At 34.8% G+C, this 72,089-nt stretch overlaps 1 protein-coding gene and 1 long non-coding RNA gene across 3 annotated transcripts in view; both read right to left on the bottom strand.

Moving 5' to 3' along the window:
• Positions 1 to 18,538: 18,538 nt before the first annotated feature.
• LOC306843669 lies at positions 18,539 to 54,911 on the bottom strand. Its single transcript, XR_013781860.1, has 7 exons — positions 54,740 to 54,911; positions 43,487 to 43,568; positions 43,378 to 43,401; positions 28,697 to 28,826; positions 28,296 to 28,394; positions 22,811 to 23,042; positions 18,539 to 21,757 (listed from the first exon to the last, which is right to left on the bottom strand). It is a non-coding gene; the product is annotated as an uncharacterized lncRNA (long non-coding RNA).
• A 5,542-nt stretch (positions 54,912 to 60,453) lies between these two features.
• dusp10 (dual specificity phosphatase 10) overlaps positions 60,454 to 72,089 on the bottom strand; it is a 12,352-nt gene continuing 716 nt past the window's right edge. The window contains exons 2-4 of one of the 2 annotated variants that reach the window (XM_079376489.1): positions 70,048 to 70,849; positions 62,722 to 63,090; positions 60,454 to 61,383 (exon numbers count right to left, since the gene is read on the bottom strand). In XM_079376489.1, coding sequence (XP_079232615.1) covers positions 61,118 to 61,383; positions 62,722 to 63,090; positions 70,048 to 70,783 — 1,371 coding nt within the window. In that variant the 5' untranslated portion in view covers positions 70,784 to 70,849 and the 3' untranslated portion in view covers positions 60,454 to 61,117. The remainder of the gene's footprint in view (positions 61,384 to 62,721; positions 63,091 to 70,047; positions 70,850 to 72,089) is intronic. The other variant, XM_079376490.1, reaches the window with a different exon arrangement.

Genomic DNA, 72,089 nt, shown 5'->3' with positions numbered 1-72,089 from the left:
CTGAAAAAACACGGGTGTTAATTATCAGACCTAAAAACCCCACATGTAATAACCTAGAACACTATCACTTGACGGCTGCTCTGTCAATTCTTCTTCATCAGTTAGGAACCTAGGTGTGCTGTTTGATAGCAATCTTTCATTTGAAAGCCACGTTTCTAGCATCTGTAAAACTGCATTTTTCCATCTCAAAAACATATCTAAATTGCGACCTATGCTCTCAACGTCAAATGCAGAAATGCTAATTCATGCATTTATGACCTCAAGGTTAGACTATTGTAATGCTTTACTGGGTGGCTGTTCTGCACACTTGATCAACAAACTACAGCTGGTCCAAAATGCAGCAGCTAGAGTCAGGAAGTACGACCATATTAGCCCGGTTCTGTCAACACTGCACTGGCTTCCTATCAAACATCGTATAGATTTTAAAATCTTGTTAATTACTTATAAAGCCCTGAATAGCATAACTCCTCAGTACTTGAGCGAGCTCTTATTACATTATAGTCCTCCACGTCCGCTGCGTTCTCAAAACTCTGGCCATTTGATAATATCGATACTATTTGATAAATCGACTGCGGGCGGCAGATCCTTTTCCTATTTAGCACCCAAACTCTGGAACAATCTACCTAACACTGTTTGGGAGGCAGACACACTCCCTTAGTATAAATCTAGATTAAAGACACATTTTTTTTAACCTGGCTTACACATAACACACTATTATTCAAATCCGTTAAAAGATTGTTAGGCTGCATTAATTAGATCAACCGGAACCAGGAACACTCCTCATAACACATGATGTACTCGTTACATCGTAAGAAGAATGGCATCTACGCCAATGTTTGTCTGTTTCTTTCTAATTCTGTTTCTCAGTCCGTGTCCGGATCAGATGGTGGATCGGCACCGGGAGATGATGTCTGCGGCCTTGATCGTCGGCGGAGGCCGGACACCTGGATGAGCCCCGGGGACATATCCCCAGTGAAGACCTCAATACCTAAAAATACAATAAAACTAAAAATAAAACAAAATTAAATACCTAACTACATAATACTATTATTGTTAGAAATTGCAACAATATAAAATTTGAAATATAATACATTGATACATTTAAAATTTTAATTAAATCAATAATTAAACAATAAATAAACAATAATATCCTGGCCAGAGGAGAACTGGCCCCCCGACTGAGCCTGGTTTCTCCATTCTGTCTCAGAGGGAGTTTTGGTTCCTTGCAGCTGTCGCCTCTGGCTTGCTTAGTTGGGGACACTTGATTTGCAGCGATTATTGTCAATTTGATTTCACACATACTGTTTAAACTAATCTGATCTAGACAATGACATCTCTGAACTTGACTTGACTTGAGTTAAATAAAGACAGATTTGAAAAAGAAGCATCACCACTGGGATTTGTGGTGAACTTGACCTTTAACCTATGTGTCCTTCTCAAAAGTATATGCTGGTAATGGTATTTCATATTTAAAATAATGAAATAAATAAACAAATTTTTTAATTTTGATTAATACCTCTAAAAATGTCATTTTGTAACCCAGTACATATTTTTTTTAAAAAGATAATTATTTTATAAATGGTATTATTCTTACACCTCGAATACGCATTTTAAACCAAATATTATCGTTTCCCTATGTCTTCATGCTTGTGTATCCCATTTTAATAATACATATAAAATTTGGTGATTTTTTTTTCAAATGTCAGCTATATCAGACATATCACTTTTCTCTAATGTACAGTTTTTTCCCATTATTGTTTTGTAACATTTATAATTGATGTTTTAGTGTGCCCCTCAAGTTATTGTCCACTTTAATGTAAGCTAAAGAAAAGATGCAATGAAATCAAATAAATCACTGGTATAGGAGGTGAACTTGACCTTTAACCTCTGGGCCCTGGTCAGAACGCATCCTCAGAAGTGTGCGAATCCCTCGCAATCCACCGCAAACGATTCAGATCTGAAACACAGATTCACATGCTTTATTTTTTCTATGCACTTTCACTCATAGCATGATAAAATTAAAACAGCTTGTTGAGAACGAGCCGAGAAGACGTTTTCCAACTATTTTCCGAATGTTAAAAACACTAAGCGTGTTTGTCATCTTTATTATCTCTTTGTTGAACTGCATCGGATGCAAATCATCCCTGACTCGAGCTGCTTTTACTGTGACACGATGGCCTCTAGTGGAGTTCCCGCAATCGACGGCCCTGCCAGACCCAGCTGGCTTTGACATTAACACCAGGCTGTGACTGACAGAAACCCCGGCCTTGGGCTCGGGCCCCTGGGGGCCACCACAGTACATTCAGCTCTCCTTTTGGCTTGTTGATTTACCGTCCTCAGTGGCCGTGCGTTGATCCATTTCCCCTTTCAGTTTGCTCACAGGGCACCCCAAAAACCATCCCCCAGCAATATATTTGCTTTATGATTTCCTGAGGAGCCCGTGAAGGAAAACAAGCTGCGCTCCCTTGCACCTGCTGCAGTTAATGCAGGGCCCGGTCCGCCGTGGTCTCGGGCGATTTGAAGGGGCCAGTGTGTCGCAGGGCTCAGTGTGGATCTTACATCTGCGGTGGAGCAGCGGGAGGATGGGACAGCGTGTGTCCGTGTAACGTGCCGGTCAATGTTTGCGCACGGCGTGGAGCTGACATTCATAAGGCAAGCGTTAGGCGGTTTACGGGAGCTTTACGTGTGGCAGATGTGAAGGATGTATGATTTTCCATGGCTCTCCGTATCAAAGGTGCTTTTCAGAGCTCATTTTTATGAGACCTCCAACATTTCAGGATCCTGAAATATTCTGACCACTCAAAACAACATATGGCCTAAATATAATCAATCTATCTGTCTGTCTATCTATCTATCTATCTATCTATCTATCTATCTATCTATCTATCTATCTATCTATCTATCCCAACATATTCAAAAATAACTATCAAATCCAACAAAAAGTTTGTTTTGATAAACTGCATCTAAATTACTTCATCTTCATTAGGCCTATTGATGAATAATCAAGAATGCTATAGCTGTGTCATTTTGTGTATTAACAGAATCAAATAAAATGGCTTGTATGAAATTACTAATTATGAACTTGTTATTTTTTACTTGAATTATTACGGTAATATTAACTTATTAATTTTATTAAAATGCACATATAAACTTTGTTTTTAATACATTTGATATATATTATATATATATATATTTTATCTATATTATAAATTATAAATATTATGTTTATTTTATATATATTAATTTGCAATTTTTTAACTTTAGCTTAAGTTGTGTAATACTAATCAAATAAAATGGATTATTAATATCAACTTGATAAGTTTATGCATAAGTTTATTTATTTATATTTATATTATTTCATTAAAATAACTTATTAATTTCATTAAACTGCATATATAAACTTTATTTTTAATAAATTATTTAGATATTTAATATATATATGTATATATAATTTATAAATATAATTTAGTTTTATTCAATAATTTATATATATTTTACATAAATTTAAATTAATTAAAAAAGAAACAATATATATATATATATATATATATATATATATAATATTAAAACTGAAATATATATATATATATTATATTAAAACTGAAATATGTATATAGATATATATATGTGTGTGTGTGTGTGTGTGTGTGTGTGTGTGTTGCTGTGGCTCTGCTTTCTGTCCTCCATGTCTCCATGTGGTAATGCTTTTGTTGCATAAGTAGGATCTGATTTGATGACCCTGAACTGCTGCCTTTTTCCATTCATGTCTGTTTAAGCGTTAATGGATGATTGTGTTCTGTCAGGACCTCACGTCGCCCTCTGACCCGCTCACTGCTAAAGGAAAAACCATAAATACATCCCGGCTGCGGTCCAAGGAAGAGATTCAACACTATACATCCTCAGCCTCTCATTGTATTACCGTATGGACCGCTGAAATACAGAGAATGACATTTGTTCATTTCAGCACAATGTGTTCAGGCCGTGACCAATTAAAGAATCTGGAACAATCATATTGAATAATTCTATTCCCCTCCACCATATTGTTATTCAAACAATCCTCTATTTCACGAACACTCAAACGCACACCGTCCGTCTTCCTTAATGCCTTCCAAAGCGCGTTATTTGAGAATGTCAGTTGCGAGCCTAATTTCAGAATAATCTCACCTCACTAATGCAGCCCAGGAGGACGTCCAGCTTTTCCTCATGCCGTTGTTTTATTGCGTTCACATTTTTGGACTCGGTAGATCTCATCAGTAGCTGTCCACAGATTTTGGCCCAACTCTACACTTTCCTTGGAAGGGGCCCAGCGGTAAATGGAAGCTATTAGGTCAGGAAGAGAGGTGAATTCACAGAATTATGGGAAGTGTGCATGTGGCACTGTCTGTTATTGCTGTCACGTGTTTAAGTGGCTACCTTTCTGACAGAGAAAATCTGTTTTCTGAGCAGAATATAGCTCATATTACAGTGTTTATGTTCATGTGCCCATCATATGTGGCTTATATATTTTTGGAATATACAACTAATATTAGTTACAATGAAAAAATTACTTTGAAACCATTTCCACTCAGAAATTGCTAGTAAATTTCACAGAAACGGCAAGTAACGTTGAATTAAACATGAAATTTTGAAGTAGAAAGGATGAAATAGTTATTTTATTGCATATTATATTTTCTTGATTGATGATAATTAAGTTTCCAAGTTCCTGTTAATCTTTTGTTAAATCACTAGAAACTGTTTTAACAGTTACAAATAAAACACATTGAATTAAAACAGAAAATTTTAAGTGAAAAGGCTGAAATAGTATTTTCTTGTAAAATAATCCAATAAACGTTGTTTTAATTACAACTTCGAAAAATATTTTTGGTTTCTCTACTTTATTTTTAGTTTAGTTTACAACTTTGACAAAAGATCATTTTTTACTGTGCCTTTCACAAGACAAGGTCCCATTAGTTCATGTTTCTTAATGCATTAACTAACAACGAACAATGCACTTGCTAAAGTATTTTAGTAATCTTGGGTAACATTAGTTAATGTTTCATGGTTAGTCCATGTCAGCTCAGGTCCTTTAAAATAAAATGAACAGATATATATTGTTTTTAATAATGTATTCAACATCAACTAAGATGAATGAAGATGAGCTTAGGATTCTAAGATGAGCTTTAGAGTTCAGTTCATATTAACTGTAATGGAACATTATTGTAGTTTTTCCAACTCTTTTGTAGAAATACTTTCTTAAATTACAATACATGCATATTCGTTTCTTAGATTAGAGTTCATAAGGTGCTGCCAAACAGGAACGACACATTTAATGGTTTTATACATGCGAGTGCGTCCGTCATTCCCGATTTTTCCCCATGTGTTGAACAGGGTGTGAACCAACAAATCCCAGAATCATCAATCTTCCTGCTGGTGGATCGGTGTAAACGCTCACATGTGCGTTCGCTCATTTATAAAGCGAAGAAACATCATGGGGGAAAAGAAGGGAAGACACTTTTTTTCTCAGATTTTGGGCCCATTAACAAAATAGGTGCTCGAGAAAACATTCAAATAAAACCAGCCGCCCAGGCGCAGTGATTGCTACTTCCTCAGCCTTTCCACTTCATTGATGGTTATGGGAGTTAAAACAAGGCACGTAATGGAGACCCTGCGGCCCCCGGGGACTAATTAGAGTCACGTGACTTCCTCCAGGGCTTCCATGAAAATAACTCCATCACAATGGTCTGTGATATATCAGCTTTGGGAAAGTCAAGGCTCCGCTCGCGAGGAGGGATCCGCTCGAACAAACCCAAGAACGCACAGCATCTGAGAGAGAGAGAGAGAGAGAGAGAGAGAGAGAGAGAGAGAGAGAGAGAGAGAGACATGAGGGAGAGAGAGAGAGAGACACATATGGAGCGAGTGCTGAGGAAACCCTTGTGTGCTGCCAACAGAAGTAGAATCACAAACTGTGGAGGAGAGGCTGAAATAGAGTTTGATTTAAAAAATAAAATAAAATTAACATTTCCAAAAACAATAATAAAAAAGGAGTCACATTTCCACTAAGCATTTTGTAAAAATTAAGTTCACAGTTTTAAAAACATATAAAAAGATTGAAAATTTACTGTAATAAAATGTTAATCTGTCATTGAATTTATATCTTACATATTTCTAAAAAGCTATTTTTTATGATCCGGCAGCATTCTTTTAAAATTTTTAGGGAAGATTCATCATGTATGATAATCTATGCTTAAATGTAACCAAAATAATGCTGTAATGCTGTTAATAAAATATATATCAATTATTTTTCATTTAATTTAATTTAATATCTATCTATCTTTGTATAATATTTTTAGTTTAATTTCCTAAATACTGTATATATAAATATATATTTAGTTAAATGAATAATAATAAAAAAATTATATATATATATATATATATATATATATATATTATTTTAGTATTAAATATTTTAGTAATATGTTTATACATAAAAATAAACCTAATTAAAAATATTAAAGCAAGTAAAATATATTTAGTGTGATATATTTACTCTTTAAATTGTACATAAGCAAAATTATTGAAGTTATTAATATATATATATATATATATATATATAGTAAGATGACATGCTGTGAAGATGCAAAATATTACAAAATATTGTATAGATATAAATATAGATAGACAAACATGCATATATATACATACACACACACACACACAGTATACATACACATATATAGATTGTGCTAATTATAAAACAATACTTCTTTATGAACACGAGTCAGAATATTATCGTTTAATCAGACTGTAACATGTAAAACACATTGACATTTCACTCTGATTAGATCACAATTTCCAGTAAATGTTGCTGAAAGAGTGTCCTGTACAATTTGCACCCACCACATTTAACGACCATTAAAAGACGCAGGTGGTTAAAAAAAATGAATAATAATTTTTGTCTGTAGAGCCTCTTTTAAAAGCCTCTGTTCTCAAATGAAACTGTCATGCTGTCAGTCTGCGGCCTGAAAGGGCAATAATCTAGCAGCTGTATTTGCACCAATTAAATTTCGGCGCCTTCAGAAACAGAGGCCCACCGCTTTGTTGGGTACCTGCTCAAATAACCCCTTCACCGCGGTCCAAGGCTTCAAACCCGCACGTGCAGGATGAGAGAGACGTCGCGCAGACTCCTGAACTCTTGTATAAATAGTCACTTCTGAGGGTTCGCTGGTTTGCTGTACTCTGACCCAGGTGGCGATCTTTCTCTTCCACTCCATCCATGGAATTTATGAGATAAAACATGCTCTTTTTCACTCACTTTTTATAAAACAGAGCTGTAAAAAACTGTAAAATTGATTCTACATCCCTTTCAAGCAGCATAATGAAAATAACTTGAGCACTTTCATTGTAATAGGACTGAAAGCCCTCGGGTCGAGTCTCGATTTAAGCAGATGTAAAGTCTTGGAGAAGCGGTCAAGCGCTGGTTTTCCTGAATGGAGATTGCTGTAAAAGATTTCGGTGCTCATTCAGCGTCTCGATGAACTCGATGTGTGAGACCCAGCATCCCATGACATAATCCGACAATCTCCCAACCACAATTTAAACCTTATTAAGATGTAGAAATGTTCGTTTACTCACGTCACTTCATCTTATGCGTGCAGGACGAGACGTGGGGTTTCTGCCAGATTATGAGAACTGCTCCCAGTTAAAACAAGAAATGATTTCTTAACCTTGTCAAAGTCTGGACTCGCTGAAGCTGCTCAAATGCAATTCCAGGACTTTAGGATTGCTGACATCCAGAGTAAAGACAGTCATTTTATTATCATATACTATTAGGAAAAAGAAGAAAAAGGATCCCCCACACTACAGCTGCCATATACAAATATATCTTTATTAACTACGTTTCGGTCACTTGACCTTCCTCAGGTGTATAATATACTATATAATATATTCAAATATACATCAAATATAATTTTAGGAGCAATTCAAATATTGAAATATATACAAAAAAAAAGAATTAAATGAACAAAAAGTTATTGAATATTATGAAAATTATTGTCAACATGAGAAATTATTATATATGTATAAGGCATAAAAATCACTATGTTTTCATTTTTAAATAGTTTTTTATATTTATATATTTTATATAAATCTTCATTTATACACACACACACATATATATATATATATATTAAAATATATTCAGTTTATATATAAAAGTAAAATATGTAAAAAAAACAAATTGTAAATTATACATTAAAATTATTCCTCTAAGTGCTTTTTGAAATTTTCTTAAAAAGGGATCAATTTGATCAGGCTGCTATGTTTAGGTTCAGTTATTTCACTTTAATGACAATGAAAAGAACCTATTATTATGTGTATATATATATATATATATATAAACAATTTGTATCTTATTTTTATATTTGTATGTCAGTTTATTTATAAAAACAAAATATGTAAAAAATAAGTTTTATATTACATTTATTTTTATATATACATTTTTTTTATATTTATATATGTTATGTAAATATTCGGCATGAGATATATATATATTCACACTAAAGTATCCGAGGAAGCAAGGAAACACGGAATGAGGAGACGAGGAATTAATAATCCAGGAACATAGGAGACACAGGAACACATGGGATGACCATAAAATCATTACGTATGTTTTATCTTTATGTAAAATTATTTTTTTGATTTATGTATTTTATATAAATGTTCATGTGTGTGTGTGTGTGTGTGTGTGTGTGTGTTGGTGCAACAACATGCTTAAAGTGTGCCAAACCAGAAAATACAGAAAAAAAAGCTTGACAACATTTTATCTAAATAATAGTATAATGTTGCTGGTTTGTTAGTGCTGAGTGCTTCCCCTGCAAATCGCAGTGCAATCAAATAATAAATACGATTTTCTCCAAACATCAGTGTAGAATATATTAAAAATGTCATCAGATTCTGTCTGGGCCTGTTAATAAATGCAGGAAACCCAAACACGGTGGAGTTCGGCCTCGCTGCTCAATACTTCAGGAATAAGACATAATCCTAAAAGCAAAACAGACATAAAAAGCACCATGAAACTAAACTGTTTCAATGTCTAAACACACCGTGACCGTGAACCATCTGTTTTCCCCAGCGAAAATCACACGACTCCAGATGAGGTCTACTGCAATGCCTAACCTCGAAAAATAAGTCCATCCTCAGGGATTCCGATCATCTTGTCTATCAGAATTATATTTGGGAATGTCCAATGGTGATCTGTGACCGGTCGTCTGAGAGTTATCAGTAAACACAGACATAAATCAGCTCTCACTCCCAGCGACGGGCGTCTTTCTATTACAGTGTTGCGTTGTGGCTGGAATGAATCGGGGTTAACCACAGGATGTAGCTGGTAAACTTTCCTAGCTTTTTGGCTGTTGATTTTTAAGATGCAAGAAGAAAAATTACGGCCGTTCCTTTGAGCTGCATGCATGGTGCGGATGGCCGGCGCCTGTAGTTGAGTTGACAGTACTGATGGGATCCCGTCTGTTAGCCATTCAACAAAACCAGTGTGTTAATGCTCGTACCAGCCACACGGGTTGTGACCTTAAATGTCTGTTTAAGATCCTTCTCTGGGCCAATCATGGCCACTTTTATAGTTGAACCTCAATGCATCTGTCACTCAATACACCCTAGTTACAAGATACGCACTTAAACACATCCTCACGACGTTCAGTTTGCGATCCGTAAGGAACGGCAACTTTATTGCGCTCATAAAAACGTTGCAATCGGCTGTATTTCCAAGGAACAACTCAAACTGACTGAGACTGCACTCAGATGCAATTGAGATGAATGGGATTGGATTAATGCGTCCCTCGTTTTTCAAGGCCGGGGATTTTCCTTCGAGAAGCAACTCCATTCAAATATTTGTCAACTCCCATTAGAAACATTTAATAGTAATAAAATTTATGGCGGCGCTTTCTGCAGGATGCTGCCAGAGAGAAGCATCATTGTGGAAAGGTAATAAATGCTACCAGTGTTTCAGGCCATTTTGAGTTATTATCTGAGCATGAAGCCCAGCAAGAGGGAGTTTATTTCCAAGGCTGATATTAAGAATTTAGTATTTTATTCAATTTATTCCATTTAGAAATAAATCCTCCATTAAGATGGGGAAAAAAGGGAGAAATCGGTGCAGTCGCGAAAGATGTTTGCAGTGCCTATGGACGTATATTCCCACCCTCCTTTACAAACCCTAAAAACCATTTACACGATAAATAATTCCACAAAAGGAACGGTGGGAATAGACGAACCTGAGCACTAAATCAGCCCGTCTTTCGGCAGGAAGTTCAGTGACGGTAACAGGAGGTTCCTCAGGAATCCACTGAAGCAGCACTTCCAATATTGCGTTCCCATATGGCCGAGATGCAATAGTTGGTATCTGGAGACAGGTAAAATAGAGATGTCAGGCTTGACATATTCATTCCAAGAACTACAATCATTCTTTAGATTTATACTTTAAAATAATGTTTAGTAATATATAAAATGTATTGCATTTTATGAGTATTATTGTAATGAGTATGCATATTTCTCCATACATATATATATATATTATATATATTTTTTTTCATTATTATTATTTTACCAATGTTTTTATTTCAAACAATGTAGTAAAAAAAATATATTATTTTTATTACTATATATATATATTCAAACAAAGTTCTTTATTTATGCCAATACAGTAAAAATAGGGAAAAAAAGAAAGTAAAAAAAATAATAATAAAAATAAATAAATAAATAATGTCCAAATTTATTTACAACATATTTAAAAAAAAATTCTTTAATTTTTTTATTTACATTTTTTGGTTTGTATTTTTACTATATTGGTTTTAGTTACAAGTATGTGCCATTAACATTCAAGGTCATTGCGCATTGAGTCCGAAATTTTCGCATGCGTTTTCCCGTTTTTTCGTATTCCCCATCTTTTCCTATCAGAATGCATGCTACGTATGCGAAAATGCAGAAAATCGAACCTGATACGAATTTTTTTTGACAGACGAAAGTTTCGGAGGCAGTGTGCAAACGTGATTGACACAACGTGAGGTCGTATTTATTTTTTAACGTGTGAAAATTGCAGACTCAGTGTAATGACCTTAATGACCTCAGTGCAATGACCTTAACACTGACATTTCAAGGAGAGTTCAATATGATATTTAACAAGAAATAATTATTGGTTGGATATTTGTATTAATCTTTTTTTTAAATGGGCAACACATTTCAAGCATTAGTGTGAGTTTGCTATAGCAATGCCTAATTGGCTATTTGACTGTTCATATATTAACCAAACACTTACCAATGATGTCTAAAACTGATGTCGGATCAAGTTTTGCTGAATGATTATGAAGACATTTTTCTCCATAACAACATGCACTGATGAATCATTCGCAATAAGACCAAGAACATAAAGTAAAGTATCGATTCTCTTTCACTGGTTTCCATTACTATATACTCTATGTCATATTATAAAAGTGTTACTCATTTCATGGGCCGGCGTTCAAAGTGTAACCGAACGTTTCACTGGCCGGCGTGGAGTCACACGTTATAAAGTTATTGAAACACAGAGCTCAGTGTGTTGTGAATCTGATAATATGGGACAAAGGAGGTCTGGGAATCGCAACCTGCATGAAATATGGGCCATGCAGGGCTTGTAAAAGCCTTGTGATAAATTAGTTTGTATTTCTCTGTTTTTATCCTGACACGAGGAAGAAATCCTAGGGTGTTTTCTTTCAGACATGCAGCTTTTCTCCTCTTTGTCCATTCAGATCCTCAAGCTGTGCACGCAGAACATCAGACCCCAAATTTAAGGGCCTTCGGAGACCCTTACGGCTCCCTGATGGAAATCTCTCAAGCCACCTAACAGCAAGCCTACAAGGTCACGGAGGAAACTCGCTTTTTTGGAGAAAAAAACAACAGAAAACATCCGCAGGCCGGCTGCAGCGGTGACATCAATCAGCCGCAGAATCTGCAGAGGAACTGTTGTTAAACGCATTACCGTTTCATGACAGTTAAGAGGTAATTTGGCAGATTATCATGAACGCTCTCATGGGTGCGCAGATAAGTGGTTGTTATTTATGTGCAGATGCGCTGAGGGTCGTCCAACACAAACGTAAATAATAAAAATAAAACGTGTTACCAGCAAGAAAAGCATCAGAATTACTAGTATGCATAGTTAGAGAGGGATTTTACAAAACCTCCAACATTAAGCATCAAACTTCAGCGATTGTGTTACAGAATGCATGAACGAACAAATGCAAAGATAAAACATACGCCAAATGCATGCAAATGCTAAAAATCCCCAACAACGTGACAACGTTCTTTCTAACAGGGAATTGACAGCACAGTTTGTACAGTGTCCAGTTGTAGTACAGTGTAGTTTGTGCTCATTTTATGTAATGCTGCTGAATAATAGCTATAAAGCAAGAAAAGTTGATTTATGAGGTGGCAGGATTGTGTGACAAAACTACATTACCCATCATTCTCAGTGGCTGAGATCAGGTTTATTAGAGTTAACTAAAACTAATTTTTTTAAAAATTGTCACCAAAATATAAAAACTAAAATTTATTTTATTTCAGTTAGCAGTTAGTTTCCAAAGCAACATATCTCTTTCTAATTTAGTTTGGTTAGAGCTAGGTTTAGATGTACTACAACTGAAAAAAACAAAACAAGAACCAATAAAAATGACAAAAACACAACAAAATTACTAAAACTTTAACTAAAAAATAATAATAAAAACAGAGAATATAAAAATAAACACTAATTCAAAATATTAATAAACATAACTGAAAATTGTTTATTTAAAATATGTACACTTATTTTATTTCATTTAGTTGCCAAGGCAACATTTCTCATTTTCACTTAGTTTATCTTGATGTACTAAAACTGAAAAGTAATAAAAACATTTAGACACATTAAAAAATACTAAACTCTAACTAAAATGAAAATTAGTGTTGGGCGACAGTCATATTTTCCTAGCGTCAGCCGGTGAGAACGCCGATATAAGATATTATCGTGCTAATTTATTTACTTATTTACTTCGTTTCATAGCCGCAGAGTGAACCAACTCCAGGGTACGGCTAAAAGCAGCCTAATGTTAGTGTAATCTAAACATTATGTCTTTTTAGTCAAGTAGCATATGGTGGTCATGTCATAAAATATTTTAATTATGACTGAATTTGTATTTAACATTAACATTAAAATGTATTAAAAACATTTATAATGCAACTATAGTACCAACAATTATAATGCTGTAAGGTCTGTTTTGGGTTTTGTTTCATGTTCTTGTTTCAGGTCTTTTATTTTGAAGTTTAGACTCAGTTCCTGTTTATGTCATGCTTCCCTTTCCCTCTTGTCTCCTTGCTATTGGTTCCCTTGTTCTATGTGTCATGTTCTGATTGGTTGTCCAGGTCATTGGTCTTGTCTCCCATTGGTTTGTTCTTGTCATGTGACCCTCACTGTTTGTTATAAGTAGCCTTGCCATTGCCTTTGGTTCTTGTCGTGTATTAATGTTGTAACTTGCTGTCGCTGTGTCAAGTCTGTTCATGTCTAGTATGTTCAAGTCAAGTCTTCATTTGGATTTTGGATTTCACGTTTGTCAATAACTGCACTTGGGTTCATCACTACGCTCGCCTTCAGTGGACTCATTGCAAATGCTTTCATTTTCTCCGAAATCTAATGGAACCAGTAAGCCCTAATATTAATTAGAAAATACTAGCCTGATAATAATAATAATCATCTTGATATTGTCAAAGGCATCGTCACCGGCAATATCTCTGACTATGTTTTTATACATGATACTCAAAAAATTACTTAAATTTTAATCGATATATTGTTTTCTGTGAACAAGTAAACAAGATGATTTTCACATTATTTTGAAGAAAAACTCGACTACAAGATCCAGTTCTCAAAGGTCTTGTAAACATATTTTCTGCATGTTTTTTATGGCCTTATTTCAGTGACTTCAAAATTTTTGTTTTTCACTAACCACGCATAAACGTTGCTTTCTCAAAAACACAATCATGTACATAAATGCTGCAAACATATTATTGTAGCCCACTTTGTGCTGTTTACAGTGTTATTAGACTTTAGCCATTTATATGTTTATAAGCAACTGAAAAAAGCACAAATGTCAAGGCATGTCAAAACTTCTCCAGGCCCCCAAAACACCCTCAGGCCCCAGAGGGTTAACACACCTGCTCCCCATTCACACCTGAGACCTTGTAACATTAACGAATCACATGACACCGGGGAGAGAAAATGGCTAATTGGCCCAATTTGGACATTTTCACTTAGGGGTGTACTCACTTTTGTGTCCAGCGGTTTAGACATCAATGGCTGTGTGTTGAGTTATTTTGAGGGGACAGCACATGTACACTGTTATACAAGCTGTACACTCACTGCTTACATTGTAGCAAAGTGTATTTTCTTCAGTGTTCTCACATGAAAAGATATAATAAATATTTACAAAAATGTGAGGGGTGTACTCACTTCTGTGAGATACTGTATTAAAAACCAAAAAACAAGACACAACAAAATTACTAATACTTTAACTAAAAATTAAAATGAAAACAGAAAATATACAAATAAAAACTAATTCAAACTATTATTAATAACTATAGCACATCTCCGTGATCCTAAAAAAAACACTGGCTGAGATACACAGATGGATTACTGACCTAAAACACATCCTTTGCTCTTCATTATGCATCACCAGAACTAAAATGCTTCCTGTCTTTGTATGGAAATGAAAAAAAATATTTGAAATAATTTCCAGGAGGATTTAAAGGCATAATGGCTTAAATAAAATATCTAGTTACCTCATTAAGAATCATTAGCAATGAAAATGAAATGTGTTCACATTACAGTAACGTGTGAGAGAGTGTGCCATAACACCACGTCACCTCACACAAACTGTGTCATTTATATGTCAATAAATCAGCACCATACTGGCACAAAAGAAAATCTTTCCTATTAAAAAGAAGAAAGAAAGCCAGATTCCAGATCAGCCCTAAAGCAGTGACGAATGCATCTCTTGTTCACTGTATAAATGTTTAACAAAGTTAAGTCATTTTAATGCTCCTGTGGTGTAATAAAGGAATTTTTCAAATATTCCAAGAGATCTCTCAATTAATATGAGCTCATAATAAAAGCCGCTTGTGTAATAATTAAAAACGCTGTCTAAAATAGTTTCAGATGGAGTATCGCATGTCTTACCGTAAACTATCCAGTCGCTAATTCCACGCAGGCCTGCTAATAATCTCTGATGCTGATTTAACATATGACTGCACGGACAATTCAAGTTTCAAGCGCGTGTCATTGAAGTGAAGGATGATGCCCAGAAAACAACCTGTACAGCAAACACCTAAACAAAAGACAATGCCACAGTGGCTCTGAAATCATGAAAACATATGGAGCAGCTCTTTGAAGCGCACAGGGAGCCGTTTGGGCTGCTGCGTCTCCTGACTTTGTTTACTTTTAAAAGCCAACCTCACCAATAAAATAAAAGGAAATGGTCAAACTGTGCTGGCGAGAACATCAGCTCAGTTCGTTATATCTGCCTGAGTGCAGAAAGCTCTCTTCCTTTTCTAAAGACTCAGAAACAAGTCTGTTGAAAGGTATCAATCCTAAATGTTCAAGGGGGCGCCAGAGTTTCTACCAGGTGTGTTATTATTAAAGTAGACAGATTTAAAGGGATAGTTCACCCAAAAAAGAACATTTGATGTTTATCTACTTACCCCCAGGGCATCCAAGACGTAGGTGACTTTGTTTCTTCAGCAGAACACAAACAAAGATTTTTAACTCAAACCGTTGCAGTCTGTCAGTCATATAACGGCAGTCAATGGGACTCACGGCTTTGAGAGACAAAAAAACATACACAGACAAAACCAAATTAAACCCTGCGGCTCGTGATGATACACTGAGGTCTAAAGACATGAAGCAATTGGTCTGTGCAAGAAACTGACTAGTACTTATAATTTTTTTACCTCTGATGCACCGCAATGTCCAACTGTCCTGAGCACGTTCACAACACCCAGCATGTAACACGTCAATGTGCTCTGGCATAGTAGATGCATGCAGTGTGCGCAAAGTGTATGCATGCACGCAAAGTGATCTGTTGCGTGTATACTTCACTCATCGACATTTATTTAGTTTCCTAAAAAAAAGTGTAGTTTATGAAAGCATTGGGAAGTCTGATTCGTTTTAGTGAATCTGTTTGTTCAGATTCTTCATTTAAAATGAGACAGTTAAAAAAAAAAAGATGCATTGATTAATTTCAATGCACAAATAATAATGTAGCATCTTTTTGTAGTGATATACCAAATAATTATATTTTAAATTTTGTGCTGTGTTGCCGTTTTGACTTGTATTCATTCTCAGGATATGAATTCTTGATATCAACAATTCAGTTTTTACTAGTTAAAATGCTAATTCTTGATATCAGGTATTAGATTTCTACTAGTAACAATGGTTATTTTTGATATCAGCAATTGCTATATTGCTAACTAGTAAAAATGTTAATTTTTTTATATAAACAATTAAATTTTCACTAGTTAAAATGCTAATTGTTGGTATCAAGAATTAAATTGTTGATATCAGAAATACATTTTTACTAGTATATGTGAAATTGGAATTTCAACTAGTAAGAAATTAATTCTTGATATCAACAATTGATTTTGAATGGCAGCCTATGGTGACATTTAACTAGTGAAAATACAATTACAGATATCAACAATTTAATTGATATCAAGAATTAGCATTTTTACTAGTGGAAATGCAATTGCTGATATCAAAAATAGCCATTGTTACTAGTAGAAATCTAATTCCTGATATCAAGAATTAGCATTTTAACTAGTAAAAATTTAATTGTTGATATCAAGAATTCATATCCTGAGAATGAATGAAAGTTAAAACGGCTTGCCATACAGGGAGGCCTTAGAAAGACGGTTGCCATATGTTGTGTTCCCAAATGCAAGCTAAAGCGACTCAAACTCAGAGCAGATGTGAACCGCTTTGGACAATAGAGATGTTCTGAGACACTGAAATAATAAGCTGCTCGCGTGTAGATGAACACAGTGCAGCGCTTCACTCTGAATAAAAAAAATAATAATAATTGTGAAAGTAAATGTAAGACTTTTTAAGACCTTTATAAGACCAAGTAATGAAACTTTAATGAATAAATGGAAGCGGACACAAAGAAATTAATCAAAATGAAGTGAGTTTATTATTAAAACAAGAATATTTGGTATATGGGCTTAGAAAATCAACTTAAAGGAAAAACTAATTTTTTTTTTTGACACTATTGACAGATATTTGTTCTTGTTTTAAGCATAAACTCATTTATTTTTGTTAAATTTCTCAAACAAGACTTAATATCTCCACTTCGCATCTCAAATAAATATTGATTTAAGGGTGTTTAGATATTTGTACTGAAAATAATAGAAAAATACAGATGAAGATGCAGATATTTTTGCAGTGTGTTTTCTATATTTAATGCCATGACCTTATGAATTTAAGGCTGCGCTGATTTAAGACCTTTTAGGCCTTAATTTGTAGAAGGGTGAATAACTTTTCAACCCTACCATTCTGTATCTTCAGGGACATTTTTCTTTCTTTTCTGGATAATTTTGGCTGTGCTAATGCGAACAGCATAAATTTTAATAGTGTGGTTTGTATGTGTGTACTGAGAAATGGTTTTGTTTCTTTTAAATCCCACATTATACAAAAAATAATGCATTGAAATTAATGTTATTACTAATCACATATCAAAGACAGCAATTAATTAAATAATTAAATAAAAAACTGCTTAGCATGGAAACAAATGGGCATTTAAAGTGTTAAAATTCAGAAAATGAATGAATTTTTGGTAATGATGCTGGTAAAAAGACCTCTGTCATTGAAAATGGAAAAAATATAATATAATATTTTTATGACCTTTTTTTGTACATGTACATTTTGTCCTCCAAGCACCTCTATGTAACTGTTATGCACAAAGGCTAAGACCCGCAGAAGCACTGTAATTAAACAGCAGCCTTTGTTATTTCTTCCATTTGCGTTTTCGGTAATTTCGATTAACTGTGCAGCCCTTGCTTGACACGCTTTTTGACAAACACAAAAATAAATAAATGAAGTCAATGTGTACAAAAAGCCAAATTATGACTTTTTAACCCTTGTGTGTCTTCAGGCACATTTCTGTCTTTTTCTTTTAGCGTTTAGTATATTAAAAAATACTTATTTTGAGTGTTCCTTTGAAAAGAAAAAAACAACAACAGTGGCATTGTGCAAACAAACTGGCATATAAAGGGTTAAAATCCTGAAAATGAATGAATTTCTGGTAGTTATGATCAGGACTGCTGTTGGTAAAAAGACCTCTGTCAATGAAAGTGGAAAAAAATACAATATTTTTATGACCTTTTTTTTCTGACATGGAAATGTTGTCCTTTAACGCCTTTTGTGTAACTTTTATGCACAAAGGCTAAGACCCGCAGAAGCACTGTAATGAACCTTTTTAACATTTTTTTGTATTTACGTTTTAGGTTTTATTTCGATTAACTGTGCAGCCCTAGCCTGATACCCTTTCTAACAAATATATGTGTGAAAAGAAAAAAAAAAAAGCTCTTCGGCTCAATCTTGAAATGACATCCTCTCTGAAGCCTAGCAGCAGGACTTTAGCTGCTTCCTTTCTGGACCCCGGCGGAATAAACCATTAAACCATAGGGAGGAGAGAAAATCTGTAGAGCACTAAAATAAAGTTATGTCAAAACCATTCAGCTCTTCCTGCTGTCGCTGCTCAACCTTGCGAATATCCTCCGAGGGGCCAAGAACATTACAAGCCATTCAGTTTATATGAATGGGCACTAACAGACTTTTTTGCCATTCTGATATGTCTAAATTTGCAGGCATATCCTGTGGTCCATCAGAAACAGCCTTAGTTTCAATTTAGTGTCTCCCAGAAGGACCGCGCTTCCTATTTCGAGTGGAAATTGTATAAAGTCCCCACCCCCCCAGTGTTCATATCTTTACTGCTTCAAAAGCAAGGGACCCTTTTACTTCGAAAGATGAATGAGCTGACAGTTTGATGTCTTAAGCAAGATTGTAATTCATTCTGAATCATTAAAAAAACTTCAGTCTCATTCACAACGTCTGCGCATATAATGCATCTGTCAAAGAGATGGCCAGCGTTTAATTTGATCACAGAACTCCATAAAATCGAAGAGGAAAGGCCTCGTCATTTTATTGCTGCGCCTCTGTACTGTAACTCTCGCCGAGGGCTAAAGTAAATGATTTTGGAGCTGCGCTTCTCCATCAGTGTCACAGTTTTTTAAGCAGCAGATGTTTAAAGGATGATGTCAATGTGTCAGGACAGCCATATATCTTTCACAGCACTGAAAATACTGGTGAGGTGGATCCGTAAAGATGAACCTGAGGATTGAGTCGTCATTATTGTAATACCATCTGCGTTCGTTCTTATTCGCCGTTCATAACTGTAATCATGTAATAGTCACGCGCTGCATTAAACAACAGTCATGCGAATCCCCACATGTGCTGTAAAAAAAAATACAACTACATTTTTTACAGTTTACGGGACCTTTTGAGTCACAAAAGTTACTGAGAAAGACAAAAAAAACAACTCGACGCATTCAGATTTTTAAGTTGTCTTAAGTAACTCTACTTTGATTTGCAATTTGCATTTGTTAGTTTACTAAACTAGTTCATTAACTTCTTGTTCACCAATTAGAAACATAATGTCAGACCTCTGTTGTGTGTGTCATGTGTTCCCACCTATGTTTCCTTATTTGGTTTGTCCTTGTTTAATGTGATCATTAGTTAATTCTTGTCCAGCTGTGTTTGTCTAATTATCTATGATTATCCTGTGTATTTATAGTCCTGTCTGTTCAGTTTGATTTGTGTTACTCCCTGGTGTTCCTGTCTGTGTCAGCCAGTTATTAAAGCCTATCATTTTGAGTTATCCTCATCTCCGTGTTCCTCGTTGATCCTTGCTGTGTGCTCCGTGACGCATAATAAACTGCTCTATTATTTTGGTAGCCATATATGTTTATATAATACATAAAAGCCCATGTTAGACCAACACAATGTCCCAAACACAGTTGTCTAAACAAATCATTTCAAATTTAACGATATTGCTGAAATGTTAAGATTTTGTGAGTTCCTGCAGTAAATAATGCGGTTACTACAGGATTACTGTTTATTGCTGTTTGCAGACTTTTGCTATTGTTTAGTCACTATTGTTAGTTATTTTTGTGTTGTGATGTTAAGAAGAGCTGCTGTTTGAACTGAGGCTTTATACTGCGATCGTGCCACATCAAAGAGCATCAAAGTGACATTTATTGTTTGAAATTCCTGAAAAAAAGGACAATTTGAAAAATGGGACTTATTTGGGACATATTTCTATAACTATGTTACTAATTGACAATCTGTACTTGCCTTGATGAATTTATTGAACGAATGAGGCATTTTGCATTTAGTGAACAAATTCAAACTGGCAAAACAAAGTAATGTTACTTTGGACAATTTTTAAGACGATAGTTGAGAGAAACTAAAAATCTGAATGCATTGTTGAATTTTTTACATTTTCTAAATTTCTTTTTTACAGTCAGCCTGACACAATCTGTCTGATTAATAGATTGACAGATTGGCAGTGTTCAGGAACTTAGTTTGCAATTAAGCACTGCTGGCAATTTCATTTGGTGTTGCTTCTGGTTCAAAAACTGCAAATACAAACTACATTTCAGAAATACAAAAAGGATATTTCAGATATAGAAAAATCCAAACAGGAATATACATTAAAAACTAGAAGGCCATAGACTTTGCTCACAAAGGGTGCAACAACTTCCCAACATATTTTGATCATTTTTGTAATTTTTGTGATTTTTTTCCCCACCTGTTACTCTTGTGGTGTTCCTGGTTAATAATTGCTTCTAAATCTCACATTATGCATTATTATTGCATTCAATCTTTTTGTCAACTTGTTTTCCTCTAACTAGCACAGGTTTTGTATCTGTTGTTGGAGCTGATTGATCGTAGGCCTCAATGATCTGAGCTTATACCAAAATGATCCACAAATGCTTTTTTAAGACGGAGGTGCATAAGCGTAAATCAGTGAAGTCTACTCATTTTGGTCACTGGAAAAAAAAAATTGGAAAATATTTTTTTTTATTTTTAAAGAATTCAGACAAGTTTAATGTTAATTTCTGTGGTAGGTGACATTATGCAACTGTGGATAAACCTTATGTTGAACCTGGAACAGTTCTTCAGCTCCAAACCGAACCCTAAACCCCCTTACTGACATTAAGCTGCTATTTTCGTCAAAAGTGAACCTATCTAATCTATTTTACGTGTTCAGTTGTAAAATCATACGCATCTGACCTAAAATAAAACATGGTGTGGGAATGATAAAGTATCATCTGGTGGCGAACTGGATACTCGTTCAGGGACCGCAGGGGGTTGGCTGTCCCCTGCACATGTTGCGCTGGTGTGACCGTAATGAGGGCCGCGCCTTTGCTCCCGGGCTTAATCTCTGCCCGGAGAGGAGCCCGCGGCGTAATTAACATTGCAGGCATTGCAGTCTGACGTGTTGAATAATTACCCGCTCCTCAATGACACGCCAGTTCCTGCATTACCGCCGCGCGCAGGTGAAATCGTAACCTTATACCGAGCAGCTGCCGCTTCAGGGAGGCCGTCACGAACGACTTGACCTTAGAGAGATGCTACCAGTGGAGCCACTGCAGAAGACTGGAAGAATGAGGCACAAAAGACACAAGTGACGTTACTTTTCAAAGACAAAATAAATAAAAACATGATAATTAAATATGTGGAACAAAAAGGTAAACTTTTAACATATATACTATATATAAATACGCACACACACAATAAAAAAAATACACTACAATATTTTTATGTAAAATAAAGACTATTTTCAGACCATTAATATTTTTGCACTGACACTTTTTTTTAAAGACAATAAAGCAACTTATTTTCATTACTGTAACTTTTTTTAGGATTAAAATTATTTTTAAAAATTATAAAAAAAAAATATTTAAAAAATTTAATCATTTATTAAAATATTCGACTAAAATATGTATTAATTTTAAAGATTAAAAATGTAAGTTTTTAACTTAATTTATTGTTATAATATTATTTAAATGTACTGTATTTAAATAAACAGTAAACCATTTACATCGACAAACATTTGAAAGAAATTAATACATTTATTCAGCATGAACACATTAAATTCATTAAACATGACAGTAAGGACATTTGTTACAAAATTACAAAATTAATGTTGGTCTTTTGAACCTCATCAAATAATCTTGAAAAGAAAAACATAAAGCAGCACAACTGTTTTCAACATTGATAAAAATGAGATATTAGAATGATTTCTGAAGGATCATGTGACACCGAAGATTGAAATAATGATGCTGCAAATTCTGCTTTGGTCACAGAATTAAATTATATTTACACATAAAACAGCTATTTTAAAATGAATTAATATTTCATAATTTTACTGTATTTCTGATCAAATAAATGCATGCCTTGGTTAATTATTTCTCAAACATGTTCCACAGAAAATACTTGATGGTAATCAGATTTCTGGGTAACCTCTCCATAGTGGCTCTTGATCTTTATCGTAATGTCATTAACATAGCTGCTCTATTTTCTTTTGGGTAAACTGTGAGAGCATGTATTAATATAGCTCATGTTCTTGTACCATTACGATTTTAGTGCATGCAAACTGTTAAAGACGACCCCCCATGTGCTGTTCTTTATGGGTCCCATTTGACTCACTGTGATTCCTTGCGTCTGATCCCATTCAACAATTTGCCTTGAACTGGGAAAGATGATCGGCTCGGGTTTCCCATTGGAGTGGATTCCCATCTCGGACTACTTTGAAAGTGTCTCCTGACATTCTAATTAAGCTCCCAACGCCGTCCCTCTGGGAGGTTGCCCTTCCAAAGCCATCCGGCAGGTCAGCGCTGAGTTATTTGCACTGGTTTTGTGGGCAAACGTAATAATTCCCCTAAGAAAAGAGAAAGAGTCTATCAATCCTGCACAGAAAGGACAGTTACAGCCAGTGAACGAACAGGTTGAAATGAAATCAGCGCTGGGCTCAACTATGACTCCTTGATTTGTTTGTTTGTCATAATGTTCTGAAATTCCTTCGTTAGGTCTGATTTCCACAGGTGCAAAAGCACGTTTTGTTTTTTTTTGCTCTCGGCCAATTAGCAATTTCCATAGTTTCGTAGTTCATTAGTGTTTTTGAGGATATCATATCACTTATCAGCAACAGCTCTCAATTTGATTAACTGAAAGGAATCTGAACAAAGCTGTTGATGACAATTCAAGATAAAAAAAAACAAAAAAACAATAGGTTTCATGTTAAATTTCCATATTTTTCTCTCATTGTGGATTCAAAAAATTAATTCAGATAGATGTCTTCTGAAAGTCCAGGTCATATTATTTCACTTCCAAAAAATATAAATATAAATGTATAAATTAATGTACATAAATGTATATTTAACATCAAATATATTTATTAAATACTTTAAATAAACACTTTATATATATTTATATAGTTTAAATGTCTATTTCTAAAAACAATGTGTGATTTTCAAGACAATTAAGCTTTTTTCTGTAATTACTGTAACACAAAACAACAATATATTACTAAAATGTCAAGTAAAGTATCTATGCATGGAAGTATTTGTACTATTTTTAATTCATGCTGATTTAAATGGAAAAAAAATCAGTCAGATATTTTTAAATGATTGTATTACAGTAATAGGAATCTAATGAAAATCAGTCTTGAGAATTACAGTAATTTGTTTTTTACTGTAATTAAACTGTAATTTTTTTTACTGTAATTACTGTACCCATTTCATTTCAGTGTTTTTAAATGATTATATTATAGAACTGAGAACCTAATAAATTCTTGTGAATTACTCTTGTGAATTGTTAAAAACATAACATATTTATGAGGAAAATTGACAATTAAGACAATAGAGCCAAAATAAACAATTAAGCCGTTTTCTCTTTAAATACATGCAAAAAGAATTGCATTGTTTATGCATACATCATTGCACAAGTATGTTGAAATTTCTCCATTTAATTCTGCATAATGTCTTTCAATTATTGTATTGCGGTAACAAAAATCTAATAAAAATCACTACTGAGAATTGCAAAAAGCTCAGAAATGAAATATCCATTAATTTGTTTTTTTTTTTTGTACTGAAAATTATCATTTGAGTGGGGAAATATGCTTTGTTGTTACAAAAATAATTCAAAATAAGCATTGTATTCAAAGTAGCTTTTTCTTTTGCCCAATACATAGATTTTCAGATCATGAAATGCTGCTCTGCGCTTTTCTCCAGCTCTCCAGTCGATCTGATCGAGTCCATCTCTCGCTCCTTCCTGATCCGAGCAATATGACCTCTTGCTGTTGTCACTTCGGAGATTTATTGAGGCCACATGCATTGTGATCGTCCAGCGGACCTGCCCGTGACCCCCCTTTATGAGCTCTCTGGACTAATGCCACGTAATGTCTGTAAGTTAGCCTGTGCAATTATAAAGCCTGTGGACTGAAAGAGAGCTGTCATTAGGATGTGCTTAAGGACAGCGGCCTGTGCAGTCTGGCCCTGGGACAGGACGGCAAATGGACTGGGAGCTGTAAGACGAGCCGGGCCAGAAGGGGATAATTAGAGCGTTTTGTCCGACATTGTTGATATAAATATGACAAAAGCCCCTCCTGCACGCACTCATTTACCCACTCTACGAGCCGCCCATAGACATCAGCCTAATCATCATGTTCAACAGGTGGTGGGCAAATGCGAGGGGCATGAAACCGATACTATGTTTCCTGCAAACTGACAAACGTACTAATTAATCCTGATCGTTTTCTTTTTCCCCCCACTTATTGTTTTCCATCTGTGTGTAGCGTGTGAAGCCACGCTGAAAGCAGTTTTCCTGCAGTCGATGCTGTGTTAAATGAGTCAAAAATGGTGATTCTGTCATCATTTATTTACCCTTGTGTGGTTTCAAACTCATGCCATTTTATTTTCTTTGCTTGAGCTCCGAAAAAGACAAAAAAGCACCATCAAAGTGTTATTGACAATGGACACAATAAAGCATTTTCCACTAAATGAACAATAAAAGCATTTAAATAAATACAATTTTTTTTTAATAAAATAAAGTTTTTATGTGTCATGGTCGTATTTGTTGTGTTAGCTTTAAAAAATCCATTTAATGATTTTAAATTATTGAATTACAGTAATGAGAATCTAACTAACTTTTAAGAATTACAAAAAGTCAAATATAAATTAATTAAAGATATTAAAATGAGCAGGGAAATGTGCTTAAATGTTCAAATAAAATAAGCCACAAAATAATGCACAAACATTTATGTGAAACAAATCAAAATGTAAGCTATTGACAGTTAAAAAACAAAAAAAAATCAAAAATGAACCACATTCAACTATTTTCTCGCTAAATAAATACAAAAAAAAAAAGAAAATATTTATTCATACATCATGCTAGTATTTGTTGTACTATCTTTAAATTATACTGAATTAAATGGGAAAATATCCATTAATTTTTTTTTTAAATATGAGAATCAAATAAAATTAATGCAAAAAAAAAACTAAAATATTTATAAGAAACAAACAAAATTTAAATAAATACAAAAAGAAAATTATATATTTAAATCACGGTAGTATTTGTACTCTTTCTACATTATGCTAAATTAAATGGGGAACAAAAGCTCAGGAGTCAAATATCCCTTAATTAAAGATATTAAAATCATATTACTTTGCATTACAATAATGATCATTTGAGTGGGCAAATGTGCTTATATGTTATAAAACTAAAGCAAAAACAATTTTATGAGGAACAAACCAAAATGTAAGTTATTGCTCACTATAATCTCTTCTTTTAAACTGAATTGGACATATCTGTCACATGAACTAAACGTTGTATTGTGACATATTTAGTCACGTGATGGCGTTCAACATCACTGACATCAAACTTGGCATATTTTAATATACGTGACCATGAATGAGATTTGACAGTCTTCCATAGAAGTCAGTCAGTCATACGGGTTCAGAACGACATGAGGGTGAGTAAATGATGACAGAATTGATTTTTTTGGGTGAACTATCCCTTTAAGGGAGGGTGTAATATAACAAAATCTGCTTCAGACCATGTCAGTTAAACCCTGGAAATGAAAGATTGATTTGCCTTTGCAAACCAGCATGGAAAGGAAACCCAACATGTTGCTTTTAAATTCCAACAAATGATATGTGTGGTAACAGAATATGCATGTCAGTAGTGAAAGCACTGATTCATCGGCCGTGATGAAGAGGATTTTCCCTTCTTTGTAATTTTATGGAGCTACACGATGAATGAAGAACATCTCACAGGGAAAATATATTTTGAGGTTTAATATCTTAACTATTTTTATTTTTCCATGTATCACATGAAATCCATTCTTTGTGGTCTGTGTCATAAATTCAGGAAATAAGTTTAACTTGGGGAATTAAAATTTGGCCCAAAATAAAACTTGTGATCGTTTATTCACCTTCATGTCGTTCTGAACCAGTATGGCTTCCTTTCCTCTGTTAAACACAAAAGATGATGTGCATCAAGACCAAACCGGCTCCTTCCATGCAATGAAAGTGAATGGGAAGTAAAACTGTTGCGCTCTAAGCACAATCATAAATCAGTCCATATGACTAGTGCACTATATTTCAACTCTTCTGAAGTCACATGATGTTTTGTGTGAGGAACTGGCTAAATTAAGTCATTATTCGTTCAAATTCTTACTCTGCATTGTAGCCACTGGTCAATGAACCTTGGTCATGAGACACGTGAGAACCAATGACGTTTAATGTTATTAAACATGTTAATAAGGGCTTTCGTTTCAGCAGCCCCTATCGGTAGATGCTGTAACTGTAAATACACTATATAGTATTTTCCAAAACATGTGTAATTTAGTAAAAGCATTATATTAAGTGATATATACTTTTATATAATATATATAATTTTTTCTAAAATATTATAAGCATTTTAATTTGTTTTATAAATGTATATACATATATATTTAATAAATAAAATATTATTTAATGTGTGTATATAACCATTTTTAATTTTATATATGAAATAGATATTTTAAAAATATATTTTAATATAATTATATATATATACACACAAAACATAATTATATTAAAATATTTTTTTTCATTAATAATAATAAATCATTAATAAATATTTTTATTATTTATTTAAATAATAATAATTATATATAATATTTTACATATATTATAACTGCTAAATATTTTTCAATAAATGAAATGTGATATATTTATATATATATATTAGTGCTCGATTAAAAAAATTAACTAATTAATCGCACATTTTTCTGAAATTAATCACGATGAATCCCACTTAACATTAAAGTTTTTAATTGTACTTTTATATTGCGATAATTTCACATTCAATCTTCAAATTAATGTAGAAACAACATAAAGAAATTATATTTTTAATATTTGTTTAATGCCATCTATTTTATGACTGAAGGCAAGTATCACTGATACAAACTGATGTTTCTATGATGTTTTCCCCTAATATTTAACCATTGACTATAGCCATGCAACATTACAGTATAATTAAGAGCTATCAATTTAACATTTATTAGACTTTAAAAAATAATTTAAGTGAACTTAAAACAATCTTCACATAAAGCCATTATAATAAATGCCATATAGCTTCCTGTGTCATTCAGCAAGAAAACATAGCCTAATTTCATACTAAATTCTAAATGAAATTGAGATAAAGCTTACAGACGTTATTGAATTCCTCTTTTTTTATTGTTCTTTGATTAACAGACATCACAGCTGCTGGTTATTAGGATATTTTGGCTGCTATTTTAAGAGCTGCCCCTGTTGAGCTTGATGTGGATCTGATACTGCTTTACATATGACTCATAAATAATAAATACATGCACAGCTTTAAGGCAGCTTTAATCGCCTTCTTTTGTAACTTCATGACATAATTGCATAAGCGTAGTTTCATTTGGGTTTGAATATGATACATCACTTTAATATATCCTAATACAGCGCGCGGTGCCATATTTGTGCGTTCAATTGAAGAGCACGCTCTCCAAGCACAGTATAACAGCAGACAGGTCAGGAAGATCTGTTTTTAGAGACATATGGCCTGACAACATCTCATCTGACCGCAGTTCACTGTTGTTCTACTGCTGCTGCGTCGTTACTTGTACCGTTCCGTGCTCGTTTGACTCGCTCCTGGCGCTGAGGTGAAGCTGGGGTGCGCATCTGAAAAGTCTCCCGTTTGATGTGATCATAAAGACGTTCTGCATCTGAAAAAACACATTAGCAGTTGTAAAGTGGGGTGGCCAAATCTAGCCCTGCCCCTATGTTAAATATTTTTAACGCGTTAAACTGAAAAATTTAATCGCCTGTGTTAACGCGCTAATTTTGACAGCACTTTCCCCCCTAATACATTGCTTTTGTTTTATGAGGTTGATGACTTTTGTGATTGTATGCAAACTAACCCTATGCTAAAAGCATAAATACTTGCATAGAGGTATGTTTTATTTTTTTAACCACACCTTTTCTCACATTTGGCCTCTAGAGTCAGTTATGTGGGTATAAGCCTTACCTAACATGAGCGTAATGTCCAGAAACGTCCAACATCCCGTCCCAAGAATCCCTGCAAGGGGACAAATGGCTGAAGAGGCATGTGAGGCCACTCAAGTCCAGGCCCAAAATCACTGTCAAATAATGGATCACTGGGGAGCAGGAGAGAGAGAGAGAGCTTGAGACAAGAAATAGAAGAAATTTACTACGCTTCCAAGAAACAGCTGGAACAGTAAGAGTATTGCGACTCGTTTTTTCCATTTTACTCGAATGGCCTGTTGACCAGAATGTGTGATTATCTTGTTTCATGTCAGATGTCTGATTCGTTGACAGTTTGTCCTCTGGGCTAAAGGAACCTGCAATAAAACGATTCCAGCGGTTTTGCGCAAAGCTGGTGTTTGAGGCGAAGCGGCAGCGCGCGGCGGAGTGGCGTGAGCCTTTAGGGCAGCGCTGGACGCTTGTGGTTTCGCTTCTTATTTCTACAGAGAGCTTTTGTCCACGCTGGCACTGCAGACCAAGGGTGGGCCTCCGGATTTGAGTGATTTATGAAGACGAGTAAAGAGGCCACGCGGTTGACAGCGCTGTCACATACAGGGGAGGAGGAAACCGCATCAGGACATCAGAAAGGCTCGCGAGCGATGGCCAAAACTGCACGCCGAGGGCCCCTTCATGACAAGGAAATGAAATCCAAGCGCTGTCCGCAGGGACGAGGTGCACAGGGAGGAAGAGAGCACATTTCCATCAAGTAAAAGCTGACAGGGGAAAGTCTGCATATTTCATCCAGCACATGTTTCGCGAGTGCAAAGAGCCAAAACCTTTTCAATTTATCATCTTATTATTTTGTTACCCTGAATTTACCCATTAATAGCTCACATGCAGCCGCATGCACCTGCGTTAGAGACTCAATCTCACGGCTGCGCGCTTCCCCAGATGTGCATCGCGCATTTCTCCTCGCATTTATGTCACGCTGGGATATTTGCGAAATATATGAGATCCCACCAGTCACCAGAACACTCCATCCAAAATCCCATCAAATGCAACAATGCAACACATCCATAACGTCCCAAAACCGACTCGCTTATACTCGCTTCGGGATACCGCTTAGAGGTTCGAAATGTTTGTATTCGTATTAAAGTCAAAATCAAAACGGACTGTTTTACTTTAATGCATGCTCCTGTTTTAGATTTTGTATGATTCCAGGGGCGTAGCCATCATTTCAAAAGTGGGGGGGACGGAATGTCTAGTGTTATACCTGTTTTTGTTGTTGTTTTTTTTTCAGTTAACCCTTGTCTAATTGACAGGTTTTATTTTTAATCATACCTTTTTGCTTAATATGCTTTATGATTATATTATTATATATGATTATAAAACAGAAGGAAAGAAAGAGAGAAAAAAGAAAAAGAAAGAAATACAACAGCTTGTCACTGGGACAGTACCCTTAAAAGCACATCTTTGTACCTTATTTACCCCAAAAAGTTTCATAGTTGTACATTATGGAACATATTGGTACTCTAATGTACTAATATGCACCTTTTTGAGTATAAGTTACAAAGATGTCCTTATAAGGGTACTATTGTTTACATATTTCAGATTGTATTTTGTGTGTGTTGTATGTAGAGTACATGGCACACAGTAATGGATACTTGCACATTCACATACTACTTTATTCTGTTCTATTATACATTAGTCTGATTAGTCTATGTTAAAATAAATATCTTATCACAGACAATGCTGTAAATAATCTTTACCTCTGAAGCCTCACTGAAACTTTCTGCCTCATTCACTTCTGCCTCTGTCTATAGCAAATAAAGTAGTGTTTGAAACATGTATATACAGGGAATAGTGACATACAGAAGAAAATAACTAATTAAGTACACTGCTGGACAATAACCAATCATTTTTATCCTAAATTATTTTTAACACTTTAGAATGGGGAACACATATTCACTATTAACTATGACTTTTGCCTAACAAACCTAGGCTGACTGTTTCTTGTTCATTCTTGACAACACATAAAAACATCAAATTAGTGCAATAATGACAGAGCACCACTATTCGGATACCATGCCAACTTACGCTGCTTGACTTCTTCGTAAAAAAGGAGTGAATAGTTTTTTGCCGCTTTGAACTCATCTCGACCGAATAATGAATGATGGATACAGCGCGGGACCGCGGGCGCGAGCCTGGGCATGTCGTGACGTCACAAACTGAGTGACTGATTGCCATGGAAACGTAAACGTCATGTATAAATTATCTTGTCTCTTTGAATTTTAAATTATTCTGCATTTATATACATTGCTCCATTAAAACCTCAACATATCGAGAACACAACTGTCCAATGAAAAAGTGCGGGGGACGAATTTATTTTTTATAAAAAGTGGGGGGGACACGTCCCCCGCGTCCCCCGCGTAATCTACGCCCCTGTATGATTCATTAATGCAAAACTTATTTTCTTTGGAATAACGTGCAGTAGCTATAATCAAAATACAATAATGCTGCACTCAACAAAACATGTTACGGTATAAATGTAAGATTTACATATTTGAATTTAAATTGCATGTAAGATTTCCATCCATTTGGATTCATAAATAAAATGGATAAGAAATAGGTAAGATTTAAAAAATATATATATTATTATTTATTATTATTAGATTTGAAAATGTATTATTAACTATACTATTAACTTTTTTTTAATTCATTAAAATGCTTATGAAATTGTTGTTGTTTTATTTTATATATATATATATATATACAACAACAATTCATCAATTATATGCATCACATAAGATTATTAGTTATGTTAAAACTGTGTGATCCAAACAGATGGATTTTATCTGCAATTCAAATACATGAATCTTAAATTTAGGCCTAAATATTTTAGCTCTGAAGCGATCTTGTCATCTCTCCTGATGACATCATTAAGCTCTTTTATTTTCAGCCACACCCCTTTTTTTACCATCCAATCAATCCCTGATTACAAACATCAAGTCCCGACCAAAATTTTTTTCTTGTTGCACATCCTGTTTTACAGAAATGCACCACATTCCCAAAGTAAAATGGATTGTGAATGCCATTTTTTGTTGACTTTAACAGATTACGCAATATCTGAAAGTGGTTTACTGGCCCTCTGTGCTGTGTTTCAGGCGGATTGCGTAACTTTATCAGCACAGTAGTTGAAATATTCCCACTGCATTCAGTAAAAACATGCCGTGTGTTCCTGTAGCGCTTCCGGTCTGTAAGAATGTGGGTTAAAGCTCTCCGTGGCAGCTGAGGTTCAGGAGCTGTGGGTCACGGAGGCCGCGAGCGAGAGACTTCCACTGCACAGCACATTAAGGAAGCAGCTCTAACATTTATGTTTTGAAGCATTGAGCTCAAGTGAAGCTCAACAGCTCCCTGGATCACAGCGAGGAAACACTCCTCTCGGCCTGACAACAGCAGATCAGGGGCCTTTCCTGAGAATAACAATGACCCTAAACAAAAAAAAAGGAGTACATTTATGAGGCATTTTTATGTCACTGGGTTGAATGTATAAAACTGAGATTGGTGAAGCACATCGCTCCGTTCTAAAACCTAGTGAACTGCTTAGCTGTCTATATAGGCAGTTTACTTCTAAAGAAGTATCTTAACTGAAATGGATACCAACAAGCTCTATACACAAATGCATGTTTGTAGTGTTATAGTTTGTTGATATTCAATATTAGATTTTATTGGTACATTATTAGTTTTAACATTTTATTTTACTTAGTTTTAGTAGTTTTGCTGTTTTTGCTATTTTTACTGTTTTTTTAATATTTTTATATAGTATTTAATCTTTATTTATTAGTTTTAGTTATTTTAGTACTAGATTTTATTTTTATATTTTATTTTTTATTTAATTTAATTTTAGTTAAAGTTTTAGTAATTTGTGATCTTGGACCATAAAACCAGTCTTAAGTGTCAATTTTTCGAAATTGAGATTTATGCATTATCTCATCATCTCATCAATATTTGGCTGAGATACAACTATTTGAAAATCTGGAATCTGAGGGAGCAAAGAAATCTAAATATTGAGAAAATCGCCTTTAAAGTTGTTCAAATGAAGTTCTTAGCAATGCATATTACTAATCAAAAATTACATTTTGACATATTTACCGTAAGAAATTTACAAAATATTTTCATGGAACATGATCTTTACTTAATATCCTAATGATTTTTGGCATAAAAGAAAAATCTATAATTGTGACCCATACAGTGTATTTTTGTCTATTGCTACAAATATACCCCAGCGACTTAAGACTGCTTTTGTGCTCCAGGGTCACATTTGCTGGTTTAGTAATGTGTGTTTTTATCATTTTTATTAGCTTTTTGTGTGTTTATTTGTTTGTTTGTTTGTAGTTTTTATTAGTTTTTTTATTGTCTATATAGTATTAATAAATTTTTATTTGTTATTTTAGTTATTTTGGTACAAGATTTAATTTTTATATTTTCTGTTTTGGCTTTCATTTGAAATTTTTTGAAAATTTTTTGTGTTTTGTATTTTTGTTTTTTAATGTCTATAAAATATTTATAATTTTTTATTCGTTTTTGTTTATTTTTTATTTTAGTACTAGATTTTATTTTATATTTTCTGTTTTCACTGTAATTATATAGTTTTTGTAATGTGTTTTTTTCTAAATATCTATAAAATATTTATTAATTTACCTTTAGTTTTGTGTATTTTAGTACTAGACTTTATTTTTATATTTTGTTTTCACTTTTAGTTAAAGTTTTTTTTGTGTGTGTTTTTGTAATTTTTATTTGTTTTAGTTTTTTAAAAATGTCTATATAGTATTTATTAATTTTTATTTATTTGTTTTAGTTTATTGTAGTATTTCAATCTACACACGCCACAGCCATATCACTCTGCAGCCCAAGACCGGTTGCCCACTGAAGCTAAGCAGGGTTGAGCCTGGTCAGTACCTGGATGGGAGACCTCCAGTGAAAAACTAGGTTGCTGTTGGAAGAGGTGTTAGTGAGGCCAGCAGGGGGTGCTCACCCTGTGGTCTGTGTGGGTCCTAACGCCCCCGTATAGTGACGGGGACACTATACTGTAAAAAAGCACCGTCTTTCGGATGAGACGTTAAACCGAGGTCCTGACTCTCTGTGGTCATTAAAAATCCCATGGCACTTCTTGTAAAGATTAGGGGTGTAACCCCGGTGTCCTGGCCAAATTCCCTCTACTGGCCCTTGTCTATCATGGCCTCCTAATAATCCCCATCCACTTGATTGGCTCAATGACTCTCTCTCCTCTCCACCTGTAGCTGGTGTGTGCTGAGCAGAGACCCCCCCCCCACATGATTGTAAAGCGCTTTGGGTGTACAGCAATACACAATAAAGCGCTATATAAATGCATCATTCATTCATTCATATATTCATTCAAGGTAAATGTCAAGTAATGAAAATATTTTTTATGGTTTTAGTTTTAAGGATAACAATCCTGGACTGATGTAAAGTATGTGAAATCATCCCCAGAAATGCTAAGTAGGCTGCACTGTTTTGACCCTATTTATAAATTCATTTGAACCCTTTTATGCTCAGTGTATTTTAAGTTTGTCATGCTTTTACTTGGTAGTTGCTCATTCACAGATAAGATGTCAAGGTTCGCATCAGTCAGCGGCTAAAACGCTCCCCAGCGTCGCTGCCTTGAGCTCATAAACTCATAAACTCTTCTGCTTTACACGCCAGGAATTCAGCCCCTTTGTTTAGCCAAAAATAATTGTCGCAGTTTACCGTTTCTGCAGTCCATCAAAAGGTCCGGAAGTGATTACTGTTTATTAAAAAATATAATGACGTGCACTAACGGCATGTTGTGAGTTGCTGCAGAATGGCTGCTCGCTGACGCCCCAGAGAGGTAAACAAAGACAGGAAGATCAAATAATGCATTCATCACATTCCCCAGGGCCGGGGGCCAAGTTCATGTCAAATCCATAATAAGGAAAGTATCCTCCGCGCAGCTCGTTTCCCCACACGCACGTCACACTCTGCTGGAAATCTACGCAGAGGATGTATTGATATTCCTGGTGCTTCCTTTCTCACAAGCTCAATACGAGCTCGTCACATCGCATGTAGCGGCGCGCATCTCCCCCCCACCATTAAACACACAATTATAAACCATTAGGCTCCCAAAACGGGGCCTTTGTTTTGTGTTTGGGTTAGTTTTTTTCTTTCTTTTGGAGGGAAGGCTATGGTGGAGTGCATAACAGGACGGTAGTTTGTCTTGCCTGGAAAATAACAAGATTTAAGAGGTAATGAGAGTCTAGGACAACAACATACAGCTGCCAGCGACCTGCTGTTTCAATCAGCTGTTTAAATCTTGATGCTTTATCATGTCTGCTGATGGACAAACAAATATAAACGGTTTTCTCAGACAGCACTGTTCCACAGGGAGAAACATGGTATTCTTGTCACAATGAAAGACGGAAGGATTCAAGTTGCGGAAAACAATAATGGTTTATTGAAAAACACATGTCAGAGTCACAACAGTCAGGTGATAAATGGTGCCCAGCGTCCGTCTGGAAAAGTAACGCAGCGATGCAAAGAACGGCCAAGATCCCGGTGGCCGAGTCCAGTGAGATCCGGAGACGAAGAAACAGGAACGTGTGGAAATCATTGACCATGAACACGGCAGGCAATCCAAGGATCTGACAGAGAGGGACAGCGTGAAAACATCTAATATAGTGCTGGTAATCATCCGCAGCTGGAGCGAATCAGCCACACCCACACACAAACACAAAACGGAGTGAGGATGACACCGTGAGCCCATGAACCGTGACAGTACTCCTCCCCCTAGGATCTTACCCATTGATTGTAATCATCAATAAGGGAGTGATCCGATATATCCCTGGCCGGGACCCAACTTCTCTCCTCCGGACCGTAATCTTCCCAGTCCACCAAGTATTGAAATCCTCGTCCCCTCTGTCTCAAGTCCAGAATACGATTAACCGAATAAGTGGGTTCCCCATCTATGAGTCGCGGCGGGGGAGGAACCGGAGTAGGCGGATTAAGGCGAGAATGAAAAACGGACTTGATCTTGGACACATGAAGCACGGAATGAATTCTCCTGTACGCAGGAATGTTCTTGGTAGAAAGCCACACCTTTTGACCAACGACGTAATCAGGAGGCCTCGATAGGTGGCGATCAGCCTTAGCCTTGGTGCTCGCCCCCACCCGGAGGGGAGTCTCTCAAGCTCTTGTCCAGGTGCGTTGACACCTCTGGATGAAAGCGTGAGCAGAGGGGACCACGACTTCGGATTCCATACTAGGAAAAAGAGGTGGCCGGTAACCCAAACTACATGGGAAAAGAAGGCGCATGGATGCATCTTGTCATCTGAGGTGGCATGCTGGGATAACACTGCACCTACCTCCACCTCTGATGTGTCAACCTCCACCACAAACTGGCATGTGGGATCAGGGCGCGGAGAAAGAAGCCGCTTCGTTTCGGCTCCCAAAGTTTGGTAAATGCAGCCTCAGGTGCATCTGACCACCTGAATGCCGTCTTGGTGGAGGTCAAGGCAGTCAGAGGAGAGGCTAGTTGGCTGAAATTGCGAATAAAACACCGGTAAAAATTAGCGAACCCAAGAAACCTCTGCAGGGCCTTGCAGGAATCAGGGGTTGGCCAATCTACCACAGCCTTAACCTTGTCAGGATCCATGCGAACCCCCTCGGGCAACACGATGAAACCCCAAAAAGGAACCGACTGTGCATGCAACGCGCATTTCTCCGCCTTGACAAAAAGCCCATTCTCTAACAGCCTCCGGAGTACTCGCCTGACGTGTTGAACGTGTTCCTGGAGAGAAGAAGAAAATATCAATATGTCATCCAGGTAGACATATATGAACTGATCGACCATATCTCTCAACACGTCATTGACAAGTGCATGGAAGACCGCGGGGGAGTTTGAAAGCCCAAAAGGCATAACCAAATATTCAAAATGCCCTCTGGGAGTATTAAACGCAGTCTTCCATTCATCCTCCTCTCTTATGCGGACCAAATGATAGGCGTTTCTTAAATCTAATTTGGTGAAGACGGACGCTCCCTGCAACCTCTGGAACGCTGAAGACATCAACGGCAAAGGATAAGTATTCTTTACTGTGATGTTGTTCAAACCTCAGTAGTCAATACAAGGTCGCAGAGAGCAGTCCTTCTTCGTGACGAAGAAAAAACCTGCCCCCGCTGGAGAAGAGGGGCGGATGATCCCGGTTGCCAGAGAATCAGAAATATATTTCTCCATGGCCTCGCTCTTTGGAACAGAAAGAGAGTATAATCTGCCCTTAGGCGGAGACATACCTGGTACTAAATCTATAGCACAGTCGTAGGGACGATGAGGAGGGAGAGAATCAGCCCTGGACTTACTGAACACTTCCTTCAGGTCGCGGTACTCCTCGGGCATGTTAGACAGGTTCACAGTCTCTTCCTGCAACGAAGAACAAGAGACAGAAAAACCAGCAGACACAAGACAAGAGGCATAGCAATTCTCATTCTACTCGGAGACGTTGTTGCGACCCCAATCCACCCTAGGGTTGTGCTGAGTGAGCCAAGGGTGACCGAACACCACTGGAGCCAGTGGGGAGTTGGTGATGAGAAATTATATCGTTTCTGAATGATTTCCTGAGGTGACGAGGGTGATGGGTACCGTGGAGAGACTGATTTAGGGAAGTGATTGTTTGTTTAAGGCGCTGACTGAGATCTTGTGACGGAGTGAAACCAGGGGAATGTGAAGACGTTGTGCCAGGGAAACATCCAACAGGTTACCCTCGGCTCCAGAGTCTAACAGCGCCACACCGTCGTGTCTTCCGGCCGCCCATTGCATCCTCACCGGAAGGAGGGTGGTAGATGAGGTTTTATTTAGGGACACTCCACCCGACAGTAACCTCAGATCTACTGTCGGGCCTCATCTTTTACTGGGCACTCCGTCAGGAAATGGCCAGCCGCTCCGCAATACAAGCACAAACCCCTCCTTCTCTGGTGGTCTCTCTCCTCCCGGGAGAGTCGAGCTCTACCCACCTGCATGGATTCATCCCCTGGCGAGTGGCGGACCGTATCAACTGTGTCGAGAGAAGGGTATTCCGGAGTAAACCTGCGTCGACCTCGCAGATCGCATTGCTGAAGACGCGCATCCACGTGTAAGGCTAAATCCACAAGATCGTCCAACCTAGTGGGTAGTTCCACCGTATATATCTCCTGATGGATACGATCAGCCCATGCAAGAACATATCCCACTGCGCCTTGTCATTCCACTCACTCTCCGCCGCCAGGGTCCGGAACTGAATGGAATAGTCGGAAACGGATTGCTCCCCCTGGCAGAGATCCACGAGCATGCGCGCCGCCTCACGCCCGACCAGCGCGCGATCGAAAACTCTCCTCATCTCCTGGGAAAGTGAGCGGAACAAAGAACAAGATGGATGGCAATTTTCCCACACCGCCGTACCCCACAATGCTGCCTTCCCTGACAGCAACATCAGCACTAAAGCCACCTTCGATGCCTCCGTGGCAAAAGTCTGTGGCTGGAGGGAGAAAAACGGAACACTTAGTTAGGAACGCTCTGCAGAGGTTCGGGTCTCCGGCGTACACGTCCGGTGTAGGGAGTCTGGGTTCATGCTGAGTGTGGATAACGGGAACTGAGTGAGTCGGCGGTGGGGTTGGCACAACGGGTGATCTTAACAGTTGTACCTGGGTGGTGAGCTCAGACACCTGCGTTACCAACGCCTGTACGGCTCGTCCAGTGTTCAACATGTGCTCCTCCTGTTGATCCATACGAGCGCTGTTCCTCATTAACAGCTCCAGAACCCTGAAAGTCTCCGCTGAATCCATCCTTGGTCAGATCCTTCTGTCACAATGAAAGACGGAAGGATTCAAGCTGCGGAAAACAATAATGGTTTATTGAAAAACACACGTCAGAGTCACAACAGTCAGGTGATGAATGGTGCCCAGTGTCCGTCTGGAAAAGTAACGCAGGTATGCAAAGAACGGCCAAGATCCCGGTGGAGGAGTATAGTGGGTGACTGAGATCCGGAAACAGGAACGTGTGGAAATCATTGACCATGAACACGGCAGGCAATCCAAGGATCTGACAGAGAGGGACAGCCTGAAGACATCTAATATAGGGCTGGTAATGATCCGCAGCTGGAGCTAATCAGCCTCAATCAGCCACACAAACACAAAACGGAGCGAGGATGACACCGTGAGCCCATGAACCGTGACAATTCTGACATATCACTAAGATGTTTTTGAGTTTCTTTTGCTCAACAAGGCTGCATTTATATTCAATTATTACAATTAAATTACAATTTTAAAAAACTGTTTTATATTTAATTAATATATTTTAAAATGTAATTTATGTCTGTGATCAAAGCTGAATTTTCAGCATTACTCCAGTCTTCAGTGTCAAATCACTCTAATATGCTGATTTGCTGCTCAAAAATCATTTCTGATTAACTGTGATGTTTTTTATTTTTCAGGATTATTTGATGAACAGCAAGTTAAAAAAAAAACAGCATGTTTTGTAACATTATAAATGTCTTTGCTGTCGGCATCCATAACCTTATGAGCAGCGCGCCGACATACAGTAAAATAATATTTTAATTTTAAATAATATAAATAAAAACTAAATTTAATTTTAAAAATTCACTCATTAAAATCATTAATTAAAAATTCTGAAGGTAACACAAATATATAAAATAAATGTTTGAAAAGTCAAAATGTTGTTATTTTTGTATTTTGTATTATTTATTATATATATATACATTAGTGCTGTCAAAATTAGCGCGTAAATTAGGCGATTAATTTTTTCAGTTTAACGCTTTAAAATTATTTAACGCCATTAACGCAGGGGTGGAGCTTAGGGTTGGCCACCCCACTCATAACTGCTGTTTCTGTCTGTTTTTTCTTGACAAGAAGTGCATTTATTCAGTCGCAGAACGTCTTTACGATCGCATCAATCCGGAGACGTTTCAGACGCGCGCTCCAGCTTCACTTCAGCGTGAGGCGAGAGTCAAGCAGCGCTATAGCCTGTTTCAATTCATATCAAAGCGCGAAATAAACTACTTGCATGCAATTTCGTGGTCAGTTAAGGCATGAAGTTACCAAAAAGGCGAATAAAGCTGCCTTAAATCTGTGCGTGCAAGTAATATATTAAATTTGAGTTATATTAAGAATGTCTCTGAAATGGTTTTCCAAACTGTCCTGGAGCATCCCAGCACTGTCTCCCTCATCTAACACACCCGATTCAACTCGTCAGCTCATTAATAGAGACTGAAATGGGTCAGAAAAGGTGATGAGAGTTGAGAGAAAATAAGATGCGTGTCAGATCCACGTCATGTTCAGCAGCAGCCAGCAGCTCTTAAAGAAATAGCCAAAACAATATAATAACCAGCTGCTGTGATGTCTGTTCATCAAGAATAAAAGAAAAAAGAGGAAATCAATAACTTTTACATAGCTGTATTTACCTGTATTTAGTGTACAATTTAGCGTTTGATAACTTTATTCAATTTGTGTATATTTCTGCTAAGGGGCACAGGTAGCCTAGCTAAATATGACATTTATTATAATGGGTTTATGTGAAGATTGTTTTAAGTTCACTTAAATTAGAAGTTATTTTTAAAGTCCAATAAATGTTCAAATTGATAGCTCTTAATTATAAAATTATAATGTAATGTTTAATGGCTATAGTCAATTGTTAAATATTAGGGGAGTTTTTTTTATAGGGAAATCAGTATTACTTGGTATCAGCGATACTGGCCTTCAGACATAAAAAAGATGTCATTAAACAAATATTAAAAATATGTTGTTTGTGCATTAATTTGAAGATTGAATGTGAAATTATTGCAATATAAAGGTATATTTAAAGTATATCTAAAAACTTTAATGTTAGGTGGGATTAATCGCGATTAAGTTCAGAAAAATGTGCGATTAATTAGTTAATTTTTTTTAATCATTTGACAGCACTACTATATATATATATAAATAAATATATATATATATATACACACACACACAATCACACACACACATAAGTTTGGTTTTATGTCCATATATATACATTTTTATTAATTAACTAGTTTTTGTTTATTTTTGTTATTTTAGTACTAGATTTTATTTTTATATTTTCTGTTTTTGCCATAATTTCAGAGGAGGAAATTAGATTCATTTCTGCATCTATAAATACTGCAGAAACAGTAAAATATTCATATTAACTTTAAAGCATAAAGTTTATTTGTTTTAATATTTTATAATAGTCTCTGTTTATTTCCAGGTTTAAATAATATTTTAAATACCAGATTTTCGTTGTGGTCTCAGATTTTGGGGCCCCACTGAATATATATATTAGTGCTGTCAATAGATTAAAAAAATTTAATCGCATTAATCACAGTCCTGGATCACGATTAATCGCAAATTTAAAATACTAGGATTTACCTGTAAATGTGTTGAAATAAAGGAATGCATGACAAGTTCAAGGGAAACTTTTTCACTCCTCCGCCAGGTATGACACATAATCCTTATTATTCTTTTGTTTTAATTCAGCCATAATAATTAGCCTTTATACTGGCAATTTACCAAGCCACATCGCTTCAATCCCAGGACACATTTATCAAAAGTATTTCTAAATAAATACAACAAAACATTTTCTTGCGACCTTACATGAAGTATTATGATAAAATGCATTATGAAGAAGAATTGGACTGTTCTGCAGGTGCATTAGAGCTAACATTAGCATCATGATACATAAAACTATTTATGAGATTAATACACTTTTACTCAGAACTCAGTTTAAACCATCATCGAGTGTTTGTCATAACTTCCTTTTGCGATCACGTGCTCACTTTAGATGGCCTCGGTACATTATAAAAGTAGCCCAATAGGGGACTGTATTTTCAAAATAGCCCAATTGTGCGGGAAACCGCGACCCTGGCAACACTGGTTCACTGTTACCCTTATCACATATGAGTACAGATCTCTCGGACACACTCGCTCTCTCTCTCTCTCCGCGTTCGCTTCACTTTTGTCGAGCCCTGCGCCTCATAATCACACAATCCCTGCATACTATACACACTATCTGCCCTAAATAGTATTGAAAATTACTAATATCACATAGAATTTAGGATGGATAGTGTGCATATAGGGACACATATTTCCGCGCTGCCATGACAGCAAAAAGTTGGGGTCAAACCTTTTCAATTAATTAATTTAACAATTAACGATTAATTAATTTGTGTTAAAAAAAATATTAACGCGTTAAAACTTTTAGATTAATCGCATGCGTTAACGCGTTGACAGCCCTAATATATATATATACATATACTTTATTATATGCTATTAAATATTCTTAGAAAATACATTACTATATAATCCTCTTCTCTCAGTATTTCATACGACAGCAGGGACCGATAAATTCAATCTACTCCAAATATAGCTTCACGTAGGAGGGAAGCTTTCAGGAGAGCATAATGGTTTTAAAGCAGAATCATATGCAGTTTGTTTGACTGGCTGTAAATGAAATGCTGGTTCCCTTGTGGGCTGCTAGAAAGATCTCTGTCAGAGGGTGAGAAAAGCTTCTCTTCGTGGTCATGCAAACACTCTACAGCTGCTGCCGACAATTAACTTGAACGTGTGAATATCTGTAATGAGTGCAAAGAAAATCTCATAATCCTCATCTGTTTGAATTAGTCAGATTATTCAAATAAATCAACTCACTGAATCAGTGAGAGCACGTTAATTCTTCAACATCTCACTCGCTTAGTGAATTATAATTCTGTATTTTCTAAACAGTTCATCCAAATGAGGAAAGCACTTATAAACCATGAAACCTAAATCTGTTTCATTACTTGTTCTGGTTGTTCATATAACATGTAGTTAAAAATAACAACAAATGCAATAAATGCAAAATAATATTTTAATTTGAATTCAAAATGTTAAAATTTTAACTTAAATATTCTGATGTTAAATTAGAAATATGTGCCGACTGATTTATTTTGGTTGTACATATAGTTAAAGATAAAAAATTAAAAAATAATTTTTTGCAATTCTTAATATTTAAATGTTTTAAATTACTGAAATATTACCTTAAACATGCTATAAATATGCACATATTCATTACTTTCTGGTTGCTCATATAATATGTAGTTAAAGATGAAAACAATATTAATTTATACATGCTAAATAATATGTTAAATTAGAAATATGTGCCTAGAGATTACTTTTTGGTTGTTCATATAACAGATTTAAAGATCAATAAAATGTCATTTTTGCAATAAATAATGATTTGATTTTTTTATTAAATAAACTTAAACATGCTAAAAAAATAAAATGATTTTAAAAAATGTTAAATTAGAAATATGTGCTTACCGATACTTGTTGGTTGTTCAAATAAAATAGTTAAAAAGTTAAATCAAGAATATGTGCCAATGGATTTCCACCTCTAAACAAAAGTATATTTCAATACTGCATACTTGTTTTTGGCCAAATGACAAAAACTAAAGCAGCGAATAAGTGTTTTTCAGGCATGCACCCAATATCCTCACTTTTATTATATATGCTAGAGCCGTAAGTCTAGCAGAAATGATGAGGGTCACTTTTCCAGAAACAAAAGTATCGGGTTTCAGGTCAAGCATGGAAATAACGGTGTGTGGTGGCCAAAGTCTCCATGATGTTAACAGAAAAGCAGAAGAGGAGGGGAAAAAACCTTCTTACCTTAATGGCAATCACAGTTCAGTCCTGAAACGAGAGAGAGAGGGAGATTTAGAGAGTGAAGAAAACTGCAAACATACAGCGATGGTTTCCTCTCTGCTCCTGAACCCACCTGAGCAGCAGACCGTTTAACTACTCAGGGTCAATGCTTCACAGAAGCAGAAAACTCACGTGGATCATCTCAGACGCAGAGACTGTAATATAGCAACAGAAACTGTATTCAGATCATTTTTCAAAACATGAAGGCACGGTTTATTGATATAGCACATTTTATACACAGTGGCAAATCAAAGTGCTTACATAAAAGTGATTAAAGAAAGAATCATAAAAGGTGCATAATAAAAATAACAATAATAAAGAAATCAAGCAAAAAAGAAAGAATTAATTGTATAAATTGAACAAAGTATAATTTTAGAATATTTAATAATATATTTGTTGACAATTAAGCACAAATTCTCCCCCAAATTTTTATTGCTGTAATGCTAAATAAATAATATAATAATAAACAGTAATAATAATCATAATCGTAATACCCATAACAATAACAAGGAAATAACAGAAATAAATAATTATTTACAAGAATTAATTGCATTAGGTTCGCAAAAAAGTATAATTATAGGATTTTTATAAAGATATTTATTGACAATCTTTCTCTCCAAAAACTAATTGCTGTAATGCAAAATAAAAACATTTAAGAATAAAAAACACTAATAACGACAACAACAATAATTCTGATTGCTGTAAAGCAATGCATGTATATATCTATAGCTATATCTATATATATTAGGGCTGTCAATCATTAAAAATGTAATCGCGATTAATCGCATGATTTTCATGAGTTAACTCACGATTAATCACAACTTAATCGCACATTTTTTATTTGTTCTAAATGTTCCTTAAATTAATAATTTTTAAGTTTTTAATACTCTAATCAACATGGGCATGGACAAATATGGATGCTTTATGCAAATGTATATTTATTATTATTGAAACCATGCCTATAGAGTATGAACACTAGACATGTTTCAAAGGTCATAGATGTTTTTCAAAGAACTTGTTCATGTCTATTAGACACATGAAAAAAGAAATACCAGGTTCCCATTACTTCTCTTTCTTTGCACTGAGCAATTTACTGACACTAACCTGTTTACATTTTTGCAGGACAGGGCAGCTTTTCTTCTAAACATGCAAACATTTACATATTTATTATTACATTTGTTTCCCTCTCTGTGCCCACATACTGTATTTTGATGAAGCTAAATTCTCAATAAAACTGTTTTCATTGGTATATTTTACTGTTTCTGTTGTCAGACAACGGAATGAATATGAAATAGTGACTGAAACGCGATCCATTAAGACAACATAACCAGCTCTCACGCAAGATCTGCACAAAAAAATCATGATAATCGCACCGTCGTCTGATGAAATCAAATACACATAAAATAAAGACAACTGAATTATCTATTTGTTTAACTGAATTAAAGCGATGCTCCTCTCTGCCAGTACCGGTGATTCCAACGCTATCTCACAGTAATTCGTACGAATTAGCCACCTCGTAACATATTCTCAGAAAATAAATAAGGTTTGGGCGCATTTTTGAAGGGAAAAGTCGCTAAATGGGTCTGCAATGTTGCTAAATTGCTAACACTGTGCATTTCCATTTCTCCAACTATGGGTTGGGCCCCGGGGCAAACAGAAAATACGCGCTGCGTTAATCACGCGTTAAAACAAATAGTGCAAGTGCAGTTAAAATCAATTTGCGTTAACTTTGACAGCACTAATATATGTATATATAGGCCTACATATATATATTTTCTCCCTGAAAACTAATTGCTGTAATGCAAAACTAAAATAAATATATTTTTTGAGTGAAATGTGACCCGAAAATGTTTTCATTATCCTTTGATCTGTTTTGTGTGATTAGTTACAGTAGATTTGATAAAGAGCAGAGATAAACCGAATGAAGTGCGTGCGTGTGTGTGTGTGTGTGTGTGTGTGTGCCTATACTTAACCATATTTTGGGGACAAATTTGTACCCAAAAGTGAGGTAAACCTGACAAAATCTCCAAAAACCTCCCTTTGGGGACGTCCTCATGAAACTGGTTTAAAAAGAAACTAAACAGTTTGAAACTAAACTAAAAAGTTTTTTTGAAATTGTAAAAGTGCAGAAAGTCTCCTGTGAGGGCTAAGTTTAGCTGTAGGGTTGGTGTAGGGCAATAGCACACACAGTTTGTAGTATAAAAACCATTATGCCTATGGGATGTCCCCACTTAGATAGTAATAGTAAACATGTGTGTGTGTGTGTGTGTGTGTGTGTGTGTGTGTGTGCACCTGGTATTTATCACGTCCTGGGGACCAAATGTCCCCACAAGGATAGTAATACCAGTAAATCTTAATCTTGTGGGGACATTTTTTGGTCCCCATGAGGAAACAAGCTTATAAATCATACAGCATAAAGTTTTTTGAAAATCTAAAAATGCAGCATGTTTCCTGTGAGGGCTAAGTTTAGGTGTAGGGTTGGTGTAGGACATATACAGATTGTACAGTATAAAAACCATTGCGCCTATGGGATGTCACCATAAAACATGGAAACCCAACTGCGCGTGTGTGTGTGTGTGTGTGTGTGTGTGTGAACTTCTCAAGGGTGCCCACTCTTCACTAATGGAACTGTGGTAGTGAGTTATTCACAGTCTTAATGAGCTGTAATAAAACGCGCGGGTGAGCAGAGCCGAGGGTGTCTCGTTTCAGCAGCCTCCACCAGACGCCCATCATCCACCACAGTCATGCTGCTATCGGGAAATTCCCCACAAAGCACACGCTACACCGTTCTTTGATTACTTCATTCATTAACAGAGTAAACTGAATTGCACCATCACACTCAGGGTGAGCAATTAACGCTGCGACCGCATCCAGGTCACCAGATCCTCTTTCAAATGGACAACAAACCATTAACAAGGACGGCGTGAAGCAAGAAACATATTTTCATAAGTACACAAACACTGAATATGAGTCCTTGGCCGATGCGTTCAATATTATGGTGGTCAGAAACACACAAGGGGTCGACGTTTCCCTCAAATGTCTGTGCCATTAAACCAGATATGTTATTATTCAGGTATAGAAGCTAAGAAGGCCTAAGACTTTCCCTCTAACATCCACCCTGTGATTAATAGCTCATGACAATTTAATGGAGAAACATATAGCCTGGCACCCTGCAGTTACTTTCATAAGTAAATAAGCCCCATTAACACCATATGCTAGCGATGCCACACAAGGCGACTGGCTCGACTTAAACTCAATCACACTCATAAGTCAAAGTGGGAAACATCCTCAAGGTAGCAATTTCAGAGTCACATGAATGCCATAATTCACTATAGCTCTAAAAGAAAAAGCACGGTCAGTTAAACTCCTGCCAGCTGCTCAAAGGCGTTTTGTACTGGAAAAGAAACTATGGGGAACACAGAAATAACTGTTCGCTTAATTACAGCGTTAAGTCTGTCATTTCTTGTCATAGTATAGCAATCACAGTTAATCACGGTGTCTTTATCCTCCTAACACACATTAATTAGATGCAATAAAGTGTGAAATGTCAACAAATTAGTTCTAGAAAATCTGTAATTAGCACATGAGAATAAAAGGTGACTTCTTTTTAAATTATACTTTTATCAGAAAATTGTGTGTATACATTTATATATGTACATTAATTATTATTATATCAATTATTATGTATATGATATTTGTGTGTGTGTGTGTGTTGCATTGAAACAAAATATTCTATAAATGAATAATAATAATAATAATAATAAATAATATATATTATATATGAACATATATAGATATACATTTATATATACATACACACACACAAATGCTTATAATTACATATATTAAATATTATTACATTGCATAACAATCAATAGAATAATACTAAATTATTATTATTATTATTATTATATAAATTATGTTTTTTATACTTAGAATTTTATTTTGTACTTCATATTTTTACTTTATATATAATTTGTGTGTGTATATAATTCTATACAAATATACAATTATAAATATACATAAAATATTATTAAATATTAGTATATATTATATTTATATATTCAATTTGTATATTTTATTTTAATATATTTTTCATTTATTATTTATATATATATATATATAAATATACACACACACATTTTTTTATTTATTTAATAGATAGATAGATAGATAGATAGATAGATAGATAGATAGATAGATAGATAGATAGATAGATAGATAGATAGATAGATAGATAGATAGATAGATAGATAGATCATTCTACCTATATAAAAGTATAAATGAAGGTAACCTTACAATTCAAATAACTATACTACATACTAAAAATGTGTATTATATATAAAAAAATATGTGTATCGTCACAAACTCTGCATCTTCCATTGCAAAGGGGGCTTTGGGTGATATTAGCATTTATGCACACATACAAAAAAGTATGAACACACTATTACTTGCAACAAACTAATTCTATTGATCTAATTCTACACTAAAAATACAGCAGCAAAAATGATAATTGAATGATAATTCTGCTTTAACACCTGAGTTCCTCCCTGATCTGATTTGTTAATGGTAAAAAGTAATTTTTTGGTTAGTGCAGAGACTCCCTGTGCAGCCAGCAGTGAATCACAACCCAGCTGCCCTGGAAGAAGTGGAAACTGAATCATCACTTTTAGGAGAGGAAAAAAAAACAATCACGTAAAACTCATTGCTCAGATTTGATATGCAGCAGTAAATTGGACAAAATTATTCATTTGAGATGAGGGCCTGCTAAATCTATCAGTCTGTTATTCTAAGAGGCACTGAATAATGAAATAAATGTTCACAGCCTCCAGAAAGCAATAAGGCCCAATACCTGATGTTTAAGAAGTTTTTCTTATTTTTTATCACAGCTCACAGCGAGAGATTTAACTGGGGTTTGCACATTGCTTCGAGTTACAAGAGGGGGACATCGGATCATAGTTTACTTTAAGATTATTAACATCAACACATATTGTTTTACCTTCTGTCTGTCTGGTGTGCCTTGAGTCCAATGATCATGTCATCAGAAAGGCTACTGCCAAAATAAAAAATAAAATAAAAAATCAAGGCCAGAATTAATACGAAATAAATGTAGGATTGTGTGTGAGCGCTTTGGTTATCTGTAATACATGTCTTTGCCACCAGAGGGCATCCTAAACTCATACATTTATTAAAAAAAACATTAATTACTGTGTGTGTGTGTGTGTGTGTGTGTGTGTGTGTGTGTGTGTGTGTGTGTGTGTGTGTGTGTGTGCGCACGCATATACTTTAAAAATAATATTATTTAATTACGCAAATAAATAATACTAATAATAATAATGATGAATTATATAATTTATGAATAATTTTGTGTGTGCATATAATTTTAATTATAAGTATACACAACAACATATAGATATTATATTGTTATGTATAATTTAATGTATTATATATATAATATTATATAAAGAATAGTAATAATAACAATAATAATTTTTATTATTACTAATATTATAATTGTATACAAATTCTATATATTTTTTAAATTTATAAATAAAAAAGCCACCAAAAAGATATTTAAAATTAATTACTTTAACTTATTTTATGAATATATAAAAACAAAATAATAAAATATTTGTAATAATAACAATAATACATTATTTTATATACACACACACACTCATACATATACAAATATATATAAATATTGTTTTATATATATAATCCTTTAAGTGAATAACCATTATTATTATTTTTATTATAATATAAATTATATTCTATCTATAGGCCACTAAAAGGCTATTAAAAAACATTATACAAGGTTTGTACTTCCATCAAGCATTTGTTCACATTAATAACCTTAATTATGAGCAATAATCTGTCATGCATCTCCTTCCAAACAGCTCCAAATCTTCCCAATATTTAAACAGCAACGATGCAAATCGTCTACTATCGACGTCTGAATTAGTTTTCTGTTCGCGAGCATCACAGCCGGTTTACACCTACACAACATCTTGACATGCGATGAGTCTGTGCTCAACAATAACACTCGTTTTTCTGCCAGCCGAGAATGTGAGCAGGAGTCAAGCTAAACCAGACACACAGTCTCCAGTAAACTCAGTGGCACAGATTGAGCAGCTCTTCTATAATAGGCAATGGGGATTGTGTGCTTGATTTAGAGAAGGAGTAAAGAATTATTGTTTTATGGCACAGGTTGAGTCGGGCTGATAAACCCTGGAAGTGAACGACAGACTGATGCAGCCCATATGTGATCTGAACAGGTGGCCCGCTGGTTAATGACCTGAGCTGGTAAGTGATAGGTTATAGGTTCAAACCCCATGAGGACTGAACCTGTAATGAATTAGACCAAGACCAGGTGGTCCAAGAACAAAGAACAAATCTAAATGTATCAAAATCATTTCTAATGCCTTAAGTTTTCAGTTTTGTGTAATAAGAAATCTATGCTTTTACTCTTACGAAAATCTAATTAAACATGGTAAACTTTATTTTATCAGTTTACTGTGGATTTCAAATATAAAGACTTCCAGCTTCATTTTCATAATGTCTTGTCTGACTTGATTTGACATATTTTCTAAGCAACTGAATAATTTTACTTACCAGGTATTTATTCATAAATATAAGGTATTAAAAATTACCCAAGTTTTTCTCACTTTCAAAAAGACATTAGGATCTATTTTAATGCTTTATATATCAATTAAGCTATTAAAAGTTGGACTGCTCTCTCTCTCTTTTTTTTTTTTTTTTTACTTATTTGCAATTTTTATTTGAGTTACAAATAGGTGACAAGTGGGTCACAAGAGAGAAACATGTGATTACAATAAATAAATAAAATTAAGTAGATTCAGATAATAACATTTAATATATATATAACCATTTGACTTAACAGTCAAACAAATGTAATAATGTAACTTAATAGAAACCTAGATATTTTCCTAATAATATTTGGACATATTTTTAAAATATTAAGTTTGCCACAGTATGAATTAGGGCTTTATACAAGAAATGACATACATGGGTTTTAAATTTTAGGATTGGTCCCTTGCATGAAGATGAACCTATTATCTATTTGGGGGTTTATAACGCATAAAAGCTTGAAAATCCTAATTTAATCAAATATTAGCTTTTCATCAATGTACAAACCCTCTGAAGGCCAGTTTGGGAAACTCTACTAAAACAACATCCTCACAACAAAGAAAAGTGTCCTGCTCACAAACTATTTTCTGTTATGGCAGAAGATGGCAGTAAAGTCCTGCAAAGATTCTTGTTTCTGTGAGTTTCACATGTTTTCTGTATGGTTTTCTCTAGATCGGCGGATTTGTTTTGACTTCTGAGTTGTTGTAGAGTCAGATATTCTCCTATGACTTTAATTAAAGTTGTCATATGGACGACAAACTCCTAAGCGTTTATGAAGTCCAATATTTATTCTGATTGTGTCGTTTTCACTTACAGTAAATGATTATTTGAGACTCGCTGACTGATGGTCACCTAATTTCTAGGTCTCACACATTAACTAACTTAACACAAGTTTCGGTATAAAGTTATGTTAAAAAATGCTGGTCTGTTTTGTTTAACATAACATAAACATTTTATGTTGATGCTGTGGCCGTGAGTACCCTACAGGTATTTTCAACAATATTTCTGCTGCACTCACTAAATTTACCATCATTGTTTTTGACACAAATAAATACTTTTTAAAATAAAATAAAAAATCAGGTCATTCACATATGAAGATTAAAAAGATGAAGATGAAGACATGTTTATGTGCTTACATTGGAAATTTATAGGCTGCTGGAAGCCTGACACACACAGTGCCCTCCATAAGTATTGGAGCAGTTGAACATAAGGCAGATATAAAAGATTAAAAGCTATTATTTAGTTGGATTTAAATCTGGAGATTGACTTGGGCAATCTAACACTTTCCATTTCTTTGCTCTTATAAATTCCTTGACTGAACTGGCAGGGTGTTTTGGGTCATTGTCCTGATGCAATATGAAGCACTTCCCAATGAATCTGGTGGCATTTTCTTGAATATTGGTATGCAAGATGGTTTTGTACCCTTCCTAATTCATTCTGCTGCTGTCATCATACATTAAGTCATCAGTAAAGTTGAGAGGGCCTGTTCCAGAGACAGCCATGCACGCCCATGCCATGACACCACCTCCACCATGCTTTACAGATGAGGCTGTATGCTTGGGATCACTGCAGTTCCCTTTTCTCTCCACATTTTTTCTTTCCCATCACTTAGATAAAGGTTCATCTTTGTCTCATCGGTCCATAAACACAGTTCCAAAACTCTTCTGTCTCACCTTTGTGCTTTTTTGCAAACTCTTACCTTGCCTTTCTATTTTTGGTGCTGGTCAGAGGTTTGCATCTTGCTGTGTAGCATCTGTAATTCTGTGTCAAAGTCTCCTGAGGACAGTAGATTGTCAGAGCATCACCCCAGCTTTCTGGAAGTTGTTGGTGATTTTACAGACAGGTCTTTTAGGGTTCATTTTCACAGCTTTTATGATTTGTCTGTCATCAACTACTGTTGTTCTCTCAGCCGATCAGGTCGTTGTTGGTTGCTGGTGGTTTCCAAACTCTTGATTTCTCCATGCCCTTTGTTTTTGCTAGAGCTCTAACTGACTTCCTCTTTTCTTTTAGCATCCAAATTGCTTGCTTTTCTCTCAAAGTCAGCTCCCTCATCTTCATCCTGGTTTCTGTGTTTTATCATCGAATGCAAGATTCAGAATACAGGAGTAATGGATATAACTGATACGACACATTCCCTGCTTTTAATATCTGAAGAATTAATGCAACAGGACACAGCTGATCACTTAGAAAGACCTGTGAGGCAACTGCTCCAATACTTATGCTCACATCAGATAGAGGGATGAAACTATAAAAGTGCTGAACTTCTTAGCTGGTGTTGAATCACCTAATAATAAAATGTGACATTCTGTAGTTTTGTCTCATATTCATATTTTAATCATATTTGTAAATGTCTTGACTTCACAGCCAACAGAGCAATTTTGTCTGTACTGTTCAATACTTATGGAGGGGACTGTATGTGAACTATAGGCTGAAAAAATCTAATTTTCTTGAACCTTTTTAGACAAAATATTTTTTTAAATCTAAAAAAAAGTTTGCATTTATGTATTATATTTTGATCCATCAGGCTTTTATGGCTCATTTAGTCTGATACAGTGAGAATATGGAGGAAAACGGCTTAATTTTATTTAGCAGAAATATGAAATTTGGTGCAGATGCAAGATAATATGTCTTGGTAAAAATGCTTAGTTTGATGTTCAAAACATATAATGCAATGCAGAGGTGGACAGTTAAGTACTTTACTTAAGTAAATTTAAAAAGCATCTATAGTTTATCAGAGTGTTTTTTTTTTTTGGAAATACTTAAGAATATTACAAATGTAGTACTTTCTTGTACCCAAGTAAATCTTTGAATTACTTTTACCTGAGTAAAAGTAAGAAAGTAATAGATTTCTAATTTAATTAAGTAGTAAATCATATTTAATATGAAACGTAGTGCATTAAAAAGTACAATATAATGCTTTGGAATGTTGTGAAGTAAACGTTTTCTAAAGAAAAACACTGTGATAAAGTACAGACACTTGAAAAATGTACTTTTAAAGCAGAGTAAAAATCCTTCACTACTGTCCGCTTCTGACTTTCAGTGCAATACGATGATGATTGAGAGATGAACAAATAAACGTACCTCAAAGTCTGATGATTATATTTGATTTTTCTCAAACATTATGTCTGGATAATCAAGCTGCTTCAGTCCAGTAAGTGTTCATCTTGAAATATAAAAGTATTCTTATGTTTACTAAAAATCAGTAAAAATCCATGAAGCACAAGCTGAAGATGAATGTTTGTACAATTGCACTAAAAGACCTTTTACTGGATAAAAACTCTAAACTATCGGTGACAGAAGGCATGTATGTGCAACAGGTTTTTCAGTGAAGTTTTGATCATGTTGATCATTTAGAGGTCTAATAAGACATATAACCGTCTCTGTGCATGTTTACAGTGTGCCCATGATTTGAGTCAGGCGTCTGAAATCAGTGCCTCTGTTATCATACTGTTGACTGACAGCTCAGTGCTGTACTCAGTAATGTACTGTTGTCATTTAGAGATAACTCACTGCCCCCGAAACAGCACGGCTATTATAAATAGCTCCTTTATTGTGACTGTTTCATATTTCAGGCTAAAATTAGATGCGGGACATGTGGCTGGAACTAAACAGGGAAGCATCTTAACATTGCATCTAAATGCAGAGTGATTTCTTCCAGCTATGCAAGGACAGATTTTCATTATGGCTCTCATTACAACGGAGAAACTTAACCTCTTGCCCAACGCCAAATTTAGCATCAACATTACTGCTTCTGTTTACCCTCTGTTTCTCTGTGGATATAACAACCGTGACTCGAGACACATTAAGATGATGTTGTCTGTAAATATTTGCAGCAAATAATTTGCTTCTAATTTGGTATTTGATGCCTGTAATATCAGGGAAGAATATGCTCAACATTTTAAAATTAAATTAAATTAAACAATGAAACAAACATAAATTAAAAAATAAAATAATAAAACATAAAATATAGCATTACTGTGCACTATAGACAAAGTTGTCTATAAACATCGAATGCATTTGCAGCAAATAATTAATTTGCTTGTAATTTGGTATTAGATGTCTGTAATGACAGGACAGGATATTTTCATATTCTTTTCATGTGCAGAAAAATAAAATAAGCAAATAAAGTTAAGTTTAAACATCTACTGTGCTTAATCATGTTTTAATAATAATTGCATAAAAGAACAGCACAGGTTTAATGTAATTCCTATACTATTATAATCTTTGTTAATATTTTGAGATTTTATTTTTATATTTTAAATTTTCCCCCTTTTTTGGTAGTTTTCTTGTGTTTTTGTCATGTCTCTTTTTTTGTAATATGTCTACACAATTTTGTAGTTATTTTTTTAATTTATAATCTTTGTTTTATTTATTCTTTTAAGTTATTTGCCTTGGCAACAAGCTCAAATAAAATACATTCAAGTTTTTGTACTTTATTCTACTTTAGTTAATGTTTATTTTAGTTCAAGTGACAAAAGTATTATTTTTAATGGTTCTAGTTTTAGCTTTAGTTAATTACAATAATCCTGCACTAAAAGCTTTTTTTTGTCTTTAATCATTAACATATGTCAAGCAAGACACTACAAGGTATGAGGCATGATTGCCGCTCCCTCGAACACATATTCATATTTCAAGAGCAATTTTTATCTCATGACCTGATTATTTTTGCGCTGACCTTATGGGATTACGTGTCTTCATTGTTGCATTTTTAGAGTGATATACCGGTGCTGGTCTGCTTGTTAAAGTCTGCAGCTGTTGTCTCCAGAGACGCCCACCGAGGTTTCATATAGAGCCACTTCTGAGTGAAAGTATCTCCAGAGCTCATTCCAAACAGGACGGCCTGAAGTGGGGCACAGAGACGCACAGCAACAGTAACCAGCCAAAACACACTTACTGTATACATGAGGTTTAAAAGTGGAAAGCAGTGACATTGTTTAGGAACAGCATGTCTCATCCTGTTTAGCAGCTTCTGACCAACAACCAGCAGAACATCTCAAACATCTTTACAGGTTCCTTTACGATCACTCAATGACTGCATCAATGGAAGTGAAATGAAGAAATGTATTTTACCTCAACATATCTCCTTTTAAATGCAAATGCATGCTCTTTTAAAGCTCACAGGACGTTGTCAGTTGTTTCTTTTAACACCATGAGCAAATGAGTCAGTTGTTAACATACATTGAGAAGAGCTTTAAAATTAAACATCTGATGAATTTGATGAGAAATGTTCGGAAAACAAAATGATTTGATTTGCTTTAATTTTCATTATTTATTTTTTGTTATTTACAGTTCGCACATTTACCCCCAAATCATCATTGTCATAATGCAACACTATCTTATTCTTTTATTCTTGAAATATAAATAGTAAAACAAAAAAAATTATTATTATTTTAAAGTGTTTGTGTGTTTGTATATGTGTGTGTGTGTGTGTGTGTGTAATGCAAAATATATACACTATATATATATATATTAAAACAAAATATGTTATGTATTAATTTATATGTTAATTTATATTAAAAAATAAAACTATTAAAGTGTATGTGTGTGTGTGATGTTTTATATGTATTTGTTGCACTGAGTGTTTATTAAATTTGTTATTAAAATTAAATAAAAATGACTATTACAGGGTTTACAATTTAACTGGGAATATTATGAATTACAAAAGAAAGTCAGAAGTAAAATATCCAGATGCATTACAGTAATGAGAATTTTGGATGAAATATGCTTAACTGAAAATAGTGTCACAATCCAAAAATTACATAAATAATGTTAATATATTTGTTATTCTAAACGATTCTTAGATAAATTCTCATTTTAGTAATAGTCGTTTTTATTTAATTGCAATAGTAAATACTTATTCAATACAAATACACACCTCACACACATATGAAAATATTTGACTAAACATTTATTTTTTAGTCATTTGATGACCTAAACGATTACAGTCAAATGCATTTTGATATCTTGATTCATGCAGAGAGGAATGCTGCAGGTCTCAGATCAGAGGATCTCCCAGATCAGATGCTGCCTGCCGTCAAAACAGTCTCAAATGTCTCTGTCATGGACGTCACTGCCAACTCTTCCCTCTCCAGAACCACTTCTGACATCAGCAGAGATGCTTCTTATCGCTTGTATAAAAGGTAACAGTATTAGGATATTTTAAGTGTAATTCAGTCACGGCACACTTTAGAAATGGCACTGTGAAAGGTGGGACAGCTGACCCTGAATCAGACGCCCACAAGGGTGCCATTAAAGCCACATGCTTCAATTCACGACACAAACCCTGGAAAGAAAACACACGAATGACAGACCAACGTCTCAATTCTTTCTCCCAGAAAACCAGTGTGTCAGATCTTTCTCCTGAGACCCAAACCCAATTTGGGTCAGTTTGAGTAGGATATTTAGGAGCTTCATCAAAGTTAAACTTCACAGCAGAGGAGTGAGTCTCATGAAGCCTCGGAGCCCCTCCTTCAGTTGTCAGAGCTTGGCTTTGCCTAATACGTCCATAACACGGCAGAGCTGTGATCACAGCTATTCTAGTGCGGCCGACTGACAGCAGCCATTGGAGCAAATTAACGAGGCGGGACTCTCATCACTTCTAATTAGAAACCACACTGAAAACTATTTTTGGCCTCTGTTCCTATGGAGAGAATTCAAGCCTCCCACCCGGACAATCCCAGCAATAAATATAGACGGATACAAGCGGCAGCAGAGAGACACGGCCTCCGTCTGCACTGAACAAAATTATACAAAATTTAGCAAACAATTTATTTTAGCAGCATTTAAAAAAAAAAAAAAAAAAAAAGAAAGAAAAAAGTTGAAAGTGAGTCAACTAAAATAGTTTATTTAAATGTAGCTAAAATAAATGAATTGCAACCACTTACCTTAAAAAAATGGAGTAAATTCAATTAATATTTTTCTTTCTGTGTGACGGTGAAGAATGAGTATTACTGCACTTTTTGTAATATATAATGCATAATAAGCATTATATATTACAAAATAGATTTTTACATGTTCTTTAGAAAATTAAAGTGGTGTTTGCTCATGCAAAATTATATATATATATATATATATATATATATATATATATATATATACTAAAACCTATATAATTAAATTTTATATATATATACAGTACATATGTGACCCTGGAACACAAAACTAGTCAATTTTTCCATTGATGGATGGTTTGTTATGATAGGACAATATTTGTCTGAGATGCAACTATTTGAAAATCTGGAATCTGAGGATGCAAAAAAATCTAAATACTGAGAAAATTGCCTTTAAAGTTGTTCAAATGAAGTTCTTAGCAATGCATATTACTAATCAAAAATGAAGTTTTGCTATATTTACGGTAGGAACATGATCTTTACTTAATATCCTAATGAAAATATGGAAATATTAATATTTTCTATTATCCTATAGAAAAATGTATAATTTTGACCCATACAATGTATTTATGGCTATTGCTACAAATATACCCAGAGACTTAAGACTGCTTTTGTGCTCCAGGGTCTCATATACTGGTAACAATAACAACACTGGTTGTGAGTAGATTGTAATGCGTTGCTATGTACATGCTTAGACATTGTGGCTGGTTGCCAGGGTGTTGCTATGCAACTGCTGAAGTGTTTTTTTTATCATGTTGCTGGTTAGATTTTTGCTCAAAATATCAATACAGTATGAAAAGTAGTAACAGTGATGCTCAAGTGATGCATCCGTTTTTCTTGTGCAACCATCAGCTTTATAAACACTAAATAAGTCATTCAAAATCTTTTCACTTTTGTGGTTTATTTCCAAACCCCACATTACAAAATAACAGTGTTGTGAACTCTGACATTTAAAGAGAGCTCTTGGCTTACAGGAAGACACTTTACCAAAGCAGGTCATGCAAAAACAGTGTGGAAGGCCTCCAGCGTCGTAGCACCTTTGTGGGAAAATAATAAATAAAAAAAAGAAAATTAAATGCTTTTTTTCTTTAAGTCAGTGCAAAAATATAAACAATGCATAGAAATCCATTAGCAAATGTCTACCATCTGCTGAGCGCACCCAGAGAGAGTTTTTGCCCTTGAAATCCTGGAGCCGGATTCAGATGGTCCGGGTCGCGCTCGTACAAGCACAGTGTGACAGAAGTGACATTAAACCAGCGTTTGAAAATAAAAATATACCTTGCATCAGCTGAACATGAATGGAACAGAATATGCACCTTTAGCATACCACGGTAAATTTACAGGAAAGCTTAAAAGATTCAAAATGTGCTTTGCATTCATTTATCATCCAATATTTTCATTTAATGATATATCTTAGGAGGTATAAATAATAAAAAGGTAATTGCAACTTTTCATCTCACAATTCAGACTTTTTTCTTACATTTCTGAGAAAAAAAGAAGCTATAAACTCAGAATTCACACAGTTCTGTTTCTCTGTAATAAAACTGGGACTTTTTACCTTTCAAGTTGAACTTTTTTCTCATAGTTTTTAGGAAAACAAGATCAGAATTGCAAGACTATAAACTTTCTCAGAATTCTAAATTTATATCTTGCAATTTTCTTTTTTATTCCACCATGGAATAAAAAGTTTAAAAAAAGAAGGTAACTGTGACTTATGTATTCTGAGAAAAAGATGATAGATAAAATCAGAATTCTGACTTTTTTTCTCAGAATTTACAGTTTATATCTCACAATGTTCTTTGTTTCTGTCTGAGAATAAAAAACAGCCAACTGTAGCTTCTTTTCTTGCAGTTCTGAGTTTATATCTTGAAATTCTGAGTTGTTTAAATTGTGAAATAAAAAGTCAACAAAAAATTAAAAAAGCTTCCATATATTGAAGCTGCAATAAAAACTAAGAAAGAGAAACAAGTAGGTTGTTTTCTGATATTGGCACAGTGTCTGATCTACTGCTTTGAATATAATCATTTTTAATAATTTCGAATGACCTGATCAGTAGCGAGTTAGAATAATAAGTGTGCTGGTTGGATTTTTATAATAATAATAATAATAATAATAAAGTCTGATTTGACTGATTATAAGGATATCTTAAGTATTTTAAGCCGCTTGCTTTGTCAAATTTTCAATACTTATAGCTATATATATATAAATTACAAATATAGGGATACAATTTCACTGAAACCATTCAAGGTAAAATTTGTAGTTGCTTTTCTAAGAGCACTACTTGTTTTAGTTCAATAAAAGCAGTAATATCCAAGTTTTCAAAATCGTATGGCCAAAGTGCATGAGGTTTGTGTAAAGCTGAAAAACTAAAATGTCTTATTTAGAAAAACCCTTAATTGTGAAGATTGACAGAGTCCAGGTGAAGAATAGTAAACCGTCCTCTTGTACACTTTGCATTTCAACATTTAGATGAGCCCAGAGTTTTGATATTTCACAGCGTTTGAGTTCTGTTATGAGACAAAAGAACATACCGTGTGATTTAAAACAACACTTAACCACGATAAAAATCAGTCTTTTGACTCTTCAAACACACAGAAACACCTCGTGCTCCGGTTTAAAGCCGTTACCCTTTCACACGCTCCAAAAAAAATGAGTTAAGGCACCAATAGAGGCACGATTCTTACGTGTGCGCAAAAAGTTGAACTTCACAAGCATCCATCCATCTTTCTGGCCAGTTTGAGGTCATGAGGGAGTCGAACCGTTAAACACAGTGAAGCCCAAAAACATTCAAGCGTAATATACATTAGATACCGATCCCATTCACACAAACACACACTTACAGAAGCAGAAACAGACCGAATGTGCAACGCTGACCAAACTAACATGAAAACGGTCAATGCAAACAAAAACTTGTTAATTCTCAAGCAAATGATTTAAGCTATAGTTCAATGATAATATAATAGTAATATAGTTTCATTTTCATCTTGTCGTAATCATGCAATGGGTTATTTTTAAGGGACATTCAAATGAGGTTTGTTCTGATTGTCAGCGATACTAAAGACATAAATACACAAACAAGCGTCTGAACATACACACTACCAGCCAAACCTTTTACAACAGAAAGATTTGTCATGTTTTTATAAAGAAGTCTCTTCTGCTCACCAAGCCTGCATTTATTTGATCCAAAATGCAGCAAAAGCAGTAAAATTCTGAAATATATTTACTATTTAAAATAACTGCTTTCTTATTTGAATATATTTTAAAATGTAATTTATTTCTGTGATCAAAGCTGTATTTTCAGCATCATTACTCCAGTCTTCAGTGTCACATGATCTTCAGAAATCATAATAATATGCTGATTTGCTGCTCAAGAAAAAATTTATTCTTATTATTATCATCAGTTTTTTTTCCAGGATTCTTTGATGTACAGGAAAATCCAAAAATCAACATTTATCTGAAATGAAAAGCTTTTGTAACATTATACACTATACTGCTGTTCTTCTGAACTCTCGATTCATCAAAGAAACCTGAAAAAAAAATCTACTCAGCTGTATAATAATAATAAATGTTTTTTGGAGCAGCAAATCAGAATATTAGAATGATTTCTGAAGGATCATGTGACTGGAGTAATGATGCTAAAAATTCAGCTTTGAAATCAAAGAAATAAATTACATTTTAAAATATATTCAAATAGAAAACAGTTATTTTAAATAGTAAAAATATTTTACAAGTTTACTGTTTTGCTGTACTTTGGATCGAGTAAACGCAGGCTTGCTGAACAGAAGAGAATTCTTAAAAAAAAATCTTACTGTTCAAAAAGGTTTGACTGGTAGTGTACAAAGCTGGTTTGAAATATCGTAAATCAGTGCCTAAACGTAAGAAAAACACAAAAGTACGCGACTAACCAGGTGGACCGAAAGTCTTGCTCTCGTTATGTACACATCACGCACCCGGCTGCTTTCCACACAGACGTTATTGCACAGTGAAGCCACCTTAGGTGTATAAAAATAGAGTAAGTACATTGAAACAAGTGAAATCCAGCCTCTGGGGGCTTTAGCCAGCACCAGCGGCCAAGAGCCGTCGTATGACCGCAGCACAGTGTTTGGCTGAACACCGACGGGACGCTCTGTTTTCCTCAGGATATTCCGTCTGGAAAGGAGCCGCTATACGACGGTCTCGAGGCCGGTGAGTTTGGGCGTGAGTATGCGTGGAGTGATGCCGTTGTTCAGGTCTTCCTCGAACTCTAAAAGCTGGCCCATGAAGTTGAGGTTGGGCGAGATGATGGGTCGCCGGGACTTGACGAACTTGTAGGCGTCTGTCATGGTCATCCAGGTGTGTTTCATCAGGTAGGCGATGACAATGGTGGCGGAGCGTGACACGCCGGCCTGGCAGTGAATGAGGAGCCCCCGGCCGGCCTGGTGCGCCTCTTCTGCGGACGGGAAAAACAGACAAATGTCCCGATCATCAGCATTTCTCTGAAAACTTTCCGTTACCAAAGCATTTGTCAAATCACTAATGTCCCTGCTCTCAAAAAAGTCATTTTTTTCATTTGAATCTCAAAGAAATGTGTGCATAAATCAATCAATCAATAAAATACTGTAATTATTTGGTTATAATTATTATTATTGTTATTAATTATAAATATTACAATAGTAATTTACATATTTGATTAATTATGAATATATAACATTTTAATTATTATTACGTAATTATGAAATTACATATACTATAGATTATTGATATATTATATTATTATATTATATTACACAAATTGTAATATTTTTATATTAATTAGCTATTACAGTAATCATTTATATAATTTATCCTGTAGTATAATTATTATCATTATTCATATTAAATATCTTCATTATAATTAACATATAACATATAATAAAATTAAATATCTAAATTATAGTTATATAATCATTATTCATTATATAATTTACAATACATATAATTGCACAAACTGTAATTATCATTTACTATTTAACTATGAATTATAATTATTATTATTATAATCATTTATATAACATTTTGCATGATTTATTTTGTATACATTCATTGTAATAGTTCATTATTATTATTATTATTTTAATAATTTATATAACATTTTGTATCATTTATTATGTGTCAGTAGGAAATATCAGTTTGCGTCTCCAAACATTAATTTTTGCCATTAATTGTAATAATCCAGTGAGATATTTTGCCACAGTTCTTCTGGATTGAGTCTGTTTCTTCATGTCATTCCAGACAGATGGATGATGATCAGATCAGATCTCAAAAATCTCACTGGATTATTATAATTAATGGCTAAATGAATGTTTGGAAATACACACTACAGCAAAAGATAGAAATAACTGACTTTAAATGATTTTTTAGCTGCTGAAAATACTAGTGTTCTAATCATTTTGGCCACCACTGTATATTAATTATTGATTAATTATAATATTTAATTATAACTCATAATTTGTTTAATATTTATAATATTTATTCATTATAATTATGTTACCATATTATATAATTATTTTCCTATAATTACAGTAGGCCTACTATATATAGTTTATTACTATGTATATATTATTTATTTATTATGGATGTGCATACACACAAACACACACAAACACACACGCATGCATAATAAATAAATAAAATTTTTTGCTGAAGTAAAATGAAGCCTGTTTCTCTTTCAGCAAAACTGTTTTCCTCCTGGTTTTGCAGTTGAAATACTCTTGAGAGGTTTTCCGTCTACAGAGCTCTGCTGTCGTACCGATGAACTCGAAGGCCTCCTCGAAGTACTGCCGCAGGTTCTGCTTGTTGCTGTCGGTGGCGGGTAAGCGCTTGTACTTGAACAGGCCGAGCTCGTAGTGGTAGAGCGGCAGGTGCGTGGTGACGTTCAGGATGAAGCCGATGTCCATGTGCTGCATGAGCTCCAGGTCCTGAGCGTCCCGCTCGTTGCCCAGGTACAGGAAGGGGAGGATGGACGTCAGCTCTGCGTTCTCGATGTCCGGCGTGGAGGGCAGGGAATGAGGTAGCGCCCCCGACAGACCCACCGCGGGACCGCCATCCTGTCCTTCCTCCAGGTGAAGAGAGTGCTCGCACAGATCATTGTGGCTCTGTCGGAAACCAGCGAGGCCTCCTACGAAACATTCATTAAAAACAATCAATCGATCACAACTAAACATCACAAATAAAGCATGAAGCTTGACACTTAATATGTGACCCTCGACCACAAAAGAAGTCATAAGGGTCAATTTTTTAAAATTGAGATTTATGCATTATATGAAAGCTGAATACATGAGCTTTTGTTAGGATAGGGCAATATTTGGCTGAGATACAACTATTTGAAAATCTGGAATCTGAGGGTGCAAAAAAATCGAAATATTGAGAAAATCTCCTTTAAAGTTGTTCAAATGAAGTTCTTAGTAATGCATATTACTAATCAAAAATGAAGTTTTAATATATTTACGATAAGAAATACAAAATATCTTCATGGAACATGATCTTTACTTAATATCCTAATGATTTTTGGCATAAAAGAAAAATTGATAATTTTGAGCCATACAATGTATTTTTGGCTATTGCTACAAATATACCCCAGCGACTTAAGACTGCTTTTGTGCTCCAGGGTCACATATAATAATGTTTTAATGAAACTTTTAGTCCGTAATGCATTTTTAATGTACAGTAGCAATTATTCATAATAGTCCAGGCTGTTGCATGCTCATTTGTCTCATCATAAGAGACGTGTCCTGTTTTTGAGGTCAGGTCACACACACTGAAGGATTTGCATGTAATTGGCATTTCAGGTTGAATAATTTCCAGATTGCGTTACAGATCTGTCTTATTTGCTTGCAGAATGATTAATAGTATCTCTCCCGAGAGCTTATCACATACTTTATTAGGTCATAAATTCACTACATTTATGAAACATGGAAACAAATATGACACTGAAATTCCAGACATATAATATATAGTTAAAATTTATTTAATAAAAATACACATAATAAAATAAAAAATATTTCTAAAATATTGTTATTGATATAATTATAACATTATTAATTATATTGTATTATTACTATATAATACAACATTATATATTATTATATAATTAATTATTATACATTTGTATAATGAGGTTTAATATTATAATATAATCTAATCTCCATAATGAATGAAAAAATTATTTAGAATATTACAATATAATATAAAATATAACGTTATATATTATTATACTAGATGACGTTATAATAATTTTTATATTAGGAATTAATAATAAATTATAATTAGTATATCTGATAATATAATCTCATAATATAATAAAATCTCCATAGCTCACATTTACATTTAAGCATTTATTGGATACTTTTATCCAACGCAATGATTGATTAAAACATTAATAATTATGGTATAATAATACATTATATATTATGGATTAGGTAGGTTATTAATTATGTACTATTTAAAAAAAATAGCAATTAAAATATTACTTTATAATAAAAAAACAACATTGTATATGATTATATTAGGTACTGTAAATTATATAATTATGTCTTACAATATAATAGAATATTCATAATGAAAAATGTAATTATAATATTGCTATATAATATAAAAAACAACATTATATATTATATTAGGTAATATCAATTATAATTAGTCTGTCATATAATCTCCATAATTTATATTTATGCATTTAGCAGATGCTTTTATCTAAAGCAATAATTAAATCAAACATTAATAATTATAACATATCAATTTCAGTTAGTCAAATGTGAAACCTGTAGCACCTGTTAACCTGTCTCTCATTCACAACTGATGAAGAAACCTGACATCATGCAGCTCATTGTACTGAGTGAATCTCGTTAATCACACCCCGGAAAGCACCCTCAACACTCGTTCATTTACAGAAACCCACTCAAACTGTTTCTAAAAGACTCACACTGAAAAGAACTCAAATCCAGGTTTCTCTGAAAAGCTGTCGCTTTCAACTTTGGATGTTTGGAATAAAGTCATTGTTGCACTTTTTTTGAAACCACCTGTTTTTCTTCAGGGTTATCACATAATCCAAATGGGTCTTAACAACGATACTAATGTCATTGTATTTATTTTTTATTTATTATCAAAGCTTTGGCAATTGCACAGTTTAAATATTATGTTTGTTTTATGTACACATATACAGTATGTGACCCTGGACCACAAAACCAGTCATAAGGGTCAATTTTTCGATTTATACATCGCCTGAAAGCTGAATAAATAATCTTTATGATATCCTAATGATTTTTGGCATAAACGAAAAATCAATAATTTTGACCCATACAATGTATTTTTGGCTATTGCTACAGATATACCCCAGAGACTTAAGACTGTTTTGTGCTCCAGGGTCACATATATTACTTGGCATATAACAAAGCAAAGTGTGCATTTTGTGTTAAAACTGAATAAAAAGTTGATCATAAAAAAAAAACTATTGCTGAAATCCTTCAAAACAAGAGATGTAGCATTGCATCAGTGTCTCAGCAATGGATGCTCTGCAGTGAATGGGTGCCGTCAGAATGAGAGTCTAAACAGCTGATAAAAACATCACAATAATCCACACCACTCCAGTCCATCAGTTAACATCTGGAGAAGACAAAAGATGAAACTAATCCATCATTAAGTTCATAATCCATAATAACGCTTCCTCCAGTGAAAAAGTGGTCTGGTCTGAATCAGGAGAGAAATCTGCACAGCTCAAGCAGCGTTTACAAGCCAAAACAGCTCCAAACAAATATGTGTATGGATTCTGATGTAAGAGACAACAGGAGATGGACTTCTTCACTGGAGGAAGCGTTATTATGGTATTTTGGCCAGACGTGATAGTTTGAAGTTAAAATGCTTTAATGCAGGATCTGTTTGTTACAAACAAGATGTTAATTGAAAAGGAAAGAACATGACATGTGGTCAAGTATGGTGTCCCATTCTCCAAGTGCACACACACATATATATACACACACACACACACAGACACACTACAATCCCTGGCAATACCGAGACTTGAACCCGTGACCTTTGGGTTACAAGTCCCTTTGATGGACTGGAGTGGTGTGGATTACTGTGATGTTTTTATCAGCTGTTTGGACTCTCATTCTGACGGCACCCATTCACTGCAGAGCATCCATTGCTGAGACACTGATGCAATGCTACATTTCTCCAAACCTGATGAAGAAACAAACTCATCTGCATCAGTATATTTTCAGCAGATTTTTATTTTTTGGTGACTAATTCCTTTAATCTCAAAGAGCAATAGTTAAAACTCAACAGTGCCAAATGTCTGCATGGATACAGTACTGCGTTACACAAGCGACATTTGGTGGCTCAGATGTTCTGAAAGTCTGCTGCGCTCACAAACTGGCGAACGTCAGATGATGCATTGAAGGACTAGAAACAGCAAAGTCACATTAGACTGAGATCTTTTCTTCATTTTTTTAAAGATCAAGACCAAATTTCCAAGATCCTCCTGATTGATGGAGGAATTAATAAATGCGTGGCCTTTCCTGCAGAGCTCCATGAGATTGAGGGCAATATTGACTCTGAGGAGATTCAGAAGCACAGCGGGTCTGCAGTCTGAACAGCTTTTATCTGCAAGCATTCTGCAAGAGCCCTGATACGCTCGCTAACACACACACACACACACACACACAGCGCATGAGAATTACAGAGACGTCTGATTAGCATCGCATATACCCTTCCAGGAGAAAACAGTCCCAGAATGCAATTCAAGCTCAGTGAAGCAATACATTCAAGAGAAATGGTGATTCACTCAGTATTTGAAAAATGACCATTTTACCAAATTATTCATATAAAATGCAACATTATATATTATTAGGTATCATACATTATAATTATATCTTATAATTTTAAAATGTGATATACTTTCCATTTCACTTACATAATATAAATAATCTCCATAATTAATTATAACATTATTAATAATATAATATCACTATATAATATAATTTTTTATCTAATTATTAAGTATTAAATAAAATATTATCATATTATTATAGGTATTATAAATTATAATTAGTATACATTTCTTATAATTTTATAAAATTATAATCTCCATTTAATAATAATTAATTATAACATCATTAATTATAATACAATATTATATTATACTATATAATATAAAATACAACATTACATTTTATTAAATTAAATACTTTAAATGATAAATAGTACAATTATATTTTATAATTTTATAAATTACCATTTTATAATATATACAATCTCCATAATTACAGAATTATTAATAATAAAAATTACAATTGCATTTTATATTTTTTATATGATATAAAAACATTATTATAATATAATATTACTTAATTCATTCATTAGAAAATCACAAATAAAAAAAAGTCGAGTACTGTATAAGTAGCTTAACAACATGCCAACACCAAACTCTATAGAAATCAATAATAAACAGTGGAGTTTCCGCACATTGTGTGAGGAGTGCTGCAGGTAAATGCATAAGCCACATTTTCATGTTGTAGCCTATGAAGAGCATTCCAAACCAATTATGAGATTCCATTTCAAGCTGCGTTAAAACTAGACAGCAAGACAGCTCACTAGAGTCCTAATGTGTGCGTACGCTGACATATCGGCTCCGTTCCAAAACCTTGTGTGCTAACTTACTGTCTGCACTCCTAAAGCAGCAGCCTAACTGTGGGATTATCTCATATGCAACACATATGTGACCCTGGAGCACAAAACCAGTCTTAAGTCGCTGGGGTATTTGTAGCAATAGCCAAGAATACATGTATGTTCTCAATATTTAGATTTTTTTGCACCCTCAGATTCCAGATTTTCAAATAGTTGTACCTCAGCAAAATATTGTCCTATCCTAACAAACCATACATCAATGGAAAGATTATTTATTACTCAGCTTTAAAAGAAATGGACCCTTATGACTGGTTTTGTGGTCCAGGGTCACATATGTATAAGTTGTCCAAAACAAGGTAACTTCGAAGGCATCATGTTGGAAAAGAACACATGTATGATGCCTATGTTTTGGAGCAGATGCATGCAGTGGATGTCAGCTGACAGACGCGCTCTGCCCTCGTCCCTCGACTCTTCACGCCAGCCAAACAAGGCAAAAGATGGCAACAGACTCGCTCGCTGCTAGAATAGAGCTGGCTCTTCACCGTCAGCTGCTGCCAGGGGCCGCAGGAGCTCAGGCACGCGGAGACACATGGTCATCGCAGAGAGAGGTCAGCTGAGCGGAGCTGGACGTGCCTGCATGCATCAACAACCTAAAGCTTTCAACGACCTGAAGTCAGATCAACCGGAGACGTAACACAACTACTGTACTGTCCGGCTAGTTTGTTCGGTCACACCTCACAGTCCTACTGTTCTAGCCTCATAGTATTCATTTGACAGTTGCTGAATCAGTTTATTACAAATTATACAATTAAGTAAAAGTGCAATGCCTTACAAGTCTCTTCTGCTCACCAAGGCAGGAAAACTGTGAAAAAATATTTCAATTCAAAATAGCTGTTTTCTATTGTAATATAATGTAAAATGTAATTTATTTTTATGACGCAAAGCTGCATTTTCCAGTCTTCAGTGTCACATGATCCTTCAGAAATCAGTCTAATATGCTGATTTGCTGCTCAAGAAACATTTCTGATTATTATCAATGTTGGAATCAGTTTTGCTGCACAATATTTTTGTGGAAAACGTGATACATTTCATTTTTCAGGATTTTTTGATGAACAGAAAGTTCAAAAGAACAGCGTTTATTTGAAATAGAAATCTTTTGTAATATTATAAATATCTTTACTGTCACTTTATATCAATTTTATGCATCCTCGTATTTTGTAACATTTTAAATGTCAGAAAAAGTCTTTACTGTCACTTTGTTGCCATCCTTGGCTTGCTGAATAAAAGTGAATTAATTTCATTAAAAAAAAAAAACTGGCCCCAAACTTTTGAGTACAATAATAACTAAAAGACACTGTGATGAATCGCGTCACACACCAGTGTTGGGCAATAACTAGCTACAGTAATAATATTACTTTTTCCCATAACTAGCAGTGTAACTAATTACTATAATATGATTTCAGTAATTGTTACATTACCATTCATAAACCAGCTCGTTACTTTCGATGCCTCAACACCTAATGATTTGCAGTCAAATAATCCAATAATTCCTAGATTCATTTTCATAATTTTCACAATTTTACTCTGGTATTACAACTAGTAGTGCAACTATTTACTGTTGCCAGGAAGTAATAAGTAATAATATTACTTTTGAAAGGAGTAACTAGTAATGAGGAATATATTATTTTTTTTTGCATACCTAGCCCTACACTGTTCACAACACACATCAAAAAAGCCCAGGATCACACTACAAGTTTCAGAACGGGAAAATCTCATACGGTTACTCAAAAGCAACGGTCCGAAAAACTCCAAGCAGACACACGTCTGAGAGGGTGGCTTCATCTTTGAAAGTACAACGAAACAACGAAACAAAAAGTAGGCGTTGAGTAACGAGTCATTTCTAGAAATGAATAATTCAGCTAGTTCTATTTCTGCAAGAATCAAATGACTGTTGGTGAAATTAAAAAGGCAGCACAAACGTTAGGACAGAGGATTCACAAAACAGGAGATAAGAATGACAACAACTAGGCTATTTTCTGCTTATTTTTTCATTTATGAGACTGTTTTTACATCTAAATAAGTACTTACACTCTTGAAAATAAAGGTTCTTGATTGCATCGATGATTCCATGAAGAACCTTTAACATCCATGGAACAAAAGGTTCTTTATAGTGAGAAAAAGTGTACTGAACATTATTTTTAGAATTTATCTTTTTTCTTTGGCTCCAGGACTCTAACATTAACTCTAACATAACTTTAACATCCATGGAACTTTGCCATTCCATAAAAGATTCTTCAGATTTAAAAAAAAAAATTTCTTTGAGTAAGAAAAAAAACCTTTTGGAACCTTTATTTTAAACATTCATTTTAGAATGTTTAGAAGATTCTAAAAAGCATTCGATTGACTGCATGCCCATTCATTTCCAAAGCTTCACTCTCAAAAGCAGGCCTACCTTTAAGAACGATGGGGTCCTTTCCTTCCCTCCGCAGCGACTCCAGAACCACATGCAGAGGCTGAGATGGCGTCAGCCGGCCCGGGTCCACCGTGCTTTCGTCGTACACCACCAGCTCTTTGGAAAAAATCCCCTTGAAGGAGTCCTTGCTCTGCCGGCAGGAGATGAGGTCCAGAACGGTGATCTTGCCCTGCTGGAGCCGTCGGCGGCTGATCTTGTCCGAGCAGTTGATGTGCACGGCGCCTCGGATGTGGCTCTTGTTAAACTCCATGAAGGGCCGGCAGTCGATGATGACGGGCACCGGCCCCACCGGGTGGCCCAGCGGGCAATGCGTCAGCTTCTTGGCCAGTTCGTTGGGGTGGATGACACGCATGCCGCCCCTGCTCAGGCCGGAGGTGAGACTGGGAGCGCTGTAGGCCTCGGTGGGGACCCCATAGCCCACTCCGGAGTTCAGGTTAGGGCTGCTGGCGCTGACCTGGCCGTCCTTCTCATAGGTGCTCACCGTGCAACAGCTGGCACTGCTGCATCCACACGTCAGCGAGCGCGTGGAGCCGCTGGACGAGGGCATATACGCCTGGATCTTCACCACGGTGGTGCTGCTGATGACCGTCGACTGACCGACGGTGCCCACAGTGGCTTCCAGGTAGCTGGTGTCCAGGCGGAGTCGGAGTTCCTGAGGTCGTATAGGCCTTGGCAGCGCCACCACAATTCTGTCGTCTAGAGGAGAAGGAGGCATGGAGAGACCACAGAGGGTTGGCACACCACGGAGAACTCAGATGTCCGCTCGGTCGCAAGCTGGTCACTGAGAAACACACGAGAATCAGAGATGGATTTAAAAATGAAGGTTGTTTGCGCAGTGATGCCACTGAAGAAGCATTTTTCATTACCCATGTGCAGAACATTTAAAAAATCTAAAGCTAAGTGTTTCCCAACCTAGTTCTTTGGAAGCACACCAACACTACACATTATGGAAATGTGTTAAATAAATAAATAAATTAAAAAAAATTAATTAAAAAGTAATTAGAAAATTATAAAAAAAATAAACAAAATTAAATATTTAAATTTTATAATTATTTTATTTTTATAAAAAATAATTAAAAAACAAGCAAAAAATTAAATAATACAATTTAATTCAAATAAAACGTCAATATTGTAGGGTCTTTCAGTATGTCAACACCTTAAAGGCAAAAATTAAAATCGTCACAAAAAATTACATACAAACAGAAAGATAATATACTCTAAAAATAAGAAAGACAGAAGACAGTGAAACTGGTTTTAAAGGGACACAAGTGTGAATGCAATGAAAAAAAAATTGTGAATGCAATGAAATAATGATACTGTTAATAAAAATTTAAGTAAATAAAATAAAAATTAAAAATAAAATATATTTTAAAAAATACAAACAGAAAAATATATATAATGTATAAATTAAGACAGTGAAACTGGTCAAAAAAGACAGGACAAGTGTGAATGCAAAGAAATAATGAAACTGTGTTTAGAAACAAAATCAATTAACATTAAAATCACAAAAATATATTAAAACATAAATAAATTAAATACATCAATGTTGTAGGGTGCTTCCTTATGTCAACACCTTATTTAGATTTTGATTTTGATATTAAAATCAAGTAAATGTATTTAATTATCTAAAAATAAAAAAATAAAAAATATTATAAAAAAAAAAATTCTTACAATAAAAAATTAAATCAATTTAATAATTTTATTTAAAAAATAATTAAATAAATACAAACACAAAGAAAGCCAACCAGATGGGATCTTGGGATGGAATGCAAGTTTGAATTAACTAAAATAATTTTACCCTGTTTGAAATAAAATAAAATTTAAAATGAAACAGATGAGGGAAACATCCAAAATGTACTGCTGACAACTCTTCAGGAACAGAGTTGGGAAACGCTGACCTAAAGAACCTGTTTCCATTATGAATAATAGAAAGATTCCATGGATGTTCTTCATGGAAGCAATAAAGAAGCTTTATTTTTAAGGCTGTAGCGTCGTCAAACGGATAGTCTGCTCTCACACAG

Source organism: Barbus barbus, assembly GCF_936440315.1.
Source record: "Barbus barbus genome assembly, chromosome: 24".
NCBI lineage: Eukaryota > Metazoa > Chordata > Actinopteri > Cypriniformes > Cyprinidae > Barbus > Barbus barbus.
The sequence above is the reverse complement of the archived record's forward strand: the minus strand, read 5'-3'. Positions and strand labels throughout refer to the sequence as shown.